This window comes from Protobothrops mucrosquamatus, unplaced genomic scaffold (assembly GCF_001527695.2).
Source record: "Protobothrops mucrosquamatus isolate PMUCROS unplaced genomic scaffold, P.Mucros_1.0 scaffold468, whole genome shotgun sequence".
NCBI lineage: Eukaryota > Metazoa > Chordata > Lepidosauria > Squamata > Viperidae > Protobothrops > Protobothrops mucrosquamatus.
This window is the reverse complement of record NW_015386789.1, coordinates 81,163-152,159: the sequence shown is the minus strand read 5'-3', so window position 1 is coordinate 152,159 and position 70,997 is coordinate 81,163. Positions and strand designations below refer to the sequence as shown.

The 70,997-nt window shown below is 45.6% G+C and overlaps 2 protein-coding genes across 2 annotated transcripts in view; one reads left to right on the top strand and one right to left on the bottom strand.

Moving 5' to 3' along the window:
- The window catches only part of LOC107288001 (synaptophysin-like protein 1), a 26,950-nt gene extending 21,792 nt beyond the window's left edge, over positions 1-5,158 (bottom strand). The window contains exon 1 of the mRNA XM_015816573.1: positions 5,017-5,158. Coding sequence (XP_015672059.1) covers positions 5,017-5,085 — 69 coding nt within the window. The 5' untranslated portion in view covers positions 5,086-5,158. The remainder of the gene's footprint in view (positions 1-5,016) is intronic.
- An 8,831-nt stretch (positions 5,159-13,989) lies between these two features.
- Positions 13,990-68,775, top strand: KMT2B (lysine methyltransferase 2B). The gene is made up of 39 exons (XM_015816572.2): positions 13,990-14,087; positions 15,709-15,740; positions 16,583-16,635; positions 19,511-19,586; positions 22,194-23,938; positions 26,103-26,210; positions 26,443-26,605; positions 29,218-29,458; positions 32,680-32,735; positions 38,995-39,240; positions 39,692-39,786; positions 40,165-40,263; positions 40,934-41,047; positions 41,264-41,410; positions 44,052-44,147; positions 44,399-44,516; positions 45,388-45,501; positions 46,394-46,578; positions 47,615-47,707; positions 47,793-47,882; positions 48,359-48,432; positions 48,807-48,931; positions 49,786-49,889; positions 51,321-51,458; positions 52,392-52,550; positions 52,810-52,930; positions 54,967-55,045; positions 55,893-56,053; positions 56,754-56,969; positions 57,501-59,022; positions 62,386-62,481; positions 62,566-62,672; positions 63,866-64,003; positions 64,652-64,726; positions 64,892-65,069; positions 65,600-65,707; positions 66,352-66,435; positions 66,997-67,126; positions 67,853-68,775. Exons 1-39 carry the CDS (start codon positions 13,990-13,992, stop codon positions 68,126-68,128), a joined length of 7,860 nt encoding a protein of 2,619 aa, XP_015672058.2. The 3' UTR covers positions 68,129-68,775.
- Positions 68,776-70,997: the final 2,222 nt, after the last annotated feature.

Genomic DNA, 70,997 nt, shown 5'->3' with positions numbered 1-70,997 from the left:
CCCAAGGTGTGGGAAGTGGAGCATGGGGTATCTCGGGGGATAGGAGAGGCCTAAGACAGGTGGGCTTGTGCCTGCACTAGGTCCCTCTAGGTCAGAGGTTCCCAACCAGGAGTGCGAGACAATATTTCAGGGGGTGGAATATTTCGAGATTATAGTGTATATACATAATTTGTTGCTGTTATTTTGAACTTTTGTAAGGAGGTGCGGAAATATATCAGAAGCATTCTAGGGGTGCGGGGAATAGAAAAGGTTGGAAACTGGTGCCCTAGGTCAGGGGGTAGGCAACCTTGGCTCTTTTATGACTCGTGGACTTCAACTCCCAGAATTCCTAAGCCAGCCATGCTGAGGGGAAAGGAAGAGGTTTCCATGCTGAGCCATGCTGGCTCAGGAATTCTGGGAGTTGAAGTCCACGAGTCATAAAAGAGCCAAGGTTGCCTACCCCTGCCCTAGGTCTTCCACACCCATTAGGCATGCCAGGCTCCACCTAATCACCCCCATGTTCATTTAACTGGAGAAAACAAGGATGGCAGGGTCCTTAAGTGAGGTGATTCACTTAATGGTCATCCCAACTTTCGACTGTAATGGGCATGATCCATTAGGGTCATAATTCAGGGACTATCTGTAGCAGGGCTAGCACCAAGACACTGTAAACTGTACCAACACAATGGAAGTGGCTTCAAATTAGGATATCAAGCATTTGGTTTCAATGTCATAAATGGGACCTTTGGGGAGGCAAACATCAAAAGAATTGGAGTATTTGTTCAAAATATTTAAGAACTACAGCTAGTCCTCAACTTACAACAGTTCATTTAGTGGCCAAAGTTACAACAGTACTGAAAAAAAAGTGACTTATGACTGTTTTTCACACTTAAAACCGTTGCAGCATCTCCATGGTCGTAATAATAAAAATTCAGACACTTGGCAACTGACCCATATTTATGACGGTCGCAGTGTCCCAGGGTCATGAAATCACCTTTTGCGACCTCCTGACAAGCAAAGTCAATGGGGAAGCCAGATTCACTTAACCATTATGCCACCAACTTAACAACTGCAGTGATTCACTTACCAACTGTGGCAAGAAAGGTCGTAAAATGGGGCAAAATTCACTTAGCAACTGTCTCACTTAGCAACAGAAATTTTGGGCTCAAAATCGTAAGTTGGGGATGACCTCTAATTACCAAGGAGCCAGCAATTAAGAGTCATGGTGGCACAGTGGTTACAGTGCAGTACTACAGGCTAATTCTGCTGACTGCCAGCAATTCGGCAGTTTGAGTCTCACCAGCTCAAGTTTGACTCAGTCTTCCATCCTTCCGTGGTCAGTAAAATGAGGACCCAGATTATAGGGGGGCAATATCCTGACTCTGTGAACTGCTTAGAGAGGGCTGTAAAGCACTGCAAACCAGTATATGCTAAGTGCTATTGCTATTGCTAATGAGGCAGCATATATTACTTGAGTACAAATGTATACTTGCTTGTGGCATTTCTTTTCCATGAGAAAAGAAGAATGCTTCTTCCAAAAATGGGTCCTTATTATGTTTAAAAACTCTGTGCTTTCTTTAAGGAGCTCAAGGAGGCTTAAATAGCTCCCCCACCCCACCTCCCGCACCATTCTTTATTCTCAGAAATAGACTACAAGGAGAAAATAAGAAGGGGATGTAATGATTTGGATGTAGATTACATCACTCATATTTAATCCCACTGAAAATCAATGGAGCTGAAAATAATGAATCATATTTCAGAAGAAGGAAAGCCTGTTGAACCATGTCTGGATTTCAGAAGAACTATGCTGAAATGGCCAGAAGCACAGAGTATACAACCCAGCCTTGGTCCTTTTCAAATGGTTTAACTCAGGGGTAGACAACCTTGGCTCTTTTATGACTCGTGGACTTCAACTCCCAGAATTCCTGAGCCGCCTGGTTGCCTACCCCTGATGTAAGGTTGCCTACCCCTGATGTAGCCAAGGAGCCAAGGTTGCCTACCCCTGATGTAAAATTCCTACTGGCTGGGGAATTCTGGGAGCTGAAGTCCACACAGTAGATCTTAAAGTTGCAAAGTTTGAACGAACACTACGCTGAACTCAGCTTCCAGATGTTTTGGATCACATTTTCTTATTTCTGGCACTGGTGGTGATGCTGGTGAGTTATAATCCAGGAGTGTTTATCTACAGTAGTTCTTCTTTACAGCACAAGACAAAGCCTTGGATGTGAGCATCACCTCCTCTCTAGCCTGAACAATTCCATAACATCTGATTCACAGTCTACCTCTATACCTTTTCTAATCATGTGCCCTCCAATTTATTGAAAAAGACCATCCCCATCATGACTTGGCCCTGGGAAGAAAGTAAGGACCTTCATCATTCATGGCGACTTCAGATCTAATTATTCTCAGCAATTTGATAGTCAGCACTCACCAAAGACTGCAATACCCATTAACCCCAGCCTGTATAGTTCAGACCATTAGCCATGCTAGGTGGAGGTGAAAGCGATCTGAATTCACATCATGGAGGACCATGCTCAAGAGAAATCTAGCATCTCAGGTTTCCCTAAGGTAGTACTTATGAATCACCACAAACCCTACCCTGCTCTGTTTGAAAGACTTATGGAATTAATATAATATTAAAAAGAGAACCCTATCAAAGCAATGATCAACAATCAGATACTGTACTCAAGTATTTGGGTGTATCACACTCTTACTCATGCTCAAATGCCTTTCTCATTGGTACAGCTTTCTAAAGGTGCAATAATGACATGTTAGGTTTTGGTGCATCTGTTTGTGGTTTACCTGTGGAAGCATTTGAACATGCTACTCCATTGTTTTACTGGAAGACTCCAGGCAGAATCGATCATTTAAGAATTCTTTCTCATTAAAACAATTCAACTATAGGTAATCCTCAACTTACAACCACAATTAGGAATAGAATTACTGTTGCTAAGCAAGGCAGTTATTAAGTGAGGCACACCTGATTCTGCTAAATGAATTACAGTTAAATGAATCAGGCAGTCATAAAGTGAACCTGGCTTCCCCCATTGACTTTGCTTGTCAGAAGCCAGCTGGGAAAATCAGAAATAGTGATCCGGACCCTGGTATGTTGCAGTCATTCTAAATAAATGCTAACTGTCGAGTGCCTGAATTTTGATCATGTGACCGTGGGGATGCTCTGATAGTCATAAGTACAAGGATTAGTCATAAATCACTTTTTTCAGTGATTTTGAACAGTCACTAAATGAACAGTTGTAAGTCGAGGACTAAGTGTACTATGAACTATAATGCAGTGCAGTGTTAAAGAATCTGATTATGTGCTTCCATGAGAGAAGGTGTCCCCAAATTCCCAAAGAAATAAACACTGGGGATTTCATTAATATTCAAATGCTTTCTTTCCCAGAATTCAGACACTGGGATTTTTTTTTTTAAATCACCAAACCAGTCATCTTACCCCTCAATATATCTATGATTTGTTGTTTTTTTTCAAACTTGTCAACTTTAAGATGTGTGGATTTCAACTGCTGTCTGGGAATTCTAGGAGTTGAAGTCCACACATCTTAAAGTTGCCAAGTTTGAAAAATACAAACTATTATTATGTGGCGTCCTTGGTACTCTCCGAACCTGCATGTTTTCTTGCAGACTTTTCATTACCCCCTCTAACTGGGTAATGAAACGTCATTAAGAAAACAACCAAGCTCAGAGAGTACCATGGACTACACCAGTGTTTCTCAACCTTGACAATTTGAAGGCATGTGGACTTCAACTCCCAGAATTCCACAGCCAGCTTTGCTGGCTGTGGAATTCTGGGAGTTGAAGTCCACATGCCTTCAAATTGTCAAGGCTGAGAAACACTGGACTACACAATTCAAGTGTGAACTACAAACACCTCTCTTCTATTGGCTAAGCTGTTTGTACCCCGAGTCGAACCGCCAGCAGCCAGTCCCCCAGCCTTGTATCAATAAATCAGACTACAGTACAGGAAACACAAACAAGCGCCAGCCTTCCCTTGAAAGGGACACCATCTGGTAGCAGTAGAAAACAGAGGTGCCATTTTGCTCTCCCCCCCCTCCCACGAATAAACTTCCACAACAGCCTCTTCGGAGAAGATACCAATTTCACTCCCCCACAGCCCCCTGGATTAGACCCCCACACGGTCGTTTTCTCTTGCAACCCCCCCCCCTTTTGCTAAAAGATCCCATTTTCAGCTATTAGCCCCAGACCGTTTATAAGCCTCTCTGGATTCCTTCAGCAACGTCACGGGCAGTTTGGATCTGGTGTTCCTGGGAAAGAGGTCAGTCGTGTGTGTGTGTGGAGGGGGGGGGGGAAACCCCAACCGATTCAGGCAGAATTTTTAGTGGATTTAAGACCTCTCGCCGCAGATTGCACGGCTGAGGCACGTGGCTTGCGGGGCGAACACAGCACAACTACGGTATGCTGCGAAGGTGGGGGTGGGGGGGGGGAGAGAGGAAAAACTCCCAAAAATAGACCGCCGGAGGATTAGGGTGTGGAAAAGCCATAATGCGTTTCCTAGAAGGAATCGAAGCATTAAACTTTGCAGCCCGGAGGCCACGCCTGTGTTTATAAATCGGGCGGGTGGGGGGAGAACAACGGGAAAGGAAGGGTGGGAGATAGAAGGGGGGGAAAATGCAGGCGGAGGCGCTAAATCGGGCAAAAGCAGAGCGGGCGGGAGAAAAGTTCACCCGATCCTGCTCGCTCGGGACAAGGGGGGGGGGAAAGGACCTGGCTGCAACCCCCGCCGAAAACACCCACGATCCTCCCCCAGGCGCGGCGGAGGGGCCGTGGGAAATCGCAGAGCCCGGATTGCACGCGCGCTCCTGGCACCCCCCCCTCCTCCTCCCCGGTTGCCTCCTTTGCGTTCTGTTTCCAATCCTTTGCGGGGTGTGTGTGTGTGTGTGTGTGGAGGGAGCCCGCTCCGGCTGCGGGCCCTGCGCGGCGTCCTGGCTCTGCGCTGCGCAGCCCACCGAGGCCCTGCGGGCTGGGCGCCTCCGGCCGCGGCCGCGACCGCTCACTTACCCATTGCAGGAATTTGATGAAGCCGATGGGCTCCTTGGCGGGCCCCAGATCCAAACTAAACCCGGACATTTTCAGCAGGGAGCGAGCGGAGCGCAAAGGGAGGCGTCTCTTTCGGTTTCTCGCTCCGGGAAGGCGGAGCAGGGCAGGGGGAAGGGGCGGTTACGGCCGAAGGGGCCGCCAGCCTCCTACCTGATTCACTCGCTCCGGGCTGGCGCGGCCTCCTGGCTGCTGGCGCTCCGCCCCGCGGCAGGAGCGGCGGCTGCAAGGCGTCGGCCCCGCCGCTGGTGACAGTCGTCCTTGGAACCGCGGGGGGGAGCGCGCTGGCTCGGCCGGGAGCCTCCGTCCGGCCAGGCCCTCTCTAGCAGCGGGCGGCCCCCTCTTCCTCCAGGGCCCGCTCTATTTTCTGGGCGCCCCGCTCGGCCCTGTTTTGCTGGGCCCTCCCAGCCTCTGAGGGTGAAAAAAAACCACCCTTCCCTTGGCTTAGCGGGCTGTGATCCTTCATTTGCTTAACCTAACGTTTTGGCCGTGTCACTTGAGGTGATTCACTGGAAAAGCAATTAAATTTGAAAGGGTTAGTGGTAAAAGGAAACCAAGCCTTGAAAGAACACCAGCCAGAGCATATAGAAAAAGGACTGGAAGATGCGGAGAGACCTGGCGGATAGACAAGCTTGCTAAGAGTAGGACATGACTGAACGGATAACATCCACACTGGAACTTTTAAAGAAGGGATTAGTATAGGGTTTCTTGCTTGGGGGGGGGGGGTTGGACTAGAAGACCTCCAAGGTCCCTTCCAACTCTGTTATTCTATTCATCATTTTCTATTGATGGTTTAATGAAAGCCCAGATTAATGGTCTTACCAACTTTCCACAGTCAATGAGGTGTTGATGCTATACCAAGCAGGCCCAACCACAGGATCTATCCAACAACAAATAGCTGGCCACGTTTTAGTTTAGGAAATGTTCCTCAGCAAGTTCAAAATGAGTGGGATTCTGCTCCCAGAATTCCCAGTACTATATGATGGCAAGGAATTGTGAGAGTGGAGGAAACCTGGCTTAAAACCAGCCCAAGTCTGGTAATTTGTTAATGTTCCAAAAACAGATCAACTGCATAAGCCATGTTTCTATATCTACTGTAGCTTGAAGCTCCAGAAAATACATTCCCTGTGGCAGTAAGAGAATAGCTTACTAATCACTAAGTGATTCTGGTGAAATACAAAATTGCAAACTTGCAGTGTGAGTTTTTGTGGCCACTGCAGAGTGACTTTTCCCCCTTCCTTTTTCTCTGGCACTAATCCTTATTAAAGGAATGAAGCTTCTAATCCAAATGTCTCAAACTCAAGATTACAGTCACTTCTTAAAGCACGTGGAATTGAGGCTCCTTAATAGATTGGCTGTTCCAGTGAGATGGCTGCTGCTTAAAGTGAATTGCCAATATGTTAATTTCTTCTGAAAAATTGTATGTATTATTGAGGGACTTTGGGATCATTTAGTCCAGCCCCCTGCCAAATCCTTCAGAGCTCATTCATCCATAGGCAACATCCTTCCTCTGTTTTCTTAAACTAATGATAGGAATGTTCTGACTAGGCCATTGTTCCCCAGATGGCTAAGGAATTATGGACCTGCACAGATTTTAAAGTTGAGAAGGTTGAGAAACATGGATTAGGCTTCGTTAGGGGGAAAAAAAGTTACTTCTGGACTATGTGTTCTCATCCCAACCCCCAAAAATGGAATTGGAATTCTTTCCTATGCAAAGAATATGATTGCATTTAATATACTCGACTCAAAACCCATAGCTTGCGCACCTATTTTGGTTACATCAGAAACAGCAGGAAATCACTCCTCCTCAATTTTTAAAAATAATCACCTGAACAAAAAAAACATTTTGAAAATGCCAGATGTCTGATGTGGAAAAAATTTTGACGCTGGAAAATTTTTTCCACTGAAAGTTTTCCGGGTTTAATCTTAAAAATACTTCCAATATTAATTTTTTTAAGTAAACCTGTATTTCCCTAGGGCTGGTTGCTTAACTTTTATTATTACTTGGTTGTAATGTTCTGTTAAAAAATCAAATATCGTTTTTTTAAAAAATGAAATATACATGTCAACTGTTTCACTGCTTTGGGGGATTTTCTTTGAAATGCTGCACTCATTATAGCCTTACTTGGCAGCAACTCTTACTGTACATAATTGTATGTATGCAGATGTGCACAGATTATTTGGTTTAATTGCAATGAACAGTAACTGATTAGGAACAAGGAACAATTTACATTCAGAACAATCAAAATAAGGCAGGATTGAACTAGGCAGATGTTTGTGTGCACAGTCTGTAGGTAACATTGTGATTGTTGATAAAAAGGACTACAATGTAACTGCATTGAGTAGCAATCATAGGCCAAAAGGGTGACACAAGGTGAAAATAAGATGGCAGAAAGCAATCTTCTTTAATGACTGCCAGTCTGGATAATAAACTTTCAGCTTGAACTCTATGTTGATCATAACAACGTTTTTCTCTTGTTGCCAAAATTATTTGGGGCATTTGTTGATATTTGATTTTGCCTGAATGCTTAGTTCTTTTTATGTGTGGGATACACATTTTCTGGTTATTTTGCTCATAGCCTTGAGCTCTGAAATGGGAAACTCCCTTCTAAACTGCCCCTACTGGCTAGGAAGTCAGACATATCTGCTCTCCCTCTTTTTTTTAGAGCAAATGACATAGAATGCCCCAGTTCAGAATTGCCTAGTTATGATATTTTATATACTAGATGGATATGCGGTCTTCATTCATTCTTCTTCAACTTTTGACATGTTTGAAGCGAATAGCTGGTTGGGACTTGTAGGCACGAGCTGCCTCAAACTGACCCTGGCAAATGTAGGAGTGGAAGGACGAGACTTGATCTCTCGTCACCACAACCCCAGACTTGTGGGACCCTTTGCACGGTTGATTTGCAAATTTGCAAGCTCATTCCTGCACGCAGCTTGTCAAAGGAAAAACCCTTTCATAGCTTCTTCCGGGTTTTTACATTGCAATAGATCGCACCATCAAGCAGAGAGCCGCGTCGCAGACTGCAATTCCCAGCATTCGCGGAAAGGGAATCGGGCCTCGCGCTGCACCCTGGGATCTGTAGTCTTGTAGCTGCATCTCTGAACGCAAAAGCGATTCACTTCCTATTAGCTGTTTAAAAGACTTCTCTTGCAACAGTGCACGGAGAGAGCAGTAATACTCTGCGCCGTAAAGCACAGGCAAAACCCGAATTTTATTCTTTGTACAGACATTCTAACAGATCCTCCGACCTCCCTCTCTCTCTCCAGGGCGAGCGACCATTACACCCGACTCAATCGTTCACCATGCCTAAGGGCCGCTCAGCGTCAGTGCGGTCGCGGTGCCCGATGGGAAGCGTAGTTTTTCTCTTTCACGGCCTCAGCCGGACTGCAGAGGGCCAAGCGCCAGCTAGGACTCTTTTTCCCACAATCCGCATCCACGTCAGACGGGCGTTTCCGGTCCGCGGCGCCCGCCGGGAACCGCGGTCCCGGAGTCTCGCCCCCTCCTCGTTCTTTCAGGGCACCGCTGCCCGACGCGGGACTCGGACTCCCAGGCTGCCTCGCGCCGCGAGCTGGAGGCGCTGGTGGAGGATTGTTATTGTGGTGGCCCGGCCCCCTAGTCTCCGCTCAGTGTTTAAAGATGGCGGCGGCGGCGGCTGCTGCTGCTGCTGCGGCGGGAGGCAGCGGCGGCGGCGGCGGCGGCTCCTCCTCCTCCTGGGCCTGGGTGCCGCGGGGTCGCTTTCCGGGACGACCCGGCGGGTGCCGCGCGCGGGGAGCCGGGGCCGGCAGCCGCGCGCGGATCTCACTGCTGGCGCCGCAGCTGCTGCTCTGGGCCGCCTCCGGAGAGGGCGAGCGGGCCGTGGCGGCGGCGGCGACGACGACGACGGGGGACAGCACCCTGGGGAGCCTGCTGGGCCTCAGCCGGAGCTGGCGCCGCCTGCAGAGCCTGCTGGGGGACAGCGGCAGCAGCGGCAGCAGCAGCGGCGAGGAGGAGCCGGTGAGAATCCCGCGGCGGCGGCGGCGGCGCGGCCCCTTTGACAAGGAGGGCGGCCCTGGCGCCACGGAGCCCGCTCCCTTCCTCGCCGGGCGGAGCGGCCCGTGCACGCGGGTCGACCTTCCGGATAGCCGCGCTGTCTCCCTCCCCCTCCCTCTCCCCCCTCCCCCCCGGATCGGGCGTCTCCTCCTGGGAGACTGGCCGCAGCTGGGCTGCGATGCTCGGGCCGGAGGTTCCTGCGGGGCCGGTGGTGGCTGCTCGCCATCCCGGGTTGCAAGGCAGGGAGGCAGGGTCGTGGCAGCCCTTCCGCCGTGGGTCTGTCTCGGGCATCGGGACGGAGCCGGCTCCGCGTCTCCTGCACGTGGATTGCGGCGGTTTTCGCTCAGGGGCGGCCTTGGAGGGGGGGAGGAGGAGGAGGAGGAGGCGGGAGGGTTTCCAGCTGACTTAGCGCTGCTGCCTGGCCCCACCGGGCTCCAGCAGTGACTTCTGCCGGCTGCTTTTAAAATGCTCCGAGTGGCCTCCGTCGGTGTTGATAGCTGCCCCCCTTCGCCGTGCTAGTCCGGGCGTGCAGTTCGGTCCCAGGGGCGCTTCCCTTCCCGAGGAAGAAAGGAAACCCGGCTGGGGGGTGGCAGCTGAGCTGGCAGGGAGCCTCCTGGAACTTGCGCCCCGGTTGCTATCAAACCCGCTCCTCCCTTTGTGCCGCTTGGCAGGGCGCGGTGTGCAACTAGTTCAGGTGTGATGGGGTAGCCATGGTGAACAGATGCTGTCCTCCTCGGGGGGAAACCGTGGAGGAGGGGTTTTGCTTCCAGCCCTTGTTATTTGTAGGCAGCTGTTCTCCCTTTTTGCTCCTAGGTGCTCTTTAATAGGAAGGTGGCTCTTTGGGAGAGAGGGAGGAGGGCCTGTTCCTGGCTAGTTGGGGGTGTGGTGCATTCAGACATATGCTGCCTTTGTTTCTTCCTGGATCCTCCAGAATTACTCCTTGAACAGTCACCTGCCAGAGAGGCTTTCTCCTCCTCCATCCTCCTGTATCCTGATCCTTGGAGGAACCAGCTTAACCGGAGAGGTCCTCTCATACAGCTTCTTACAAAGCAGCTTGGCAGATGCTTGCAGGATTCTAAAGGAATCCCTTGATTCCTGAAAAGCTAGAGGTTTCTGTGGAGTAAGATGTTGTTGCTGGCTTCCGGAAACTTCAAAAAGTTACCTAGGAACATCCAGGAAAGTGAAAATGTCGAGGAAGTGTGAGAAACAGGCTGGATGGTGGCTTGACTTTCATATATTTGTGGCAGCTCCTTGCATATGAATTGCATTTCCATAATTGTCATCCAGAAAAAAAAACATTTAGTGGAAGCTGAGATGAGCACTTTATTGAGGGACATCCCCTCCCCTGGAAGAGGTTATTGATATGGAAGAGCTTTCTGTCATGAGTCCCACTTGCAGATAGAGTATAAACTTTCCCCTACTTCAGTTTGATTGGCATTGCCCCTGAATATTTGCAACTTGTCTTTGCAAGCACATCAAATAGGCCGTTACCATTTATTTTTGTATTTGGGGCTGGTTGCTGTTGCTGATTGCAAAATGATGGGTTATGGCTCCCTGACAGGTTTCAGAAGCCCGGTGATATCAAGTACCTAGTCTTCTAGAAGAAGCTAAGGGGATCAATCCTAACAGAAATTCTATGTGGCCTTTAAAACAAGGCCACAAGTAAAAGGTTTGAAAATTGTTTGGCATGGGTCACTGCTTCCTAAGGTGGAATGCTTTACATCTTAAGATAGACCAGTGGTGGCAAACCTATGGCACGCGTGCCAGAGGCGGCACTCAGAACCCTCTCTGTGGGCACGCAGGCCGTCGCCCCAGCCCCGCCTCCCCCCATGGCCCCCTCCTCACCAGCAGCCTCTACGTAGGAGAATCGCCCCCAAGCAGCACAGCCAAGGACATGGCAGCTGGGCAGCGGGGACAAGACACTGCACTCGTGCCCTGTAGTGCGCAGATGATGCTGCGGGGCGTGGGCGGAGGGAGTGGCTACCTGGGCGATCTGCGGTGGGCCGTGGAGGCGGTGGGTGGCCCTGTGGGCAGGCGGGATGGGGGCGGGGATGGGATGGGGGCAGGGGCGAAGTGGGGGCAGGCGGAGGGCGGGGTGGGGGCAGTTTTGGGGCGCTCGGTCTCTGAAAGGTTCGCCATCACTGGGATAGTGACCTCAGGCTTAACATGGCAAAGCAAAGCAGATACCTAGTTAGTACTTCAAGTGGGGTTCCTTTTATCACCTGCTGCAATAGCTATAGTCTCTGTGGTCCCAGATGAAATATTGCAAGCACGACTCTTTTTCTCACACCTTACACAAAAGGTGCACTGTATTCATATTTTTAAAGCCACAATTGTGAGGATTCTGCTAGAGCTGTTGTGATGATGATTTTTGTCATCAAGGTTTTTCTTCCTCCTTTGGTTTTGTCATTTGGGTGTAACTGGAAAGTTGGCCTGGTCATTAGTGACATTATTTAGCTTGCATGAGAAAGGCTGTGAGGATTGGGCCCTTAAGCCCAATTCTTATTCCTTCTCCCTTATTACTTGACATCTTGACAGCAGACAAGAGAGCAACGGGGTGTTTGGATTTGTGAAGTAACATTTTAGGTTGATCAGGTTAGGTAAGCAGAAGACACTAGAAGGCTTTGTACTCCACATCAAAACTGATGAAAATTAATCTCAGTTGTGTTGAGTTTGAGCAGGGGTAGGCAACCTTGGCTCTTTTATGACTCGTGGACTTCAACTCCCAGAAGGCTCAGGAATTTTGGGAGTTGAAGTCCACGAGTCATAAAAGAGCCAAAGTTGCCTACCCCTCTGCCTCTTAAGAGAAGGTCTCTAAGATTCATCTAGTTTGCTGCTGTGCACAATACAGGGGCCAACACAATGAATATGGAGAGCTTGCAAACAGAATACAAGAGTGCCAGTTGTTTGTTTTTAAGAATTGCATGATCTTTGATTTTAGAGATTAATATACACCTATCAGAATTAGTGATAATTTACAGCCCAATCTTCTATTAGTGCATAGTCCCCTTTAAGCTTAAATTGATAGCTGTTCACCACATCTGGTGTTTAGTACATTCCATAGCTATAATTGTACAAACAAGTGTATTTTTTTTTGAATAGTCACACATCTTGTGTGTAGCTTCATTAAATTCACTATTTCAGTTGGAAGAAAAGTGTTTCTCTACGTTTTCCTTTTCTGCAATTTCTCCCTCACCCACTATTTTAGTTTGTCCTTTCCTTGCCAATGGCTCTTGCCACGATCCTTACTTAGTGTAAACAAGTACTGTATGTAGACCTCGGGAACTGAAAGATTCAATTGTTCTTTGTCTCTGTTGATCTATGCAGTTTTTGCGCTACAGATTGAGCAGGCCTCAATTAGAGTTCCATTAATAATGGTATATACATTTTTCTTACAAGTTATATTTTCCACTCAACCAGTTGCCTGACAATTGCACATTTCATGACTCAGGATTGAATACATTCTAAGATAGAATTCCAGTCCCTGGGAAATATATCTTATCATATACCTCCAAATTATAGCCTTTTCATAGCCCCAGAGCTGCCTGTGAGCCTTATGATGTAGGAACTTCATGGACACTGCACTGCTCATCGTTAAGTAGGTCTAAGGAAAAGGGGGAAAAAATATATCAACTTGAAAAAAAAATCCTCAAAGCATCTTATCTCTGCCCTTGTGATTAATCATCACTCCATGTATTGCATCTTTTTTTAAAAAAAAATATCTGAGTATAGTTTCCAGCTATCAAAATGTTATCCACTCCAGAGTTAAAGCCCTCAAAATAGGGTTTGAAGGCCTCCTGTGTGAATGACATGGATTGTAGAATACATCTCAGAATCCATTGCAATGGATAGATTAAATAGAAAGCAAGTTTGAAAGCTGCAGAACTAGTAAGGAATGGTCATAGTATTTCAATTACAGTAATATAGGTAGTCCTCGACATACAGCAGTTCATTTAGTGACGGTTCAAAGTTACAACCGCACTGAAAAATGTGACTTATGACCTGTTTTTCACATTTACGACTGTTGCAGCATCCCCTTGGCCACATGATCAGTATTCTGGTACTTGGCAACTGACTCACGTTTATGACGGTTGCAGTGTCCCGGGGTCAAGTGATCCCTTCTTGTGACCTTCTGACAAGCAAAGTCTGGGGAAGCCAAATTCGCTCAACAACTGTGTTTCTAATTTAACAATTGCAGTGAATTCACTTAACAACTTTGTCAAGAAAGGTCATAAAATGGGGCAAAATTCACTTAACTGTCTCGCTTGGCAGCAGAAATGTTGGGCTCAATTGTGGTCGTAAGTCGAGGATTACCTGTAGAGGACTTACCGGTATATGATTTCTAATTACAAGCATAAAGCTGCTGGTTTCTACAAGTATAAATAATCCGTAAAATAAAACTGTTAAGATCCTTACTCCCCTCCCCAGGCCCCTTCAAACTTGCCTAATAAGCTGTAACCTCCTAGCTCGGAGGTAGGCAACCTTGGCTCTTTTATGACTCGTGGACTTCAACTCCCAGAATTCCTGAGCCAGCCATGCTGAGGGGAAAGGGAGAGGTTTCCATGCTGAGCCATGCTGGCTCAGGAATTCTGGGAGTTGAAGTCCACAAGTCATAAAAGAGCCAAGGTTGCCTACCCCTATCCTAGCTCTTCCTGAAATATGCTGCTGGCAATATAGTACTAGCAGCAACTGAAGCTCCATACTTATTTGTACTTTTCCTCTTCTATTGGAAATGCATGAGCATCTATCCTACTGTGGAATGTGTCAGGACCTTCAGGCACTCCACCTGCAACTTCTGTTTCCTCAAGGCCGCTATATATGGGTGGCAATGGGTACCTCATAAAAAGCTTTTCTTATTTTGCAGCTCACGGGAATAAAAACATACATGTGTGCATACGCAAATGGGCCGCTGGCACCTGCGTGACGTTGGCAGTGATGCTAGTGTCCCCACGCATGCACAAATGGGGCTGCTAGCACCCGCATGGCAGTGCTACCGCGAGTGAGGGGACTCGCCAGAGATTCACAGGGCCTAATGGCCAATAGGCCACAGCCCGGTACCGGGCCGCGGACTATAGGTTAGGGACCCGTGTCTTAGAACTTTTGCCTTTGCTGTAACTGTAGAATTTTTGTAGGATGAAATATGTACACTGTATGTGTATACACACACACACACACACACACACACACACTGTATTTACTGCTTCATCTCATCTCACCTTACTGGGGAAGAAACCCCAATTCACATTTGTTTCAATTAATAAATTTTTATGTACTGATTGCCTGGGGAAAATCATTTACTGTCCTCAGACAGCCAGGTGAATGGCTACCTCAGCCTAGCAAACTTTGATTGAAATAAAATTTGCCTAACATTTTTAGTCACATTTAGTATAGGTAATTCTTAGCTTACAACCATTTGTTTAGTGACTGTTCAAAGTTTACAATGGCAGTGAAAAAAGTGACTTATGACCATTTTTCTTACGACTGTTGCAACATCCCCGTGGTCATGTGATCAAAATTCAGACTCTTGGCAACTGGCATGTATTTATGACAGTTGCAGTGTCCCAGGATTATGTGATCACCTTTTGTGACCTTCTAACAAACACAGTCAGTGGAGAAACCAGATTCACTTTAACAAGTGTGTGGCTAACTTAACAATTGTAATGATTCACTTAACAACTGTGCCAAGAAATGTCATAAAATGAGACAAGACTTGTTTAGAAATGGAAATTTGGGGTTCAGTTGTAGTTGTAAGCCATACAGGACCTCCTGTACAGTCTTTCTCAACTGTGGCAACTCAGAAATGTGTGGACTTCAGCTCTCAGAATTGATATTACCCAGTGTGGGTAATATTAATATTTCAGGAAGAGAATGTGCTTGGTATCAGATCTTATTATGACTGGTTTCAGAAACATTTGTGCACATGAGTTTGAAGACTGTTTCAGTAATGTTCTTCCTTTGAGTGTTGAATTTCCTGCGGTTTATAGCTAGGTGCTTTGAATACTAGACAGAAGTTAAGGAGCAAAAAGGAAACTTTTCCCTCTTATTTTTTTTTTTTTTGTAAAATGTGCTAAAGAACTGATTGTCTGTAATCCATTCATTAGCCTATACAAGGGGTAGGCAGTCTTGGCTCTTTTATGACTCGTGGACTTCAACTCCCAGAATTCCTGAGCCAGCCATGCTGAGGGGAAAGGGAGAAGTTTCCATGCTGAGCCATGCTGGCTCAGGAATTCTGGGAGTTGAAGTCCACGAGTCATAAAAGAGCCAAGGTTGCCTACACCTGGCTTATACAATAACATTAATTCTGGTCAGCATAGATGGACTTCATTTGCGTCTGTGTTTTTTTTTAGTTTATTTTTTCCATTTCCAAGGTGCATAAAAGTACAGAATCATGAATGGGTTGAGACATTCAGCAGCCTTTGCCAGCTCAGGCCTGTATGCAAGAGTGAATGAATGAACATTCTTGCGTTATCCCTCTTTGTGCTGTATCAGGGTTGGAAGAAGGATTAGTTGGAAGCTGGGATGTCAGCCATGCATGTATGAAGTAAGTTGGTGCACTGAAATATGTAATATCTATGAACATTCTGGTAGAACTGGGCTTCTTAATTTTGTTTTTGTTCCAGGGGCCCCTTTGAGAGCCTGGTGAAACTTGCAGGTCCTTCTCAGAAAAAGGAATATAAATATATAAAATAAAATAAAAGTTGTATTTTTTTCCCCATCCAAGTTCACAGACCCCCTAAAATCTATAGATGGACCTCCAAAGCTTTAGGCTTTTAGCACAGTACAGCATGACCTATGAAGGGGCAGGCATGACCTTTGCACCTTAAGTGCCTGCATAAGTTATCATCTGATTATAGAGAAGTTGGTTGACTCCTCTTAAAGAGCTTTTTGTCAGCTAAAATTGCTCCAAGAACTGAGCTGAGTCCCAACCCACCTATCTTGCTGATATTTAATAAGAATACCTGCAAATTAGTTGCACCTTGCCTTGAATTTCAATAGGGAAGAAATATAATAAAACCATTGCATGTGCACGCCCCCAAACAAAAGAATAAACCAGGAGTTCTGCTTTATTAAACAGTATTGTGCCCCTATTCATTCATTTCCTCTCTATGAGTTGGTGAACATCCTGCACAGCTGAATGTTAACAAGAACCTGGGATTATGGCTAAATAGGTTTAAAAAGCCAGATTTTGTAAAATAACAGTGCTCCCTGATTTATAAATCTGCTGCTTTGTAATCTCTGGTTTATAGACAATATTGTGCTAAATGTATATGATTATTTTATACATTTACTTTACATGCTACTTGCCTAAGGACCCTGTACAAATTGCTGCTTAATAAGGCAGAATTCCTAACTTGTTCTGTATGATGGCACATAATTATGTATTGATTAGTTGCAAAGCCATATCAGAATACAAAAGACAATAAAAAAACCGTCTAACATAATACAGCAAATAAGAAAGAAAATACAGTTCTTATTTCTATATGATCTCTACAGTTTACTTCAATAAGATCCATATATCCAGTTCTCAGTCGTGCTGTTTTATTCGGGTAATGCCGGCTGGGGAATTCTGGGAATTGAAGTCCACAAGTTGCCAAGGTTGGATACTCCTGGTCTAAACCAACTTGCCTTTGCTTTGTTTTCCCAAATCCTGCAATTCAGGGATTCCAAGTGCTTCCAAATTGTTTCAGAAAGAAGCCTGGCATCTTTCTGGCATCATCATTATCATGGTCAGGCTAGATTTCCATTTCTTGACAGCTGCTTCCAACTGCAGTAGTCCTCTCCGTTTCCTGTGTTTGTTTTTCAAGTGATCCGCATGCCCCTCGCCACAAGAAAATGCTGACAGCTCTTTCTGTCCTGGGCTGAATAATAAGCTCCATTCGGATGAGCCGGTGGGAGAGAAAAGTCGGAAGCATTTGTTAGCCAGGCACAGCTCTGTTTTATGCGTATTCCTGTTTTCAGAACACTCCTGAATGACTTTACTGCCAGTGGGTGTCCCTTTACCAGTGGGCAACAGCTGGAGAGGGTTGTTGTTGATTAATGCATCTGTTTTGGGGGATGATGATCTGGTGTAACTCGCAGCAACTGACCACTGCCATACTGTTTGCCATACACTTTTAAGAGTGGCATCTTGGGAGCATGGAAGGGATACAGGTAGTCCTCGACTTACAACATTTCATTAGTGATCATTTGAAGTTACAGAAGCAATGAAAAAGTGACTTATGATCGTTTTTCAGCACTTATGACCATTGCAGCCTCCCCAAGATTATGTGATCAAAATTCAGAGGCTTGGCAACTGACTCATATTTACAGTTCATTTAGTGACCGTTTGAGGTTACAACGGCATTGAAAAAAGGGACTTATGACCATTTTTCGCACTTACAGCCATTGCAGCATCCCCATGGTCATGTGATCAAAATTCAGATGCTTGGCAACTGATTCATATTTATGACAGTTGCAGTGTCCCGGAGTCATCTTCTGACAAGCCAACTCAATGGGGAAGCCAGTTTCACTTAACAACCCTGTGACTAATTTAACAACTGCAGGGATTCGCTTAAGAGCTGTGGCAAGAAAGATCGTAAAATAGGGCAAAATTCACTTAATAAATGTTTCATTTAACAACAGAAATGTTGGGCTCAATTGTCGTCGTAAGTCGAGGACTGCCTGTATGTTTGTATTTAGAAACAGCTGGGACCGCCGTCAACGTTACAGCTCTGAATGTAAAGATGCAACAATCCACAAAGAGCACACAAATGAGAATAAAGAGCGCAGGGGCAAAGTATAAGGCTAGGGGTCTTCAAAGTTGGCCCTTTTATGATTTGTGGACTTCAACTCCCAGAATTCCTCAGCCAGCCATGCTGGCTGAGGAATTCTGGGAGTTGAAGTCCACAAAATCATAAAAGGGCCAACTTTGAAGACCCCTGGTGTAAGCAGCCAGCTTAATTTTGAAATTTTGTGCCATTGATCTGTTTGGATTTTTGCTAAGAATTTTCCTTCCCTGAAGAGAAAGACAGAGATGAGATTCTCCCTGCATACTTTTCTCTCTGACCCTGCAAGCAGCTGGGCTTGACTGCTCCGCCATGTGATCTTTCATCTTGAGAGAATAGGGCCTCAAACAGAAAAAAAGTTGCTCATTTTGGCTTTGCTATCTCTGTCTTGATTTTCTGCAGAAGCCCTGCCAGCTTTAGCTGAATCTGTACCTGATCTCAGTATATATATATTTTTTTTGCCATCTGTTTCCCAGGTGCTGCTACCTTGACTACGTCTTGACACTTGGGTCTGAAATTTAGCAATTTATCATGGATCACCTGTCAAAAGAAAAAGGGTTTTCGGTCTCTTTGTAGAATTATTTTTCTCTTTGTTGTTGAGTCCCAGGATTGTTTTTACCCTCCGTTTTCAAAACTTAACACCTGCAGTTTTTCTTTCTGAAACTGAGGACTAATCCACTGGCATTCAAATCTATTAAAAGCTTCTGCATTGGGCGGGGGGGGGGGGGAGCAGACAGTTGCTATGACTTGGGTGACCTTTCAAATCTAAATTGTGAATAAATGAATAAATAAATAAATAAATAAATAAATAAATAAATAAATAAATAAATAAATAAATAAATAGTAAAGGCAGTGCAGATCTCATGAGGCTCCATGCAGAGTTGTCAACTTGATCCTTCCTTTAGATGCAACGTGCCACTTGTGTGTGCAACCCGTGTGTTAAAATGGCCAACCTTTTCTGCTGTATCTGCACATGTGCCTGGGATATTTTTCCCATTCTTTCCCCTGAGATAATGGAAAAGGCATCTCATTAAGAGCCGTGGTGGTGCAGTGGTTAGAAATGCAGTACTGCAGGCTAATTCTGCTGACTGCTGGCTGCCAGCCGTTCAATTCTTACCGGTTCAAGATTGACTCAGCTTTCCATCCTTCCAAGGTCGATAAAATGAGGACTCACATTGCTGGGGGCAGTATGCTAACTCTGTAAACTGCTTAGAGAGGGCTGTAAAGCAGTATGAAGCGGTATATAAGTGCTATTGCTATCCGAACATTGTTCCTGTTTCAGTAAATGTCTGTGGAGCTTCTCGGTCATCCAGATCATGGTTGTCCCAAAGGTACTTTTTCAAAAGGCAACTGGACTTTCTTTGTTTTTCTTTAAAGATGTTTCGTTTCTCATCCAAAATGTTTCTTCAGTTCTGACCGAATTGTGACTGATCATTCAATCAGAACTGAAGAAGTTTCTTGGATGAGAAGTGAAAGGTCTTCAAGGAAAAACAAAGAGAGTCCAGTTGCCTTTTGAAAAAGCACCTTTGGGACATCCTGTTTCAGTAGTGCTGGGTTGGGGGTGACTCTGGCCACATTTTGCAATGTTGCCTGTGATAAGTATGGTACCCCCTCTTTCTGTTGGAATGACCATGGTTACTTTTCTTTCTCCTGGCAGGAAGAGTTCCTGGGCTTCCATTCAGAGGATGATGCTTTTCAAAGCTCACTGCGTGCTGCTCTAAGATCTAAAAGAGGTAAGAAATTTCTGTAGGTATAGATGAACGTTTTGGGTCTTATCTGCAAACATGGTCTTCAGGGCTGGGCATGGGCCAAACTCAAAAGATTTTCGTGAGAGTTTGACCGTCTAGCTAGCTTAACATCTTGCTGTGGAATTTTAGTGTTCTCCAAAACTTCATGGGGTATCAGTTGAGATTACCAGTTGAGTGGTAATCTCAACCATTATTTGACATTATTGCTTTTTATTAATTAATTTTGCGTCTCCCACAGATTCCACTTGTGTTGTGTTGTGGTTTAATATGTTGGGGGAACTAGGCCATCACACTAACCATAAGTTTCTGTATAGTACATTGTGTTTTGTCAATTTGAGTTTAGGGTCAAAAAGTCTGGACTCAGCCAAAATATAATCTATGTATGTATTGTAACGTCCAAAGGCTGACTCCCAGACAGAATGTGAACCCGTTTTTTAGTCTTCATGTGAAAGTCTTCAATTCTGATGCTGTTAATCTGAGTTGGACTTTTAAAAAAACAATATTTAATCATTTTAAAGACAAGTTGCTGTCCCATACTTATATGGGATCTGCCTCCCTTAAATTAGATATATTGTATTGCAATATAGGAAGGACATTGTTCAGAATAGGTCCAAAAATTCTTCTGTTTTCCATGCACAATAATCACATTAGTTATGACACTATACTTAAAGTAGTAGTTTTTCTAGTGGATCTAATACTAGGATCTGGGGGGCTTTTTTGTATGAATGTGGAATGATTACTTCCAAGGACTCTAATACTGCAACTTTTTAAAGTCACTACTAATGCCATTTATTAATTCTTTGAAAGCTCTCCCAATTTTATAGGATTCCCAGTATTTTAAAATCTTTCATGACATTTGGTGCAGCTTGGTTTGGCTTGTATGATTCTCTGCCAGATGTGAAGTTTCACCTTTGATTCTATTCCTGACATCTGCTTTCTTGACCTCTTGTCTTGTCATTATGGTTGTCTGCTGTTCAGAGCATTTATCTGCTGCCTCTGACCAGTTAATTTATGAAGTTTAAATATTATCACAAAAATATTATAAGCCTCAACCTAAGTTTTCTTAGGGTATTGTGATTTCATTCATTGCATCATTCGTTGTTAGAAAGAAAGCTGATTTTGAATGTTCCAGAAGATTTCCAACGTATAGTACAGTGTACATTCGGTCAGTGGGATGACATGTGGTAGTCTATTTATCATAGGTGAGCAGGCAAAGTGTGCTTTTCACAGTATTGTACAGGTAGTCCTCAACTTACGACCACAATTGAGACTGGAATTTCCATTAATAAACAAGGTGATTGTTAATCGTGCCCAATTTTACAGTCTTTTTTGCCATTGTTAAGTGAATCACTGCAGCTGTTAGGTGACACACGTGAACATTAAGTGATTCCAGTTTCCCTCACTGAGTTGGCTTGTAAAAAGGTGGCTGGGAGTGTCACAAATAGCAATAGCACTTAGACTTATATACCGCTGCTTCACAGTGCTTTACATCCCTCTCTAAGCGGTTTACAGACTCAGTTTATTGCCCCCAACAATCTGAGTCCTCATTTTACCGACCTCGGAAGGATGGAAGGCTGCATCAACCTTGAGTTGGTCGGGATCGAACTCCAGGCGGTGGGCAGTGAGTTAGCCTGCAGTACTGCATTCTAACCTCTATGCCAGGGCTCTCCAACCTTGGCAACTTTACGACTTGTGGACTTCAGCTCGGCTGAGGAATATTTGGGAGTTGAAGTCCAAAGTCGTAAAGTTGCCAAGGTTGGGGACCCTTGCTCTATGCCATCACATATGGCTTCTCCACATGGTAATCATATGGCCCTGGGTCACTGCAGCCATCTAAGTACATGCTGATTACCAAGTGCCAGAATTTGATCATGTGACTATGGAGACGCTGTGACGGTTATAAGTGTGAGAACCGGTTGTAGGTCACTTTTTCCACTGCAGTTGTAACTTCGAATGCTCGCTAAAGGAATGGTTGTAAGTTGAGGACTATTAACAGAACTGTCGCAACTAAACATGGGACAGTCTTCAGCTAGTAATGGGGTGTTACCTGAATAGATTCTGCCTGGGTAAAAAATTGTTTTGTGAGTGCCCCTTGTAGCTGAGTCATTTTTTTACAGCTAAGATTTCTCTCTCTTCGTACAGGTGCCTCTCTGCCACCACACGGCAGGAGGAGGAGGGCATTCGCCGAGGACTCCGTTTCCAAAAGGTTGGTCAAACAAAAAGCGGTGGAATCCCAGCGAGAGCGTATGGTAAAAGCCTTGGCTGAGCTGCTTCAGAGGACCAAAGGGACCCCAGCCAGGATAGGCCGGCAACCAACATCTGGTCCAAAAGTTGTCAGGATGCTTCCTAAGCAGACTCAAGCTGACCCAGAACCAGCTGCTGACCCAATAAAATCCACCGCCCCTTCCCTTCTTCCACCACCAACAGAGAAGACTCTCAATTCCACTGCCTCACCTAGGCCACGAGGCCGGCCACGCGGCTCCTTCACAAAGAAACGTATTCCGAGGCCCGGACCTCCCCACCAGAACATCAAAACTTCATCTTCCATCCCGGAGCCTAACAATAATATACAGTTGCCCTCACCGTGCGCAGAGATCAGTGCATCTTCCGAGCCAACCGAAGCTTTGAAGAAACCACCGCTCATCCTCAAGTTCTTCTCCAAAGCCAGGCGGCATAAATCTGGCCAGTTGGTGGTGACCCACGTCCGGCTAAAGACCCATGGTCACAGAAGGGGCCGGAAGAGGAAGTGGAGCGTGGTGCCAGAAAAGAAGCTCTCCCCGCTTCCTTCCGAGGCTGTTTCTGAATCAGAGGCAGTTTTATCAGAGCCGGATACTTCTGACCCTGAACCCAAACAGAAGGAGCCCCCTGCTCCAAATTTGCTCTCAGAAAATCTTGCCCCCGAATCATCTCCTCAGCCCAAATCTCCCGTCTCAAAACCAGAGCCACAACTGGAGGCAGTTGTCCAGGAACTGCAGCCAGCCCCAGAGGCCCCTGACCCAGAACCAGAGGCCTCTGGACCAGAACCAAAGTCTTCTGTACCTGAAGGTGGCATTCTTCTTTCGTCCACCCAGGTATCTTGGAAACAGGAGCCCCAGCAGCCCTGTCCACAGAGCGACGGAGCAGTCCTCCTTTCCGAGAAGGGGCCTTCTAGGGTTGCCCTTTCTATAAGGGCACAATGTTTGAAACGGGGTCGTGGGCGGCACGTGACAACTCAACAGTTGCCAGGCAAGATGAGGCTGGAGGAGGCTGGGGGAACAGCTCAGCAGCCTGGAGTCACTGGCTCTGAAGAGGTCCCAGCTCTCAAGACCACCTTCCTCAAAAATATTCGTCAGTTCATCATGCCGGTGGTGAGTGCCCGGTCATCTCGTCTCATTCGGACCCCCCGTCGCTTTATGGATGAGATCCCACAGAAGGCGACCAAGCCCTTGGAAAGCCCTGCTCCTGATGGGGCTTTAGACAAGCAGGAAGCTTCTCTGTTGCCCTTGCAGGGGACCCCTCAACAGCTGAACCCCCCAGTCCCTAGTTCTCCTGAAAAAGATACCTCTAGAGGCCCGTCACCCCCATCTTCCCCTAGTGTGCTCCACATGACTTCCACTGCACCAGGCCTGCCTGAGAAACGGCGATCCATCCTTCGGGAACCCACATTCCGATGGACCTCACTCAGCCCCACTTTGTCTCCCAAAGATATGGGGAAAGCTCTCTTTCAGGTGCCTAGTGAAGATGCATCTCTTGTGCCCAGTGCACCAGCCCCTGTCTCTTCCACCCCAACCAAGCGCATTCCCCTGCTACGGGCCCCCCAGTTTACACCTAGTGAGGCACACCTTAAGATCTATGAATCACTCTCTGTGTCTCCCGAAGAGTCTGACCTGGTGCCGGTTTCCCCCGAGGTCAGAAGGGACCCCCCAGTGCCGCCGCAAGAAGCTACCTTGCTCTCCAGTGAGCCTGTGGTGACCCGCAGTGGCAAAAAGCTGGTGGGAAGGACCAACCACCTTGCTTTGCCCCTCTTCACGGAGGTTCCTAAACCCCTTGAAGCTCAGAGCAAAGAGCTGATCACCATGGAGGATGTCAATTCTCCCGGCGTGGTTCACAAGGTGGCGATCCGAAGAATGGTGCCTCCCTCCAGCCAAGTGCAGGAGCAAGAAGAGAAAGCAGATGATAGCTCGGAGAGTGAAGCGGAGCCAGCAAGCCTCTCTTCGGAGGAAGCGAAGCCCCCCGTGCATCAGCCCAAATGCATCGTCACTTCGCTTTCCAGCATGGATAAAGTTTATAGCCTGCTGACTCGTGCCAAGGTGCAGCTGTACAAGATTGACCAGCAGAAGCAATTCAAGTTCATTCCGGTAAGAGAAGCCCTCCAGGTTGAATGATGTGGGTTTTGGAATCGTAGCAAGGGTAGGCCACATCCATAGGGGTATCAGGTGCAAGAGGTCAGGATCCAGGATAGAGGTCAAAAAGTACTTACAGGTGGTCCTTGACTTATGACCACAGTTGAGCCCAAAATCTCTGTTGCTAAATGAGATATTTGTTAAGTGAGTTTTGCTCCATTTTATGAGTTTTCTTGGCACAGTTAAGTGGGTCACTGCAGTTGTTGACGTTGTAACATAGTTGTCCTAAGTGTGCTTTGGCAAGAGGCAATTAGACTTTCTTGTTATTCTTTGAAGATGTTTCACTTCTCATCCAAGAAGCTTCTATAGCTCTGAAGCTTGGATGAGAAGCAAAACGTCTTCAAAGAAGTCCAGTTGCCTGGATGACTGAGAATCTTCATAGACATTTAGTAACACAATTGTCAAGTGAATCTGCCATCCCCATTGACTTTGCTTGTCAGAAGTTGCAAAAGGTGATCACATGACTTTGGCACACTGCAGCCGTCATAAATACGAACCAGTTGCCAAGCATCTGAATTTTGATCACGTGAGCATGGGGACGCTGCAATGGCAGTCAGTTGAAAAACGGTCATAAGTCACTTTTTTCAGGGCCGTTGTAACTTTGAATGGTCTCTAAACGAACTGTTGTAAATTGAGGACTACCTGTACAAGTTTATTTCATGCTACCTATACAAGCGATAGAGGAACGTTGGCGTCAGATAAGAGTTAACAGGACTTCAAGTGGGGCTGGACTTAGGTGTCTTAAGAGAGTGTAGAGATTCCAAACTAATGATGCATTTGACCCCGCCCTCAGGCTCAGCATGATCGTTTCCCGCAGGGGGCAGGGAGTTGTGGTTTTCAGGTTGTTGGTTTTGCTTGAGCACAGCCCACAGATCCATTTTGATACCAAACAGATGAGTTACTTTTATGAATACACCCCAGGTTAGAAGTCTTGATATTTGCACCCTCTGTTTGGAGAATTATCGATGGAGCATGTTAATAATAATAATAATAATAATAATAATAATAATAATAGTCAATTGCAAAAGGCGGCCTTACTAGGAACTGCTTTCATCCTGCGACGATATCTGTAATAACATCAAACATCCACATCTGCCTATCCAGGTCCTTGGTAAGGACTCGATAGGTAGACAAAATGCCAAATCCAGTCTGAACATCTGGCTGACTGTGCGATGATCCATAATAATAATAATAATAATAATAATAATAATAATAATAATAATAATAATAATAATAATAATAATAGAGTTGGAAGGGACCTTGGAGGTCTTCTAGTCCAACCATCTGCTCAGGCAGGATCTAACACAAAATACAATAAAGGTGGTGCAGGATCCAAAGAATTGGGCTTATTGTCCTATCTTTATTTATGTTCTCCCCCTAGGAAAGAAATCAAAAGGTTCTGAGATATTCTGAGCAATAAATGAGAAGTAAATGAGGGATTGGGACAGGCTACCATCTATGGTTAGAAGTTGATAGCTACTTTGAGGTTGGGTCTATATTTTGCTGTAAGCCAGGGGTGTCCAACCTCGACAACTTTAAGACCTATGGACTTCAGGTCCATGCTCACTGGGGAATTCTGGGACTTGGAATCCACAAGACTTAAAGCTGCCTAGATTGGACACCTCTGCTCTACACCATAATAGCTGCCTTTATCAAACATGCTCAATGTGATCAGTGCCAAACTTAGTGTGTTTTTGTGATACAGTTTTTTGTGACATAGCCTGAATTCTGGCCATTTGATAAGCTTCTGGTTCGGTGTATTTTGAAAATCTTGTAATTGGATTCCTACAGTTACCAGGTTGAATGTGCCATGTTCGGTTTTAGGCTTGACATGTGTGAATACAGCCATCTGTTGTTTATTCAATTAGCCACAGTGAAGCAGTTGATGGTTCAATGTGATTTGAGCGTGCCCTTGGGACTCTGCACGCCTGGGCATAGCTGTGTGCGCCATGCTGTGCTTCATGGAAAATGACTGGTGCCGCTGTATTGAGAGATTTCTGGAATGAAAGCTGCCATTGTGTTGGAAAACGGGCAGAATTGTTTGGGGAAATTAAGTATTGAAGGGGGGGGGGAAATCGCAAACCATGTGGCGTATAATGCTTGTGTCCCTTTCTCCTAGGGGTGTCAAACTGTCAAGGCCGAGGCCTTTGAGACTCCAAAAATCCCAGCTGAGCAGGAGACGACTGCAGACCTTAAAACGGAAGATCAAAAAGAGCCTAGAAAACAGGTAATTGACTTGCAGCGAAGCAACTAGATTCCAAACACAAAAAGCATGGGAAATCTAGGTGCTGTGCTTGATGACCTTCACAGTTTGTGAGCCCAGCCACTCACAGGTCAGTCAATGCAATGTGGCTCAGCACGATGCGTGGACCCTGGCCAAACAGAGAACAGTGTCGAAGAACTAGCTCTGCTGCTTGTCACTCATGATAACGGACGCTCTTCCTGCACCTTCTTGACAGGGCCAGGAGTCCCCGGTGCAGGGCCCTCGGATCAAGCACGTTTGTCGGCATGCCTCGGTGGCCTTAGGGCAGTCTCGTGCAATGGTGCCAGAGGATGTGCCACGCCTCAGTGCCCTGCCTCTGCGGGAGAGGGAAGAGATTGCTGCGTCGCCCACCGTAGAGGGTGAGTGTTTGTGGAAAAGATTGGCTGAAGATTCTCCTTGTGCCTCCTGGCCTCGCTTTGCCTTGCTGGGTAAACCTGTTTCCAGACCAGATTGTGTATCTTAATCTGTAAGGCCTGCTAATGACATCAAGAGGCAAAGCTTTTACCCATGTTTTCCCCAAAATAAGATGGGTCTTCTTTTTTTTTTTTTTTTGCCTCCAAAAGAGGCACCGTGTCTTATTTTCAGGGGTTGTCTTTTATACTCAACTCTGACATCGACAGCCCCGCCCAGCCGGTCCACTTCTTCTGACCGATGCAGCTGCATTTTGGCCTGGATTTTGCAGTCAGGTCTTTCTGGAAGGCCTATGCAGCCGAGTACCGAGCTATGGATCATAACTCAGTTCTCAGCTGCAGGGGCCTTACGGAAAGGCCTGTGACTGAGAAATGGAGGCCTGGCTGCAGAAGATGCCACAGAAGAAGTGGGCTAGCGAGGAGAGGCCTGGCTGCAAGGTGAGTGGGTGCGGGATGCGTGGGGCAGCTCCACCCCCCACCCCCATCCTAGCTTGATTTTTAGGTGTGTGCCTCACCTCAAAACTAGGAGTTATTTTGGGGGTAGGGCTTATATTAGGCCCACCCCCCCAAAAAAAATCAAGCTAGGGCTTATTTTCGGGGTAGGGCTTACTTTCAGAGAAATGGGGTATTCAGCCTTGGGTGGCAATAAACATAGAAAAGGACTGGAACACCCACGTAGTAGGCTTTATTTAGACAGAATACATCTGTTTGTTTGTCTGGGTTAGGGGAACAGGAATTCTGACTCAGATTGATTGGGGTGGGCGTGGCAACAAGGGAGGAAGTACAGATGGTCCTCGACTTACACCAGTTCGTGTAGAGACCATTCAAGGTGACAACGGCACTGAAAAAAAGTGATTTATGACCACTTTTCACACCGAGGAACATTGCAGCATCCCCATGGTCACGTGATCAAAATTCAGATGTTTGGCAACCGACCCACGGTTGCAGCATCCCGGGGTCATGTGATCCCCTTTTGCCACCTTCTGACAAGCCAGGCCAACGGGAAGTCAGATTCACTTTAAAAACTATGTTGCTAACTTAACCACTGCAGTGATTCACTTAACAACTGTGGCAAGAAAGGTTGTAAGATGGAGCAAAACTCACTTAACAAACTCACTTAACAAATTTTGGGCTCAGTTTGCGTAAGTCCAGGACTATCTGTAATATATAGAAATATATATCTTTGGATTCCTCAATATGCTTGCAAATCAGTGTGATCCCTGCACAGTGATAGAGGTAGTGCTCATCATGTTCACAGGACCATTTTGTTGGCTTCTTAGCAACTTCCTTTTGAAGATCGTAGCATATTCATGACAGTTTTTTGTTGGCAGTGCAATGTGAGCCTGTATTAGGAACACCTTGCAAGCATAGCTGAACCAGGCTCTCTCTCTCTCTTTTCCTTTTTAAGCCAGGCTCTAACTCTCATGGTCCTGGCTCTTAGGCCATGCTGGTTTCCTGTGATAGGGTTCAGATGGGGGTGAGAATCTATGTAGTGCTGTGGTATATACAATAGAAGGAAGAGCCAAGTTTCAAAGAGTTGGCTTAAGGCAGAGGTCCTCAAACTTGGCCCTTTTATGACTTGTGGACTTCAACTCCCAGAATTCCTCAGCCAGCGTACCTGGCTGAGGAATTCTGGGAGTTGAAGTCCACAAGTCTTAAAAGGGCCAAGTTTGAAGACCCCTGCCTTAACATGTACTATCCCTGCACCTGAATTTGCCATTTTTACACTTTTGCTTTACAAGCAAACCTCTATAAACATGTAAATGCAAAAGTCCTTTTATGGGTGTCTTATAATAGGAGTTGGACTGAAGCTTCTTCAGCCTGTCCCATTCTTGGTCCCATCATGGCACTTTTTCTTTAATGAAATCAGATTTTTGCTACTCCCAGGGTAAGATAGAAATAACAGATCTAGAAGGTTTTGTCTAACTCAGGGGCTCCCAAATTTTTCAGCTCATTGACCCTTTCATGAAGTTTCAGATTGTTCGACTCCCAAACATCTATTATATATAAACAATTCAATAAATACTATTTTAAGTAATACTGCTAGTACTACTACTAATAATAATAATGGCTACCCAAGTCCACTCTTGCTGCTCTTCATGACTGTGCATCTGTGGGTAACATCTCTCACTGCTGGCTACCTCACCTTCAGGGCTAGTATGGAGATCTACAGAGACCCCAAAAGATTAATGGATCCCAGTTGACCTTCCATCATTTATCAATCACCTCTTCACACCAGCCATTTATCAATCCCTGATGGCCCTTTTATGACTTGTAGACTTCAGCTCCCAGAATTCCTCAGCCAGGCATGCTGGCTGAGGAATTCCGGGAGCTGAAGTTCACAAGTCATAAAAGGGCCAAGTTTGAAGACCCCTGCCTTGGATAGCCCCATTGACCCTTGGAAGCCAATATTGAACACCTTGGGGAACCCTGATCTAACCTGTCAAGTCAGCTAACAAGCATAGATTCATTTAGCCTGGGATGAAGTTCAAAGAGGCTTACAGGATTAGAGATTGTAGCATCAGCCTTACAGTCAAGTTAATGTTTGGACTGTTCCACAGAGACCTCGTCAACGTCTGAGAATGAGTGTGGCCTCCAGAAACAAGTGAAGCCAGATTCCGCAGTCAAGGCTACGCCACCCCCTGTGCGTCGCCACGTCTCTCACCATCATGGCAAAAAGAACCGAATGACTCGCTGTGGGAAGTGCAAAGGATGCCTGAGGCTCCAGGACTGCGGCGAATGCATCAACTGCCTAGATAAACCAAAATTTGGCGGGCCAAACACTAAGAAGCAATGCTGCGTGTGAGTGTGTCTGAGAAGTTCCCACCTCCAGCCCTGACCACTTGTCCACTCCTTCCGTACCTGCTGAGCATTAGAAAGCAGGGCTTCAGGGTTTTACCCGTAGCCAAGGAGAAAGGCTGCACCTGTACTTGTAAATGGGGGTTGTAAATGCTGATTCTACTACGCAAGCCCTGGCTGCAATGTTTAGCATCCCCTCTCAACAGTTAGAAGCAATTTTCTGCTCCTTAAGGTAGGCAAGGCAACTCTAAAAATCCATAGCTACTTGCTGCGCTTCTTCGGAGGAGAATCATAAGTCAGAGAGTCGATGTTTCAGCAGATAGGGGACCACATGCATTGACATAGCGATTTCTTTGTTTATTGGTTTGATTTATATTCCTCTAAAACAGGGCTCTTCAAACTTGGCCCTTTTATGACTTGTGGACTTCAACTCCCAGAATTCCTCAGCCAGCTTGCCTGGCTGAGGAATTCTGGGAGTTGAAGTCCACAAGTCATAAAAGGGCCAAATTTGAAGAGCCCTGCTCTAAAAGCTCAAAGTGGCCTATATAGTACTTGTACTATCAGTTTTATCCCAGCATGGACTGAGTGAAGGCGACTGGCTAGAGTCATTCAGCGAGTTTCCATTAAGTGTGGGTTTTATTAGGAGATTCCCTTAACAGAGTTAATACCTAAACCAAGGGTGTCTAACCTTGGCAACTTTAAGACTTGTGAACTTCAACTCCCAGAATTCTGCTGACTGAGGAATTCTGGGAGTTGAAGTCCACAGTGTTGACACAGTTGGACACCCCTGCCTTAAACATTACACTATATTACATTTACATATTCTGAGACCCCGGTTTAAATGCCCTTTAAATGTGCAGCTAAAGCTGAGTCAGAATACTGAAACCTAAGCATGGTGTGTTATTTTCTGTATCTGTATCGCAATTAGTGTGCAAGTTAAATAAAAACAAGCTTCACCATGCCACACAGATTGTGATAAACACCCCAAACTCTTGTTTCTTGCATCTTTTCTGCTTTCATAATTTGTCTCTAAGTAGGTGGGTGTCATTTTGGAGTGCTGTGAAGCTGAACACATCCCACTCTTCCAGCATCCTAGTGCTAGCTCACTGCTGGAATTCCTTTCTCTCTTTCCAGGATTGTCTTGCAATTTTCTACAACTGGATGTTTGCCTGCTGTGAGTCTTTGGACTCTAAAGCTAGCTATTATTAATATTTGTGATAGGGCAGTAAGGAGAAGGTGATTAGGCAAACTCAGTAGCCTTGTTTTCTTTTTGTAATCTCAGGAGACTAGCCCTGATGATGTTACTGGTTGGGTAATGAAACATCTGCAAGAAAACAACCAAGCTCAGAGAGCACCAAGGACCCCTTGTTTTCTTACATGCAGTCCTTAGAGTAGAGAAGTATCCTGTTTGGGGGCATGATCTTCCTGGAACAGAGAAACAAAAAGATTTCAATGCAAACAGCAGAAGTGCAGGACGGAGAAAATAATCCCTAAAGAAAATTTTGGAACTCTGTAGCATATCCACTAGAACAGTTCTTTTTTCAGTCTTAGTATCTTTTAAGATGTGTGGACTTCAACTCCCAGAATTCTTCAGTCAAGCTGCTGTCTAGGGAATTCTGGGAGCTGAGGTCCACACATCTTAAAGTGGCCAAGACTGAAAAACACTGCAATAGGACCTCAAGTCTTCTCCTAGCTTAAGTCCTCATGGGACAATATATACTTGTCAAGGAGGATGGGAATTTCTTTTCCTTTTTGATAGGTGGGGGGGGGGATAAAGCAATATACAAGTTATGCAGGCAGGACACTGCATTTCCCACAGCAATATATGTTTTAGAGGTTTCATTTTAAGCATAAGCCACCTTTCCCCCAACCTGGTCTGCCAAGAGGTTGATTTTTAACTTCCATAGCCACAATGCATTTGGAAAGCTTCATGAGTCCAAAATTTTATATAATACGTGTTGATTTCCTAATTTTAATAGGAGTCATTATTTTCTTGTCTTTAGGACACATGTCTCTCTCGCTTCAGGCAGAGTGATACGAGAGAAAGGCCAATTTCCTAATTAATTTCTCCAATCGACCTACCTTGTCCTGAAGGAGACCCTAGGACTCTGCTGCTGGCTTTGCTTGAGCTTGTGGCTAGCCCAGGGGTAGGCAACCTTGGCTCTTTTATGACTCGTGGACTTCAACTCCCAGAATTCCTGAGCCAGCCATGCTGGCTCAGGAATCCTGGGAGTTGAAGTCCACGAGTCATAAAAGAGTCAAGGTTGCCTACCCCTGGGCTAGCCTATAACAGAATAGCAGAGTTGGAAGAGACCTTGGAGGTCTTCTAGTCCAACCCCCTGCTCAAGCAGGAGACCCTGTATCATTCCAGACAAGTGGCTGTCCAGTCTTCTTAAAAGGCTTATAAAAGATTTATGAAAGGCCTCTGGTCTGCATGACTAACTTTCAGTGGCTGGCATATGTGAACTCGGTGGGAAAAAAGGTGCTTCTGGCATCATGAGGCACTCCACCTGCCTTTTTAAAGTATCTTTTAAAATAAATAATTACAGGAAGTTGGCATAGAATCATAGAATTCTTTATTGGCCGAGTATGATTGGACACATAAGAAATTTGTCTCTGGTGCATAAGCTCACGGTGTACATATAAACAGCAAGTTATAGGTCATAGAACTTAATAAACAACATTTAATAAATCATGAGAAACCAACAGGAGAGGATAGTAGGAAAGAGAAAGGAGACAATGCTGTGGGAGTTAAGTGTTCAGCAGAGGGAAGGCACGGGGAAAAACTACCTTTGTGTAGTTGTTTTGGCATGCAATGCTCTGTAGTGGCATCCTGAGGGGAGAAGTTGAAATAGATTATGTCCAGAATGTGAGGGGGTCTGTAGGTATCTTCTCAGCCCTCTTTCTGGTTCGTGCACTATACAGACCCTCAATGAAATATCTTTTTGCTGCCAAACAAAATATCGGCCTTTTTCATATTTTCAGGAGTGATCCTGGTCCCCACAAAAGGCTTACTGGGATACTAGAGAATTCAACATCTAATCAATGGGTGTTCTACTTAATGGTGACAGCCATGTTATTCTTTGTGCTCTCCCAAAGTCTAGATGTGTCCCCCTCCCAAGCTTGAGTCTTCCTGGCTTATTTCTAAATCCCTGGGCTGAAGAGTCTGTTGGAGGTAGTTTTCCTTTTTTCCTCTCCTCTGACAATGTATGTCTGGCTGACAGGTATCGGAAGTGCGACAAGATTGAAGCACGGCGAGTGGAACGGCTGTCTAAGAAAGGTAACAGTTGAGTGGTTGAACTTGGCTGGACTAATGTGCTCCTGTGAGTTGGTTGCGTGATCATGTGTGGTCTCTTCTCTGTGTGTGTCTTTGGTTTTCCTGTTAGATATTATATGACCTTCTGATCGTGGGCATTTTTTGAAATATTTGTATACCTTTGTATAACCATACTAGCTAAAGTCCAGCCCATACCAAAGGGCTGGAATTCTGCACTGAAGGTCCAAACTTGGATTTCAACATTATACCGGAATGAACGTTTGATGCTTCACATCCCAAGTGCCTGTGTTTAGACAGGCTTTTTAATGTTCTAGTAGTTTGCCTTTTAAAAGTTTTGTATAAGTCCAGAGCTAATGTTTCTAACTGTCTTAACTGTAGCTTTTTTGAAATTGTGTGTTTTTGATAACACTTTCACTGTTTTTCCTCAATTTGGCTTTGTTTGTTTATCTGTCTTCTTGTAAATCACACGGGGCGTTAATGTTTGTGGAAAGGCGGATTTACAATGGAAATGACTATTGCTAATGACTCACTTTGTATACTGGCGGGTTCTACCTTACAACTTGTGCAGATTAACATATTAAATTGTAACACGGCACAATTTTGTGAAGAAGTTGAAATGTGGTATGTAAACCGTCAAGAGATGGGGAAGAAGCCTTCAGGCCTATGAGAAGAAGAAAGGGAGGGTCCAGGGGAGCATGTAGTGTTCCTGGGAAGAAACGGTACTGCCCTTAAGAAAGGCCCATTCCCTTGACCACAGGATCCTTCTTCCTCTTTGGGAGTGTGGGAGGAACACATTCCTCTTTATGGTTCGTTTCTGTGCTGCAGTTGCCTACATATTTGTTGACAAATACATGCATGCTGTAGAATATTATCAACAAGCCCACAAAAGTGACCAGCCTGCTCTAAGGCTGAGTGCTTGCAAGGTGTTTTGTACTGGTCACAGGAGAGGGAAAACCAGTATGAAAACCAACAGAAGTTGGCAGAGAAGGAACCCAAAACCATGCCCTCTTCTGCCAGCCCAGTCAGTCACCTTGGATGACCAAGGCAGTTATTAAATATAAAGGTCATCAAGTGAAGGTGAGCTCCTGAGGATCTGTGTACAGAATTTGTGTCGTAAACAAAATAATGCATTATGTGATTTGATAATAAACGTTCAGAACATCAGATGTCCCACTCGGGAGGAGCCAAACTCATCTGCTGCCCCCAGGATACAGCTGTGACGCTATTGAACAATCTCTGCTCACTCAAACTCTCCCTGGCCTGCTCACGTTTCTCGGAGCGAAGTCAGAGGGTTTATTTCATTATGGGTAGTTTCCAGAGAATCTTTTAATAAATACATTTCTAATGCAGTTTGCTTCAAGAATATTGGGGTGGGGGGCAGACGCCCTGTTGGGTTAGGACGATTTAATATTGGGTCCCTATACTTTGCGCGGTTAGGCCTCAGCACTTTAGCTACAACTTATTACTGATGGGACTTGGCCTTTAATTTTGCTTTTTATTTCTTGATGAACATTGCAGTCAGTTTAGTTGTGCAGGCTGTCCAGATCCAAAGATCTGAGGCCAGAGAGCTGACCTGTTTTTGTCTCTAAGGTGCTTTTTTAAGAGGCAACTGAGCTTTCTTTGTTTTTCCTTGAAGGCGTTTTGCTTCTCATCCAAGAAGCTTCTTCAATTCAGAACTGAAGAAGCTTCTTGGATGAGAAGCGAAATATCTGCAAGGAAAAACAAAGAAAGTCCAGTTGCCTCTTGCAAAAACACCTTTGGGACAGTCACGAACTGGATGACTGAGAATCTCCATAGACATAGACCAGGGGTCTTCAAACTTGGCCCTTTTATGACTTGTGGACTTTATGACTTGTGGACTTCATGCTGGCTGAGGAATTCTGGGAGTTGAAGTCCACAAGTCATAAAAGGGCCAAGTTTGAAGACCCCTGACATAGACCTATTCTTAGATTTGCTTTCTGAAAAAAAAATGTGCTTGATTAAATAAGCTTTATATTAAAATAAAATAAATTCCAAAGACCTGCTGTTCCTTCACAATTGTAAGGAAGCTATTTCATATCAGGTCAGACTTTTCCACCATCATATCTTTGGGCTGTCAGCAGCTCTCCAAAGGGCCAGCATAGCCTTTCCCCTCTCCTGCTATTTCTCTCCAGAGCTGCCAAAAATTGAATTAGGGACATTCTACAAAGTGTGGGCTCTATCACTGAACTGTTGCCCACTCTTGTGTCGATGCTGACTGGTCTAGTGACCTGGTTTAACATATTCCTGGCTCTGTATTTTGTTTCTTCTTAATGTGTATTGTCTGTAGCCATTACACTGAATTGTGCTTGTTTTCCCCTAGAATGTGCTGTTCCTCTCACTCCCCTTGTTTCATGCTGTGACAATTGCACCTAATCCCTGAATCACGAACTGTGGTACTTGTTGCAATTTGAAATGCTGTTCCATCTAGCTGACATTCTTGGGCAGGCTATTTTTCACTAATTCCATGAAACCTGAGATTGGTGCACCAAGGTTTCCCATCTGGTCCTTCTTCCAAATGCTAACCAGGGTTGCTGCTGCTTAGCTTAAGGAAGATGGCTTCATCACACAACCTCCAGGCCATGCCTTCACTCCTTGTGGTTTCTCTCTGGAGGTACATATTTGGTTTCCTGAAATACAGCCATTAAAGTGAATGTAATCTAAAGAGATACCCTGTTCAGATAACTCTCTCCTGCCCCAAAGCTATTTAACAGGCCCTTTGGCCTCAGTTTTTTTCCTCTTAGCACCATTTCTTCAGTCACCTGTGTCCCCAACCAAATAAAGAAGATGCTCATCTTGATCTTTTGTTTTCTCAAGTGAGGGGTTCCAAAAACAAATACTTCTGTTGCTTCCCCCCCCCCCAGTGGGAATGTGGAACCTGATCTGCTGCAATTTTAAGTTTTAAATATTGGTGAGGATATAAGCACTTCTATGATATCACCAAACGGTGCAGATTTTCTACCACTGATATTAGCCGTGCACTCATCTTGACCCCTTTTGTCCTTCAGAGTTCAGATTTTGTAGGATCCTGTCATATGGAAACATTTTACCCTCTTAAAGTGACTATTAAAATGCTATCTAACATTTATATCCTGCTTTCAAGTGTACTAATTGCTCTTAAGATGCCTTATGTTCTACTAACCCTTAAAACAGCCTTGGAAAATGGGATATGTGGTGCTCTCTGTCCTGCACATGGGTGGTGGGGTTGCTGAGGCTCACAGCGGGAAACTTCCCTAAAGTCACCTTGAAGTAAGATTTTCCTGAGTCATCATAGCCTAGAGTAGGTGGCCTAAATTATAAAAACTCAGTTTAAACACAAGTTCCTTGATTTGGGTGGATGTGAAAGACAAAAAAGGTCACTTCAAGTTGTGGGTTGAATTGGTCACTTAGCTCTGATATTCCCACTCCCTGTTATCCACTGCAGCTTTTCCCTAACCTGTTTCCTCCCCAGATGTTTTGAGCCTGGCTTTCATCACAGTTGAACAGACTTGGGACCTGCAAAAGTTCATATATTGATTACTAGAATGAAGTGCATGGGAGTGGCTTAGTTATATGAACATGCGCTAAGTCTTGAGTTTACAGCACACATTTACCTTTGTACCAAATGAATCCATTTCCTTGGCTCAAACAGTACATTGAAGCCTCTACTAAAGAAATGGAGCTAGGTTTGCACAACATGCTAATCAACAACAAAAGCTACCAAATGGGAAAACTAAATAAACCTTGCCTACTGGGCTAGTGAAACTAATAAGTCTAACTGGCCTGAATAAGCGTATTGTGCAGATGTAGGTTGCCTCTGAGCATATGTATAGCCCAGGAATTTGGGATGGCTCTCAAAACAAGCTCACACCCCTCTCCACTCTCACAATAAAACATCCTGAAGGTTGCAAGTTTTTGTGATGCTGTTCTTGGAACAATATAAGTAGGAAACCTTTGCTGTTCAACAAACAGATTCCTAATCCTGCTGCTTATCCCTGCTGTAATTAATGCTGTAATCCAGCCTAGCTGAAATTACCCATGCTTTCTGCTTGCTTGTAAACCCATGTCTTCCGTCTCCCTCTGTTGTTTCCCCCTCTTGTTTAAATTTAGATGTTGCTCAAGCTTGGCGGCTTGAAGATGTGTGGATCTCAACTCCCAGAATTCCCAGAGTTGAAATCCGCACAGCCAAGCTGAGAACCATAGTTTAAACTTTAACCTTCTGTTAAGTACCACTTAAATCAGGGGTCTTCAAACTTGGCCCTTTTATGACTTGTGGACTTCAACTCCCAGAATTCCTCAGCAAGCGTGCCTGGCTGAGGAATTCTGGGAGTTGAAGTCCACAAGTCATAAAAGAGCCAAGTTTGAAGACCCCTGACTTAAATGTTCTTTGGAAGAAGTCCCAGATAGCAGTTTCCCTCATTGTCTCTGCTCCCCTCCCACCCCCAAGCTCTTTTAGATGCTCTGGAAAAAAAATGGGTTTTAAAAGTAGACTGTAGTCTTCCTCAATTTGGCATCTTCCAGAGACGGGTTGGGGAATTCTGGGAATTGTAGTGCTCTGGAGGCCAGCAAGTGGAAAAGGCACTTGCTAGGTGAAGGAATGCTGTTGTCTGCTAAAGACTGGGATGGGTGGAGCCAGGGATACCATAGATAGTTCTGCAACCGTGGGAGGGGGTGGAGGTCCTGTCTTTTTTTTTTGGGATTATGGGAAGGAAATGGGCAGGTACTAGGAAGGGGCTGGGCTGGAGAGGCCATTGTGATCTGAGGGGGCCTGAGCAGAGTTGATCATGCATGCCCCTGGGAATGTCCTCACTTGCTGTGCAGACTGAAGAAACATTGCTTATGTGAGCAGATTAATCTGGGAAAGGAGGCTGAAGGTGGGGAGGGTGGCAAAGAGTGGGGGGGGGGAGACAACATTTGGCTTGTTCTGCTCTTGGGGGGGGGATTGGAGCTCAGATTCCTGGCTTCTTCAGCTCAGCTCTGAGGGTGGCTTGAGAGAAATGCTAGAAGGTGCAGCGTCATATTGAGGGTCTCTTTGAGCTGCTGAATCTTTTTCCTGCCTTACCTCTTCACTGCTTTTTCATCCTTTTTCAGCTTCCACAATGGGAGCAGAGGCAGGAAGTTTTGGCCCTCCACCCCTCCCTCCCTCCCTTCCTTCCAATTTCGTAATTCACTTGTACTTCTGGACCAATTAATTAACAATGGGAGAAGCACACAAAAAACTCTTAATGGTACCTTCCAGGGGGAGGGGGAGGGATCAGAGACTTCATTCCGCTTCATCTGCATATGAGAAAGTAGACAATGACTACTAGAAAGCCAGAAAATTGCTCCTTGTAAGCAAAGGAGAATTACAAGCCAGTGCAGCTGTTGAGTAAATCCATAGTGCCTGACTGAAGTTGGATCTGTAGGAGCTCAGAGCCTTGAGCCAAGGTCAGTATGACCCAGGTGATAATGGCCTCTGAAGTCCCATCTAGTTTTTCCTTATCTCTCTGCTCTTAGCTGTAGATCTTAAATCTCTTTTGTATTGGAGATGAGAAAGTAAAGAGGGAGACCTTTTAGATAGGAAGACAGGGCCCTTTAAACAGCATTTGTACCAGGGATGGGTAGAGATTGTAGATCTAAATTGCTGACAGGCGGGAGGGGGGGGGGAGATTGAAAGCATTGCCGCAATAGATGGAAGATGAACTGTAGCTAAGGTAAGTGAGCTAATAAAGACTTTGTCACGGGGAGACCCTTAGGTGGGTCAGTGGCTGAGCAGACCAACAGCTGACACAAGACGTGTTGTGTTGAGGTGCCGCTTCTTCCACAAGGCAGGTGAGAGTAACCATCTCTCACCAATATTAAATCCAGGCTGCTACAACCCAAATGCCCTCTGGTTGCAGCAAAGAGATACAGAAATATTCTTTTGGCAACTCGAGAGCTCTTCTTGGTCCTTGTCAGTCCTGCAGCGCTGAGCAGTAGGTTAAGCATGAAAGTTGATGCTGGTAAGAGCGCCTAACCGAGCTGCAGAGCTTTTGAATTTTGGTCTGGTCAGATGTTCAGAGCCTGTTGGGATTGCAGTCAGCTGCACTAAGTACCGTGCCTCAGTTCAAGAGTTTGCATTCATTTTTCTCTCCCGTCTCCCCACCCCTGAGTATGCATTTATAACAAGTCTTGGGCAGTGTGCAGGGGGATGGAGGAAAGGGGAGGAAATGGTCCTTCTGCCCAGCATCCATCTGCTGCTAGAGTCGGACTGCCGGGCTCTGCTCACCCATGCCTTTGTCTTCAGGCCGTACAGTAGTGAAGCCCATCGCCCCCTGGGATTCAGAGGATTCTCAAGAGGAGTTTCCAGCCCCCTGGGAAGTCATGCTGGGGGCCACAGAGACTGCTGAGCAAGACTCTTTGTTGCAGCGTAAGTCAGCCCGGCGCTGCGTCAAGCAGAGGCCCTCATATGACATCTTTGAATCCTCTGACTCAGACACAGAGCCGGCCTCCGGCTCAGCCACTCATCGCCGGAAATCTTCCCGGGACTCAGGTGAGATGTGAGCTTTTGGGTTGCTTGGTCCATGACTTCCAGGTTGAGATTTGCCAGCTACTGGGCTATTATCGGTAGCCACCTATGAAAGTTGCACAAAAGCAATAAGCTTCGCGTGTGTCTGAAGCTGCGGCTAGCTGCAGCTTCCGAGGGCACATCTATGGTTGTTGGTATGCCCACCCTGGGCCCAATTTTCTTAAGAAGAAGCTCTTGGTGGGATGACCAATAGGGCCCAAGAGGTTATCTCGTTTTGGTGTGACGTGAGATCCTTGATGCTCAGTGATAGATAATTCAGTAGATTCAGATTTATTCTTGACTCACAGCATCTCTGAGGTAAAGGCTAGTGGAACTGCCATGCTTTGTGCTTTCAAGGTGAAGAATAGAGTAGCTTCTCATCCTGTTTGAGTCTGATGCAAAGAGAATACGCTCTAAGATTCTCATATGTTTCCAGATTTGCTTCCCGTGGACTCCGAGGAGCAAAGTCGGCCTCGTAAAAGTTCTTTGCAGCCTGTGGTGCAACTGAAAGCCAGGAAGAAACCGGAGAAGGTGAGCCATCAAGAAAAGGTGAGAGAGACAAAACAATCCACGTCTGGGCAAGGTTTTATTTTTGTTTGTATTGTAACTCAGGAGGGTGCACAGCGCACATCAGGGACTTCAAGGAATCCACTGTGTGTTGTGTTCTTTAAGTGGGATATGAGCCAAATGCAAGTCATTTCTTTGTTTGTTTTTCCACCAAGATTCATTTCCCTTAAGACAAAATATGCCAGTTCTTCCGTCATCCTTCCTTACCCTCCGCCATATCAGTTTATTTCTTCTCTTGTCATATCCTAATACCAGCATTGTGTATCCCATGGGACACCTGAACGTCTGGGAATACTCTGTTAAGCTGCCGCTATCTTTCCTTCTTTTCTCTGCCCTTTTCAGGACATCCCTCTTTCTGCCTCACTGCCCTCCATCTCCAATGGCTGGAATGGGAAACAGAAGTCCACAGATGGAGTCCACCGGCTCAGGGTTGATTTCAAGGTGAGGGAGGGACTTCTGCCTCATAGACACAATGGAAAGGATGGCATATACAGCTAAGTCAAGATGGCAATCACTAGACTCCAAAGCGTATTCCCGAATGGAACAAAATCTCAGTTGGCGCCTGTTCCTAAATCTGCTATTTACAGTCTTATGCCTGTTAAACCCAAGTGGCTCTATAGATATTATTGTTCTGGACCTGAACAGTTTTGGTCTAGGCTACTGCAGCACACTCTACACGGGACTATCCTCGGAGATTGTTCTGTAGTTTCAGCAGGTGGAGGAAGGTTGCCTGCTAATCTGTGTACCAGTGCAGTTTTGCAACCTTGATTGTCCCACATTAAAGGATATGTGATGGTTCCTAGTTGTTTCTGTGACTCAGTATAAGCTGTTCATCTTAGTTTTAAATTTTTCAATAGATTATGAGCTCTAAATCCAAGTCTCTATTTGTCTTGTTAATGCACAGGAGGATATTTTTTTCCCTGTGTCATTCCCAAACTGCAGAACAAATATCCCTTGAGGCTGATTGGTCACCCTCTCTCTACTGTCAGAAGTAGTAATCAAGGCATACCATTGAAAGTTACTTTTGTAAATTCCCTTTCAGTTCAGCGATTCACTGTGTGTCGCTCTATAGCTTTTAGAGCAATTTTTTCCCCACTTGTGTGCCTCATAGGAAGACTGTGACTTGGAGAATGTCTGGCTGATGGGCGGTCTCAGCATCCTCACTTCAGTACCAGTCACCACGCAGGTGGTCTGCCTGCTCTGCGCAAGCAAAGGTTTCCATCAGGTGCGTCTGATGAATAGGAGCTAAGAAGTACTGAAAGTTGCCCTAGGCAGGAATTTGAGGAAGGGCTTTCCTTCCCATTTGGGAGTTGGTCAGGTGGAGTTGCACATTGGGGTCCTTTTGCCCTCAGGGTTTGGGGGTTAAAGAGGATTCAAAGATGTCCAGTTTCCTGTTTTCATGGATGTAGGATCTCTAACGTGGCTGCTGCCTGTTCTGTAGCTTGTGTATTGCCAGGTATGTTGTGACCCTTTCCATGTCTTCTGCCTGGAGGAGGATGAACAGCCACTGCCTGAGCAGGAGGACAGCTGGTGTTGCCGCCGTTGCAAGTTCTGTTATGTCTGTGACCGCAAAAACAAAGCATCCAAGGTAAGGAAGTTGTGTGTGTGTGTGTGTGTGTGTGTGTGTGAGAGAGAGAGAGAGAGAGAGAGAGAGAGAGAGAGAGAGAGTGAGTGCGTGCAGGGAATACACTGGCTTGTATGTTCCTTCTGCTAACAGGAAACTAGCAGTCCATCATTGCATCACCAACAGCTCTGTGTAAGTGGGGCAGGAATCAGCATTCTGGAAACAACTGTGCTTTTAGCTTGTTCATGCTCACAGATGGAGCAGTCAGGAAAGTGACTTTAAATCAATTGCTCCTTGGTCTTCATCTCCTCTTTTAGGATTATGGGGAGAGAGTTTATGGGGCATTCCCCTTCTTTAAGCCCAGACTCGGGAAACATAACCAAAACTGGGCAGATGTAGCAATAGCAGAAGCAGCAGTAAACTGAGGTTTCAGAAAACATTAATCCCATCCTTCTTTGGCTTCCTCTTTTGCTACCACACTTCCTTCCTTCCTTTTCATGAGTGCTCTGCTCTTCTTTTTCTAGAGCCATTTGGGTACTCAGGCATCATCCTATTATTTTCTTCACTCTTCATTTCCTTAGCACAAGTAGTCCATCTACCAAATGGCTTCACTGGTTCCCTTTTAGCTGACTTGAATCTTGATTTGTCTCCCTGGTGCTCTTCTCCTCCCCTTCGCCCATAAAAATGTAATTTGTTATGGATTTATATTCCATTTCTCTTACTGTTATGCACTTAGGACAGCGAACAGTTGACCAAATGCAGAATTTCAGATCGCTCCTTCGCTGTGTCTCAAGGCTTTTCCTTTGAGTCTTCTGCCAAATTTGGGTCTTTTGTACCTGTGTCCCCGTGTTTCTCATGCTTGGCAACTTTAAGATGCTGGCTGGAGGATTCTGGGAGTTGAAGTCCACATACCTTAAAATTGCCAAAGTTTTAAAACTCTGGTCTAGGCACTGCCTCCCTGTCATCTCGGGTCCTTTCAGGGTCCTCAGTCACCCAGATTGTAACCTCAGTCAGGCTGGCAATTATCCCAGCTCATCTCCCTGCACATATTTGTAGCATGTTCTCAGCTGCCACTATTGTCATCCAATAAACCAGGGGTCCCCAACCTTGCCAACTTTAAGACTTGTGGAGTTGAAGTCCACAAGTCTTAAAGTTGCCAAGGTTGAGGACCCCTGCAATAAACAACTCTGTTTGGAATAAGGTAAAAGCCCGGTAAATAAATAAATCCACATCGGAAATTGGTTTGAAGTTACAACAGCATTGAAAAATGTGACCTATGACTGTTTTTCACACTTAGGACCATTGTAGCATTCTCATGGTCACATGGTCAAAATTTGGGCGGTTTGCAACTGGCATGTACTTATGATAATTGCAGTGTCCTGAGGTTATGTGATCCACCTTTTGTGACCTTCTAACAAGCAAAGTCAATGGGGAAGCCAGATTCACTTAAGAACTGTGTTACTAACGCAGGGGTCTTCAAATTTGGCCCTTTTATGACTTGTGGACTTCAACTCCCAGAATTCCTCAGACAGGCATGCTAGCTGACGAATTCTGGGAGTTGAAGTCCACAAGTCATAAAAGGGCCAAGTTTGAAGACCCCTGTACTAAGTAACAACTGCAGTGATTCACTTAACAACCATGGCAAGAAAGTTTGTAAAATGGGGCAAAACTCACTTAACATGTATCCTGCTTAGCAATAAAAAATTGGGATTCAATTGTGGTCGTAAATCAAGGACTACCAGTAAACAGCCAAAGGATTCTCAACTGGAGAGAGGTATTTCTGCAAGGTTTTTTTTTTAAAGCAACATATACCGCAAAGAGAAACAGAAGTAAATAGGGGAAGAGTGTTAAAGGAGCAAAAAATGGCAGTATTAACAGCTGTGCATAAAATAGGGAGGGAAATGAAGGTGCCAGTTTGAACAAATGGCATGTACGTAGGTTCAGTAATGCCCTGGACAGGTGCTGGACAGCTAGACAGGCATTTGTGTAGAAGACAGAGAAGCTTCTTCTTTTTTTAATTTTTTTTTATTACTATTATTTTTTTAAAAAAATCAATTTCTACATTGAACAGTGTGTTGTCTAGGTATACAATTAAAATTAAAATATAATAATCACATTCATAATAATGTTATCAAAATACAATCATATACTAGGAAATAACAATCAAAATATTAAAAGTAATATTACCCACATTAACATTAGTTATATAACAATCAAAGCATTTACTAATCCATTATAAATTTTGCTCACAAAATCCACATATTCTCATATTTCCAACTTTCTAACCTCTGTTTTTATCAGCTAACCATTGGTAAAATAAGTCCCATGTCATATAATATTCCATTTCTTCTTTTTTCTTTAATTTTTAACGTTAACCTATTCATCTCTGCGCATTGCAGTATTTTTTAAATTATATTCGAAGGAGAAGCTTCTTTATCATGAACATAAATATTTGAAAAAAAAATTTTAAAACAAGAATTCTAAGGATCTGGTTTTCTCACATAGCTTTTATGTTTAGCTCTCTGCTTTCCTTTTTCCTGCACATTTTGCATTTCTGGTCACAGTTCTCAGTTAGGAGATGTGAAGGATTCCAAATACATGGGTAGCAGCTCAGTTTTTCATGCCCCTTACTCCCTTTCTCTCTTTCTTCTATAACCTGCAACAGCAACTGTTGGAGTGTGAACGCTGCAGGAACTGTTATCACCTGGCCTGTCTTGGCCCCAACTATCCCACCAAACCATTCCGTAAGAGGAAGGGCTGGGTAAGTATCTGCAGAGTGGAAAATGTCAGGCAGTGCTTCTCAACCTCTGCAGCTTTAAGATATGGGGGACTTTAACTCCCAGAATTCCCCAGCCAGCACACTCTGGGAGTTGAAGTCCACATACTTTAAAGTTGCCGTAGTTGAGAAACACTAGAGTGGAGGATGAGAGAGTCAACTCTACAGCCTTTATACTGCAGGCTCAACTGTCCCTATATTGCAATTGCGAAATCCTTTTCTTTTACGTCCTTTAGATCTGTTCTGCCTGCATCCGCTGCAAAAGCTGTGGGACAGCGCCAGGGAAGAACTGGGACACGGAATGGTCCAGTGATTACAGTCTCTGCTCTGCCTGTTCTGTGCTGTACAATAAAGGTGAGTGCAGCAAAATCTTCTGAAAAGTTTCAAAAGTTTCCATTATAAATCGAACGCTTAGCAAATGTTTCAATACAAGGACATGTTTAATGAATTTATGGACCATTAGTCTCTGGTGTCAGCCCGTCCTTTTAACCATTATTCCATACTGGCTTTCCAAAGTAATTCTTGCCTATGCATTACCTATATTTTTACAGGGGTATAGATTACTCTTACCAATTGTCCCCATAGGAATAGTCTTGTAAAGTAGGTTGGGCTAAGAGTGAAGGGCTGGCCCAAAGTCATTCAGCATAGACTTGAACCTGAGTGATGTAACTTCAGAGAGATTAAAATATATCTGTGCTTATAATTGCTGTGAAGAATATCAGAAGCCATATTTTATATCTTTTTTCTCTTCTGTTTTTCTTCACCTTTTTTCTTGCAGTTTTTGCTTTTTCCTTGACTTATTTGTTTGTTTTTTGTTTTTTTCCTTACTTTATATTAGTTTGTATTGGCTTTTATTGTCTGGTTTAAAAGCTTTAGTGATCATTTTAAAGAATAGACTTCAACGTCAGTCTCCTCAGTTCTAGCCCACCTTTTCATCATTCCACCAAACTGGCTATTTTCAGGTGCCAGGCAAAAATTGTTTAATTTTTCAACCTTTTAGGCATTTTAGTTTTGTTCTGTTTCTACACTGAGGCAGTTATTATACTACTTTATGGTCAGCAGCTTTTATTCTGCTTTTATTGGTGTTTCAGTTTTTGTTGACTGAATATTGTTCGGATATTGAAATACAGAGTATGAATGGAGCAAACGTTGAAATCTTAACATTCGTTTCAAAAACTGGATGGGTTCATCGTATCTCTTCCTGTGGTCTCTCTTCCTCGTGCAGGGAACTACTGCCCAATCTGCTTGCACTGTTACGAAGATAATGACTACGAGAGCAAGATGATGCAGTGTGCCAAGTGTGACCACTGGGTTCATGCCAAGTGCGAGGGGCTTTCAGGTTGGTTGTCTGGAGCAACATGGCTTAGTTCAGGAGGCTGACTACGAACAAGCCATTTTGTTGTCCATCCACATTGGGAAGGGACTAGGACTAGCCCTAAGAAGATGGATCTCATTGCTGCTGCATTCTTTTTTTTTCTTTTTTCTTTTTTGAACTATTACCATCTCGCAGATGGTACAGGATAATAAAAACAAAGACAAATAGGCTGAAAAATAGTTTTTATCCCAGAGCTGTAACTATATTAAATACTACTGTATAATGCAACATTGAAGTGCAATATTAGGGGCAGCGTAATGGTGAATAGAATGTGAAGGATGCGTGTATATAATGTATGTTCTTATTTGTGGTCTTTACTTGTGTGTAGTGTGCACTGTGGACAGCACTTAATTTCATTGTGAGTTACACAATGACAATAAAGATATTCTATTCTATTCTATTCTATTCTATTCTATTCTATTCTATTCTATTTTTTTTTTCTTTTCCTATTCCTATAATCTCTTCCAGACTGGTTTCAGTCATTACACTAATCTATCATTCGAACCAGGGTATTGAACAAGTCTGTTAGGTCAGGCAGTTCAAAACTATAAATGATTGTTTTCAAAGTCAGAGCCTTAGACGTTGCACTAAACTCAGCATGAATGCTGAATCCAGATACTATGTAGGGAAAGCCGTTGATGGTAGCAGAAGAGTTGCAGCACGGGATTGTTTTGTTCTAGAATTGTGTGTCCTTTGTGGTGTTTTCCCCTTTGTGGGTTCCCCCAGCTGGATTTCATATTCGTAAATGTAGCTTAATAGGGCAACCTGTACCAAGAAGACTTGAGGAAAAAAAAATGGAGTGTCATTCGACCTAGGAATGAACACGAGGGATGTGCTCCTTTCCTGTCTCTTCCAGATGAGGGCTATGAGATCTTGTCTAACCTGCCGGAGAGCGTGGTGTATGCATGCCGGCCCTGCTGTGGCAGCGATAAGACCAAGTGGCGAGAGGTCCTTAACTCAGAGCTGCGCAAGGGACTGCGGCAAGTGCTGCAAGGGTTGCTAAGCTCCAAGTGTGTGGCGCCACTGATGCAGTGTGCACAGGTATGCTTTCTGGAGCATCGCGCGGGACCATTTCTTCTCTATTTTCCCTCTTTCCCCAACACAATTTGATAGCGCAAAGTGCTCAGTGTAGGCGACCCAAATGCACTGGCTGCCAATTAGTTTGGCAGACATTCTCCCAGGCACTGGGCTAAGGTAATTAGAGTCTTGTGATGAATGTACAACTTCTTTATCTGGTTGATTGGTTCTGCCATCTGGTTATTGTTATCATTCCATGCTCTTTGTATATCTGTTGTTTGCTTTTATGTGGATGAGCCACTCAGAGTTGATCACAGTTGGGCGACGCCTAAACTAAATAAATACAGAAATGCAAATATGCCAGTCATCATTGTTTTAATCAGTATATGGATTGGGAGTTATTTGAAAAGCTGTTTCCTTCCAGGTGACTTCATCCATATTTTAAGATCGGTTGCTAAACCCTTCTGACACATTATTTCAGAGGCAACTGCCAGCTTTTCTCCATGGCTGCACCTTTTAGTGGAAATGCTAGTTAAGATTCTAGTGCTCCTGGAGCTGAGGTTCTTGTCCTTCCCCAACCAGATGTATGGATTTCAGCTCCTAGAATTTTTCTCAGTGTCCACATTGATTGGGGAACACCGGGATTTTTAAGCCTACATACAGTATGTGGTGGTGCCCAGGTTGGAGAAGACTGGTGTGAAAGTTTCTTGCACGTTGCTGCTGTTTTGCAAATTTCTCTTCCTTTGGAAGAAACTTGATCTAGGACAGGGGTCCCCAATCCCCGGGCTGCGGCCCACTACCAAGCTGCGTGAGTGATGGGCAAGCGCACACACGCTCACACACAAGCCTTCACTCGTGTGAATGGACGGCGCACATGCCCCCTGCTCACACCAATGGAGCTGTGCACACGTGTGTGCGCCTGCCACCCTTGCAACACCCCCCCTCCCATTCTGGGCCAGGTTGCCAAGGTGTGGGGATCACTGGCCTAGGAGAAGGTGGCTTATAGGCTGCAGGTAGAAATGACAGCAGCCCATTTTCCTCACCTATTTGCTCTCGGCAGTGCTGTCCGGATGATGGCGTGAAGGTTCACCTCCGGCCCTGTGACCTACGCACTGTCAACAAGCTCTTTGAACAGGGACATTACTCGTCGGTGGTGAGTGTGGAGAAAAGAATTACATGCTGGAACTGGAGAGTGGGAGCTACTGGTAACCTCCATTGAGCTTTTTCTCTCTTTGCAGCACAGCTTCCATGAGGACATTGTGGGAGTCCTATTGGGACACACAGAGGAACAACAGGTCATCTCCTCTGCAAAAACACTCTATATCGAGGTACTCATCTCTTCTCACCTGTTGGTGGTGGAAGATGGTCTCTTGAATTAATTTAGTTGATAAGGGTTAAAGCGCACATGTATGCATAGAGCAGGGGTCTTCAGACATGGCCCTTTTATGACTTGTGGACTTCAACTCCCAGAATTCCTCAGACAGCGTGCCTGGCTGAGGAATTCTGGGAGTTGAAGTCCACAAGTCATAAAAGGGCCAAGTTTGAAGACCCCTGGCAGAGAGTATCCGTTCCATCTTAGCCTCATGTGCCTTCTCTCCTCTAGTTACGTATAACATCTGTCAGGGTTAGGCAAACTGTTCTAAGTTAGAACAGCTGTTTGGAGTGTACTTGGAAGTTTGGAAGTAAGTATCCTGTGTTTGCAAGTTTTCATCCTGAGCTTGGAATAGTTCTTGGTTTGTTTTGCTTCCTGGGAACTGCTGCCCCTCTGCTTAGCTCTCTGAACTCCTCTCTCTTGTCTTTCCAGCTGATGGGAAAGTATTTCAGTTGGTTTGATGCTCAGGATACAAAGCACTGGACCCGCAACAGCTCCCTTCCGAAGTGAGTGCTCAAAACCAAAAATATGGAAATCTTTTTCCAAAGTCATATCGGGCGATGTGGAATCTTTATCCAACTGGGGCTGTTGGAGGCAGAGAAGCCCTTGGTTACACCATGAAATGAATTTGGTGCACCAGATTAATTGATCCATAGCAGCAGTCCCCAACACACGTAATGCTTTCTGTTTAAAATAATGTTTAATCGGCCATTTTCTTGTAACTGTATCTTAATGGAAGATGCTATTGCCAATGAGGGATATGAAGAACAACGGTTGGGTGGCCTAATGCAACCCTTACCTGTTTTAGAAAGAAATTCATGTTGAATAGCCTCTGCAGCTTCTGATGGTGTCCTCTTTTCCTCCTCCCCTCTTTTGATAGTGGCATGCTTCCCAATGCAGTTCTGCCTCCTTCCTCTGACCACATCTATGCTCAGTGGAGGCAGCCACAAGAGGTCAGCTCAGCTGCCAACAGCCATCTGAGTTCTGCTGGCCCTGAAAACATGGGTAAGGCTTGGATGGAAAGGCCTCAAGGGGCAGGCGTTTCCTCTTTGCTTGCAGATACCTTCAGACCAACAAGTTGCTAAAGGGGGGGGCTGTCTTCTCACCCCACATCTCCCCAATACATAGAGAACCTATGAGACTTCCTTCTTTTGAGCCAGATTTCTGTTCCACCACTGTCTGTAGCAGCCTTCTGCAATCCAGCCCTCTCCAAATATTTATTGTTTGCTTGTTAAATTTACTTGCTGCCTATCTCTCCATGGGGCTACTCTAGGCGGGTTAAAATAACTAAAAGGAAGAAAATGAAAGGAGTTGTAAACAGGAGTAAAATAATAGAGCAATAAAATAAATGATGAAAAAGGCTACAATGAGAATACATCAAGATGATAACCAAAAAGATGGTCGTATGGAGAGCATAGCACAGGGGTCTTCAAACTTGGCCCTTTTATGACTTGTGGACTTCAACTCCCAGAATTCTGGGAGTTGAAGTCCATAAGTCATAAAAGGGCCAAGTTTGAAGACCCCTGGCATAGCACAAGGGGGGGCTGGAGCGGTGGAGTCTGCCATCAATCCAGCAACCACCTCCAGCATGGAACTGCCCCATTTGGTCATCAGGCCAACCAGCAGATATGCAAGTATGCTGGATTACACGCTCCATCTTTCCACCCAGCACCACGCAGTCAGAAGATTAGTCTGGCATATTAGAAGGGCAGAAGGCTGGTTTTTCTGATTCTACTTGAAGATACTCCGGATAAAGATCCTGTCTCCTTTTCAGGATCTCCTGTGCTCTGAGGAAATATTAGAGGGGCTGCAGGGAGTGAAGATCAAAATCCAATGTTTTTTTCTTTCTCCCCTTGCAGCTGGGAAAGATGCAGAGCGTGTCTCCCCACAGCAGCTGTTGACAGACCCTGAGGATAAGAGACAGTGTGCTCTCTGTCTTCAGTTTGGAGATGCTCCTTCCAAGGTAAAAGTGGTCCTGCTGGTTCATCCCAAAGTCCTTTGCTCTTGGAAGGGCCAACCTCAGGAAGTCCTACAAGGAAGACTTTCATGTAGATCAGCCATTCTCAACCTCTTCTTCATCGCAGATCCTCTTTAAATGCTTTTTGTGGCCACGAACCCCCAAGATTTAGCTCAAGATTTAAATCATAAATTTTTTTCAAGACCCTCTGTGAAAACATCGCTCCTCCTCCACATACACACAGGGGCCCACAGACCACAGGTTGAGAATCACTGGTGTAGATGAACTGTCCCATATCGGTCCTCCCACCACTGATGAGGAGGAGGAGGATAACAACAACAACAATAACAATAATAATATTGGAAGGGACCTTGGAGGTCATCTAGTCCAAACCCCTGCTCAGGCAGTAAACCCTATACCATGGCTGTCCAGTCTCTTCTTAAAAACTTCCAGTGTTGGAGCATTCACAGCTTCTGGAGGCAGGTTGTTCCAGTGATTAATTGTTCTCACTGTCAGGAAGTTTCTCCTTAGTTCTAGGTTGCTTCTCTCCTTGATTAGTTTCCATCCTTTGCTTCTTGTCCTGCCTTCAGGCACTTTGGAGAATAGCTTGACTCCATTTTCTTTGATATACCAGGGGTCTTCAAACTGCCCTTTTATGACTCATGGACTTCAACTCCCAGAATTCCTCAGCCAGGCACGCTGGCTGAGGAATTCTGGGAATTGAAGTCCATGAGTCATAAAAGGGCAGAGTTTGAAGACCCTGCCATATACCATAACATGCTGGCTCTGATCCTGAAGGAACCCCTGAATGTCAGCATCCCTTGGCTGTCCCTTGAACTCCATAAATAGCATTTGGGATTTTAAAGAAATAGGTGATTGGGTATCACCAGAGTTCTGGTTTGCTTTGCTGCTACAGCTTGTTGAGCAAGCCATAACGTACTGATTTACACATACAGGTAGACCCTGACCAAGGACCACAATTGAGCCCAAAATTTATTTCTAAGCGAGGCAGTTGTTGAGTGAATTTTGCCCCATTTTACGACCTTTCTCGCTGCAGTTGGTAAATGAATCACTGCAGTTGTTAAGTTAGTAACACAGTTGTTAAACGAGTCTGGCTTCCCCATTGACTTGGCGTATCAGAAATTCGCAAAAGGTGATCACATGACCCCGGGATGCTGCAGCAGTCATAAATATGAACCAGCTGCCAAGCGCCCAAATTTTGATTGTGTGACCACAGATATGCTGTGTATGAAAAACGGTCATAAGTCATTTTTCTCAGTGCGGTTGTAAGTTTGGACGGTTACTAAAGGAAGGGGTGTAAGTTGAGGACTAACTGTAACGCTAGGCCATGGGTAGGCAATCAGTCAGGGTGGAATTCTAAAATCATATTAAATCAAAACCAAACTCGTCCCCTCTCCTCCGAACCCTTCTCTCTAGGATGCAGGGAGGCTGCTGTACATCGGCCAGAACGAATGGACTCACGTCAACTGTGCCATCTGGTCAGCCGAGGTCTTTGAGGAGAATGATGGCTCCTTAAAGAACGTCCACGCAGCTGTGGCTCGGGGCCGGCAGATGGTAAGTTTGGCTCATTCCTGTTCTCCTCTGCTCTCCCCTCTTATTTGGAGGGGAGCAAGAACAGGCCCTCCCCAGGGGAAGCACACCTTGGAATTGTTTTGGCGTTATTACGGATCACTTTCTCGGTGCCTTATGGTGCATTTTGTACAGGGATGTAAATGTTATAATGTGGAGTCTTGCGCCAGAAATGGGAGTGGTGGCATCAAAACCAGAACTGTTACGTTATCTAAGTCGGATAACGCAGTAGTAGCCCAGCTGCTGATGCTGGAAGATCTGTTCTGGATTCAAACAGGGGTGCTGGTGTAAATTCTGCCTGAGCCCCAAAGACTCAAAAGTGGATCAAAAAAAATGTGTAGTTGTATCCAAAGCAGCATCTCAGTCCGAGTTAAAACAAAAGCAAAACTAGCACCCATCGGGAGACCATATTGAATCCTTTTATTTTCAGAGCCTTGACCAGGCAATATTAGTCTTAAAAGGAAGTTGAGTAGACCAATGGCCCCCAACCTTTGGGGCACCAGGGAACGGTTCCATGAAGAGAAGTTTTTCTGCGGATCGGAGGGGGCGTGGTTTCACCTATTGCCTGCATCCCGCGGATGGGGCTTCGCTTGTTTGCATGACCCAGTTTCTGGCATGCCGTGGCCTAGGGCTGGTCCACGGCCCGGGGGTTGGGGACCCCTGGAATAGACTATAAGATTGCCATACCTACTTTTGGTAGCTGCCTGGGCTTGTTTAATGATGAGAGAGAGAGACAGTAGGCAAAGGAGAGCATGGCAAGCACAAGAAATGTGTGCTTATATGTCTTTTTTGCACACTACAAAAAACAATTCGCTGACAGCAAACTCAGTAGTGACTGCTGGGCCTTTTACGTAGGTTTGGCCTGCTGTGCTGACAGGGCTACCCTGTCCTTGACATATCTCACTTTTCCTGTTCTAGCGCTGTGAACACTGCCAACGCACCGGGGCCACTGTTGGCTGCTGCCTCTCTGCATGTCTCAGTAATTACCACTTCATGTGTGCCCGCCTCTGCCGTTGTACTTTCCAGGAGGACAAAAAAGTTTTCTGCCAGAAGCACATTGACCTTCTGGATGGAACGGTAAAAAGGGAGGGGGGGGGAAACAGGAGAATTGCCAAAGGGTGGAGTGGAGAATGCCGGAGTTTCCATTAATGCTGGGATTAAAAGGTTGGGATAGTTTCATCGCTTCTGGCCTTTGAAAGCTGGAGGAGTGAGCTGGGTTTTCCATAGGTGTGCGATCTGCAAAGAGGGTGGCATTTGGCATTTGTGCGTGTGTGTGTCCTGGTGACACAATTATGAATAAGCCGTGTGTTAAGCTGTCATTCTGCCTGCCCTCTAGGAGATTGTCGCTGAAGATGGGTTTGATGTCCTACGGCGGGTCTATGTCGACTTTGAGGGAATCAGCTTCAAGAGGAAATTTATGGTGGGCCTGGAGCCGGATATCATCCACATGATGATAGGTACTTGAGGGGATGCAAACGAGCAGTGATGTGCTAAGGCAGGAGTCTTCAAACTTGGCAACTTTAAGACTTGTGGGCTGGCTGAGGAATTCTGGGAGTTGAAGTCCACAAGTCTTAAAGTTGCCAAGTTTGAAGACCCCTGTGCTAAGGAAGCATTGGGATCCAGAGTAGATAAGTTTTACTTCTCCCATAAGGTGGTGATTCTCGTGGTGGATGTGGAAATGAGTTTAAGGCTTCAGAGGTAAAGAAGACCTGATCTGAAAATGTCTCTGCAGCCCTCACATTCATGCCTTCTATTCTGGCAGTGCTCATGCTCAGATTGCATAGAAGCAAAATGGGGCCATACCTGAGAGCATTACATGCTGGTGGAGGTCTGATGTGTTTCTGAGAGAATGGGTTCCACTCCCTAGTAGTGCTTCTTCTTTTTTTTCCCACATGGAAGTGAACAGGAGCAATTTATGGACAGGGGATAAAACACCAGTTCGCATCACTGGAATTAGAATTAAACCTGGTCTTGGTGGCTTCTGTGGCTATATACAGTATGTGTGGGAGGGGGCAGGGGAGAATATTAAAGAAAACATTGCCTCCAATGGCTGCACCAAGAACCAGGTTGGTGTCTAGGTGAGCCATGGTAGCACGGTGGTTAGAATGCAGTATTGCAGCCATACTCTGCTTACTGCCAGGAGTTCAATCCTGACAAGCTCAAGGTTGACTCAGCCTTCCATCCTTCCGAGGTCGCTAAAATGAGGACCAAGATTGTTGGGAGCAATATGTTGACTCTGTAAACCGCTTAGAGCAGGGGGTCTTCAAACTTGGCCCTTTTATGACTTGTGGACTTCAACTCCCAGAATTCCTCAGCCAGGCACGCTGGATGAGGAATTCTGGGAGCTGAAGTCTACAAGTCATAAAAGGGCCACGTTTGAAGACCCCTGGCTTAGAGAGTGCTGTAAAACACTATGAAGCGGTATATAAGTCTGAGTGCTAGTGCTATCTAGAGAAGAACAGAAACGAAGGTCTTCTCTGTTGCAGTTCCTCAATTGTGGAATGGCATTCTGAAGGTGCACCACATTGTTTCAGGATAAAATCATTTCATTTGGGCTTTTAAAACTACTCTGATTTTAGCTGGTGGCATGCTTTAGTCCCTCTTAATTTTATTGTAGGTGGTTTGGCCCTTTAATGTTTTTAAATTTGTGCATCGCCTACCCTGAAATCTCTTTTTAAACCATGATAGTCTTGCAAATAGAACAGTCCCCAAATATTGTAAATAAACAGATAGATGCCTTTAAATATCTGCCTGGGATTATACCCCTCCACCCCTGCTTTCAGTTCTTGGCTATCCAGGGACTGGTGTTCTTTTATTTTGCAGGTTATTTTGTTTAATTTTGTGGGTGGGGGATTAAATTCAGGTTGATGGTTGGGAATGCCAGGGGGGGAGGGGGACTGGGGCCCATTGCATATGGGGAGAGGCTAACTCAACATCCATTTTGGCATCTCCCCTGCCTGCCCCCTCGAGAGTCTCTCCCAGCAAGAGCCGGTAGTGTTGAGCAGGACGCCAGAAGGCTCCGACTCTGTTGAAGACGGCTTCCTATGTTCTTTTTGCAGGAAGGGCTGTAGCTCAGTGGTAGAGCAGCTGATTTGCATGCAGAAAGTCCCAAGTTCAGTCCCATCACCTCCAGGTAGGGCTGGGAAAGTCCCCTGCCTTGGAGAGCGTCTGCCAGTCAGCATAGATGATTACATAGCTTGGTGAACAAGGGCGGCCTGACTCTCTACGAGGCAGCTTCCTGTCTTCGTATTTGCTCTGCAGCCTTACCAGCGTGGCTAGTCTGAGGGACAAAGCTCTTGCCCGTCCTTCTCACCCTGCCCCCGTTTATTTCCATGGGCCACCACCCACCGGGATGTTCTTGGGGGCGAGCCCCCTGGCAACCAGGGACTCCCACAGCAGAACTTCTCAGGGACGTTTGCCCACTTGGTGAAGCGTGATGGATCGTCTGCTCGGCGAGCCTTAACAGCTTCCCGAATCTTGTCTCTGCTGTCAGGCTCCATGAAGATTGATAGCTTGGGGATGCTGACGGACTTGTCCGAATGCGAGGGACGGCTTTTACCTGTAGGCTACCAGTGAGTATCTACTTCCGAGTTGTTGGTCTCAGTGTCGTCATGTTCCCTTCTTTATCCTAGAGAGCCAGAATTTTGATGCCAGGCTGTATGCAGATGCATGTGTCACGGTTACGTGATTGTGTTTTATGACAGTTTTGCCCAAAACTAGCCTTTACGTGGCTTGCTTAACGACTGCCGCGACAAAGGTCATAAAATCGGGTTGGTCGCCTGACCAATCCCTTCTATGACTGCGATGGGTGTGCTCCGTGATGGTCATAACTTCAAGGACTTACCTGTATAGGAAATGTGCTAACTAAAGATGCTTGTTCTTCACCCAGCCTCTAAAAAGCTCCCTGAAGGCCACATTAGCTAGGATGCTGTGAGATGTAGCCATACACTTCTCGAAGGCACCAGGTTGGGAAAGGGCGATGGTCCTTTTAGAGAGGGAAGGGCATAGCTCTGATAGCATTTGATGGGAGATTTTTTTTTTCCTAATGGAATTGGACCAAGATTTTTTTTTTTTAAATTCTGCCCTTTCCAGTTTTGTGGCATGTTGGAGATTCTTATTTTTTAAGCACTTTAAGCTTGTCTTAGAAGTAGAACTTAAGCCAAACTGAAGGCTTGATCATAATGCTTGATTATTTTGCAGGATTTTTAAAAATTATTTTCTTTCTCTCCTGATGGCAGGAAATCTTGCTACAAAATTTCAGCAATAGTCTTGAGGGGACCCCCCCAAAAAAACAGGGTTAGGGATTGCAGGTTGCCCACCTCTTCTCTAGCAGGCAGGTGCCCGACTCCTAGGCTTCTTGCTGCTTAGACCAAGACGGTACAGAGATCCTTTGCTTCCTTCTGAACATATCCCCACCAGATGTTCCAGGTTATATTGGAGCACAGTGGATGCCCGCAAGCGGAGCCGATATACATGCCGGGTCCTGGAGTATCGACCCAAGCTGAGCCAAGAAGAGCCAGATGCCTCGGGAATTCAGGAAGAGAACCACACTATTGCGCACAGTCCTGCTGCCCCTGTAGGTAAGTCTGGTCTGGCCCTTTTTTCTAGACCTGTTTTGCATTTTACTTTTCCACCTCATGCAGAAATGTGACAGAGGATTTTCTGCACCTCGTAATGTCCTCCTTAATGATGGGAGACAGAGGTTTGGAGTCAGCTCAACAAACTCATTGGGGTAGTTCTGCAGTCCTTCTACCTCCTAGATTTTTCAACCCTGGGAACTTCTGGGAACTTCTAAGATGTCTGATTGGACTGTCCCTTCTTCTCCTCCTCCTCCTTATACTCCAGTGAATTAGGGAGGCATCTGCCTGAGTCCCTTCCAGATGTTGTACTGATAGAAGTGAATATTAGTAGCTGACCTGTAGGCTCTTTGGTGCTGACCTGTAGGCTCTTTGGTGCTCTCCTTGGTGGTTTTCTTGCAGACATTTCATTACCAAACTAGATAACATCATCAGGGCATTAACATTATCTCGTTGTTCTGGACTTGCTTCAGCCCCTTTTGGCCAGGTTCTTGCATATTTCTGCCAAAGATATCTTCGTTACTCTCTGCACTCCCATCAGCCAGGTCTGGAGTGGCCTCATAAACTGGAGGTTTATTATCTTGAACCTACAAGTAACTTGTCACTAATAAGAGTCTGGTAAAGGTCCTTGCCGCTCAGCCATTGAAGGTCCCCAGGTTCCACTGCTTCTGGTTTCTACTTCTGACCTGTTCACTGTTTTCAGATCCTAACCTCAGAGAGAAGCCACTTCAGGAGGCCCCTTCTCCTGTACCACCACTGGAGCGCCACTCTCCAGCACAGAACCCAGGACCTCTGCCACCTCCAGAGCCTGCTGTCTCCAAGCCTAAACCTCTCACTGGAGCTCGCATCAAAGTGCCCAACTACTCCCCCACCCGCCGTCCCCTAAGCGGGGTATCGTCCCGCCCATTGCCTTCTCCCGGTGAGTACTTGGCAGTCCACATCCATAGGGTGTGTGGATCACACATTTTTAAAAATCAAGGGCTGGCTCTTGAACCAACTCCTGGGACAAAACAATTCATACAGAAGTAGCATAGATGTGGTAGGGTCCCTTTTTCCTTTTCAGTTTTCTGATTGAGCCACAATAACTTGGATTCATTCATTGTGTTAGACCACAATCCAGGACGGGTTGCATGTGAAATACAACACTAGACTCAATCCACCCCAACTGTAGGAGAAAGGATGGCAGAATCTGGAGGTAGAGTGAAAAGGGGGATCAGCATAGAATCCCTACGCAGCTTATCTAATTCTAAGCAATGTCACAAAAGCACCTTGTAAATACTACTAAAAATGCCCCCATTGAAGTGAGGGGAGGGGGAAGAGTTGAAAACTGGGGCGATAGGTTGGGGGTTTGTCTCCATAGCACATTCCTGACCCGAGAGATCCCTGCAGCCAATGCACACTTGCTCTTCTTAACACCTCCATTTTTCTCTTTCCCTCCTCTTTTTTGCAGGGAGCGCATCATCCATGTCCCATCATATCTTGACTGTGGGTGACCCCGACTTCCCTCCTCCGCGCCGCACGCAACGCCTCAGTCCCATGTCACCTGGCAGCAACTCTCGCCCCCGCCGGTCCCCTCTCCCACCCCAAGCCCCTGCTAGCAGGACTAGCCCCCCCAGCACCTCTCTCAGGGCAATGCCACCCCTCCCAGACTACTCCACGGCTGGGAACGGCTTCAGGCATCCTTCTACCTCACCCGGGTGTGACGAACAGCCGCCCGTAGCAGCTACCTCGTCCCCTCCCTCGTCCCCCCCTGTGCCACCAGAGCTGGCCTTTGAGCTCAATGTCTCCGACTTGGAGTTTGACGACAGCCTTCTGGATGAGCCTTTCCAGGAAGAAGAGTTGGGAGGGCCACGGACGTGTCCCCCTTCACCCAGCCTGGGCCTGCCCCAGTTAGATGGGCTGGGCGATGGCGAGAGTGAGGAGGAAGGAGAGGCCAACCGCTACTTCCGCTTCCCGCGTACAGTGGTGACCCGAGACCCACCTCTGCCGCCCTACCCGCTGGACCTCCCGCTGCCCCATATCCACCAGCTGGATGGCATAGATGATGGCACTGACAGTGAGGCGGACGCAGCGGGGGGACACCCTTCCACCAAGGGCAAACAGCCTGAGCCGAGGGTCGAGCGAGAGCTGGCCGGCCCCACTCCAGTGCCAGAGGACTTGCCCTCGGACATTGTGGACTTTGTGCTGAAGAACATGGATGCTCCCGAGAGCAAGAGCAGCCCCCCTTCTTGTCTCAGCCCGATGCCACTGCCACCGGCACCTCCTACCTCTGTCAGCCTCAATGGCACGGAGTCAGCCCATCCCATCCCTGCTCCGGCTCCGGCTCCATCCTTAACCCTTGGTTGCGCCCAAGTGCCCTCCACTCCTGAAGTGACGGTGCTGGGACCTGAGGCACAAAAGTCCAATTCCAGAATCATTCTGGTGAACAAGCTGACCCAAGTGTGCATGAAAGTTCAAGGCGAGGGAAGCCCATTGGCAACTCAAGATGGGGAACAGGCTTCCAAACCAAACCCCACACCAATGTCCACTGCTCCCAACCTTGGCACAGTTATTCTACGGGCACCTCTGGGCCTGTCTCCTAACTCCTTGCCCACTTGGACAATCCGGGGCCCAGTGCTTAGCATGGTACCCATGATGAACGTGATGAGCACCACATCTCAGGCTGTTGGGGGCGGGCAGTTGGCACTGGGCACCCCAGCTCTGGTGACGCCCTCCCTGGGACTCCAGCAGACCTGTCTTCTTCAGCCGGTTGCCATGAATTCTAGTGTGCTTAGTATTCCTGGCTTGGTGCCTTTGCCCGGGCCTCGCCCAGCCATCCGTGTCAAGAGAGTTTCCACCTTTGTTGGAAATGTGCCCGTCAAGAAGATGAAAGTGGATGGAGTTAATGACGAGGATCCCTCTCCTGTATCCCCGACAGTTACTCCTGATCACTTGGCAAATAATTGCATTTCTGGCAGCACAATGGGTCCTGGGTAAGTATAGTATAGGTATCTTAGTTATCCCTTTTCTGTTCCTCCCATGCTGATTGCATAGAAGTTGTGTTGAAACCAAAACCACACATGGTTTTGTAACAGGACCTAGCAAATTGAGACCCCTGATTCAAGGAGAGCATGCTACAATAGCTGTGGGATCCATGTTTCCTGATGTGCATCTCTGTGCTGAATGCTAGCACAGTCTTAAATCTAGTATCTCGCATGATCTAGAGCAGAGATGTCCAAGCTTGGCGACTATTAAGACCTGTGGATTTCAATTCCCAGCTGGCTGGGGAATTTTGGGAGTTGAAGTTCACAAATCTTAAACTTGCCTGTGTACACCCGTGTCTAGACACTATCATTTTAATATAGATGCAACAGGTATTTTGCAGTTCCATCTAAAGTTATCTCCATTCTAATACCAGGTCTCCTTACATACGGTTTTTCTTTACATAATCTTGCGTTTTGGTCCTAAGAGTGGAGTTGCACGGAGAAAACTTGGATTCAGAAATAGGTACCAGTGAATAATGCCCATCCTACCAGCTTGGATTATTTTCTATATATCTGGTTTCTTCTTTGTTTTGTAGCTCCAGTTCTCCATAACGAGAATAAAGCAGCAGCTTTCTAGGATTAAAAGCAGTCCTGGTGTGAGGAATCTGGTAATTGGGTGGCATTAGGGTTCACACTCAGCTGGTTTGCGGGCAGTTTTATCTCAGTTCAAAAGGCAGCTAACTGCACAAATAACGTTAAAACCAAAGATAGGAACAGGATAAAAATGCAAACGGTAGCTTAGACTTAACTGAAGGTGTTTTCCTCAACTGAAGTGAGATTACTGTTCAACTCTTGGTGACAGGGGTATCTAGAACATTTTCAGTCCAACTTGAAGCAAGCAACTTTTATTGACCTGGTGGGTCACTTCTATTGTTGGGGCAGGGCAGGAGCAGCAGGGACGAATGGAAATTTACAGGTCATCCTTGATTGCTTGGAGATTTTCACCTTCATTCATGGTACCATTTATGTTTCACAGCTGACTGGAAAGCCAAAGGATACAATTGTTTTTCTTTGACTTGTAGGGTGGGTTTTGTGGGCTTTCTTTGGACCATCTGTTCATCTCTTTGGCATTGCACTAAATTTCCCAGAAAACCCCTAACTCGGTGGGGTTTTTTTTTTTAAAAAAAAAAAATATTGATGTGAAGCTCCAGGTTGAGAATTTGTAATGAGTTGCTGTCAATATGTTAATTAAGCCTGCCTCTTTTTGCTAACTGAATAAGGTGAAATGCTGGAGAATGCTGAACTGGTATTGGGAGACAAGGGTAGAGAGGGTGAGCTCATTCCATTAAGCTTTCCAAAGGTTTAACATACCTCTTTTATTGTTTAGCCTTTAAAAAAACTGACATGCATAAATTGCATCGCTGTTAAATAGCAATTCACCCTTTCAGTGGCACAATTTTGAGGGAGCTCCAGGGATCGCCAAAAGAACTAGAAGAGTCGTTTGTATACAGGCAGTTTGTAGAGTATGTTCCCACCTACAACAGCTCTCATTTAGACTATAGAATCATAGGACTGGAAGGGACCTTGGAGGTCTTCTAGTCCAACCCCCTGTTCAAAGCAGCAGACCTTGTACCATCCTGGTCAAATGGTTGTCCAGTTTATTTTTGAAAATTTCCAGTGATGAGCACCCACAACTCCAGGAGGCAAAGCTGTTCCGTTGATTAATTGTTCTCACAGTCAGAAAATTTCTCCTAGGTGGCATCTCTCTTTAACAAGTTCCACCCATTACTTCTTGTCCTTCCTCTGGTGCTTTGGAGAATAATAATAGGATCTACCTTGTTCTAACCCAGCACTAACTGAACCAACCATGGACAGGAAGAAGCTGTTCACACTTATCCTCCCTGCCTCGATTGTTTCCTGATCAAATTACTATGTCCAGAGTTTGAAGGAAATCCAGCTAGCATTGCAAGGATTTTCTAGATGCTTTGATTTGATTCTGATCTCACCAAGAGCCTGTTATCTACCTTCCATTTTCCCCTCTGTTCATTTTTGTTTTTGAGACTCTAAAGCAGGGGTAGGCAACCTTGGCTCTTTTATAACTGGTGGACTTCAACTCCCAGAATTCCTGAGCCAGCATGGCTCAGCTTGGAAACCTCTCCTTTTCCCCTCAGCATGGCTGGCTGAGGAATTCTGGGAGTTGAAGTCCACGAGTCATAAAAGAGCCAAGGTTGCCTACCCCTGCTCTAAAGCATGGGTGTCAAACTCACCGCGTCACGTGACGTGTCGCGATGTATCGTGACTTTTTGCATTGCTGGAGCTGGGATGGGTGCAGCTTCCATATGATGCAACCGGCCTGCGGGCCGGCAGTTTGACACCCCTGCTCTAAAGGAATCAGGAGTTGGGTTTCTGGAGGAGTTTACCTGTCTCCCCCCAATATTCAGTTCATGAATAAAAAGCCTTCTCTTCACAGAGAAGGAAAAAGTGATGACAACTAAATGTAGACATTTATTATGTGACTGTACAGCTTTGATTTTTCTAAAAAAACAATCATAAATGGTCTTGGAGCCAATTTTAGGAAAGAGAACCTATATATGTTTTATGTTAGTAAACAGAATGTGTCGGTAAGGTTTTCCATTCCATTCCATTCTTCTATCACAATATAAAGCAATTTTGAAACATCAGGGAAAAAAATGCAGCAAATCCCAATTCCAAGTCACCTTGATCTCTCTGAGTCAGCTGCTGGGTTTTGGAAGCCTTAGTCGCTCGCAGCTGCTTGATTGGCTGAAGACAGCTATACTATAGTTCGGGGACTCGATCGACTTCTGTATCCACAGCCTTGGAGAAATATCTGTCATGGTTCCGACAGATGAAACTCTTCAAAAGAACTTCGAGGCATTGTTTACCTTAAAGAATGTTTTATTCAATAAACAAAGCATCGGCACTACATAGTCAAAACCAAAAACTAAATTCTCTTCCCTGGATACAAAGTAACAAGGCACAATTCCCTCCTCCAATAAACCGTCATAAATCACATTCCCCAATTAGCTTGAAGCCCGGGCTTTCTCCCCAGCTCTCCAGCCCACCAAAACTCTTATCAACTCTGGGCCCAATGACCTTGGGTTCCCATGGCTGAGTTGTTATTGTTATGACTAGCTGAACTCTCATCCACATTCCCCCTCCCAGCATCAACTAACTCTAAAAGCAATAGAGAAAAATGGCTGCATTTCCATCTGTTGTCAAAGCAAGAACATCCGATGTTAGCAGCGTTGACAATATCTAAATCGCATTGGTTTCCCTCGCACAAGTGTCTGTTTATGCAAGTGTGTGTGTGTATGCGTGTGTATCTATTGAAATGGCCCCTTTGCCCTACAGCATTGGGAGGGTACGGATGAAGACGCCCACAACAAGGGGCGTCCTAAACCTGGATACATTCAAAGAGGAGACGAGCATCGTCAGCGAAAGTGAGCTGTAAGTGGATTGGCTTCAAGCTATAGGAGCTCTGGAGTTTGCTTGCTGCTGGCCCTTAATCTTTCATTTCCAATGTCTCTGCAGGTCTCCGATGGAGCATTCTCCTTCCTTGGCAGCATTGCATTCCCATCCTGGATCCCCGGAGCAGATCCCAAAATCTATTCTGGAACACGTCTGGCATAGATACGCAGGTAGAGTCCTCTGCGTCTGGTTTGGGAGGTTCTTGACTAGCTCCTGATAAATATCTTCAAGGATACACACATCAGTCTTTATTATGTTCCTACACCGGCATAAATTCAAAGATAAAATGGCAATTTTTACATAACCCCCTGGGGATAACCAGCCTAGTGTGGAAATTGCAGCTTTTGAATGGAGGTCTGAGAATTCAAATCTCCATTTGCTCATAAAATTTAATGGGTAGTCCTGAAACTGCCATTTAGCCTAACCCTTGTGCATCCTCTTGGACCCGCACTGCACCTCCTTCACACAACCAATGCACCATCCCCAATCCTCACTACACCTCTGTGACCCTCACCGTGCCTCCTTCCACCACACTTCCGTCGCATCCCCCTGCACCCCGAGCCTCACCACACCTCCCTCCTCACCCAGCAACAGCCACTCACCTTCCTGCCATCCTGTTTGCAAGCCACCTGGGACTTTCAATTTCCTGCCTGCTTCCCCACTGACTTATCTATGGGAAGCCAGCAGAAAGTTAGTTGCCTTGTCTAGCAATTGTGGGATTCAGTTAACAACAGCCACGGGACTGCAGAGATTGCTGCTGCTAAGCAGTGCAGTTGTGCTTTACAACCACATCATTTAGCAATGGAAATTCCAGCCCCAATTGCCATTGTGAGTCGAGGACTACTTACATAAATGCAGAAAAGTAGAATGTATACACAATGCATTGGTCAGTTGGTCATCCCAGCACTATAGAGCAGTCAGTATGGGTATATAGGTTCAGTGCTCGGACAGACAGCATACCTGCCTCTGGAATTCTGGAAGTTGCAACTGCAACTCCACACATCTGGAGAGACTGGCCTTAAGAAGTACCTTATTGAGAACGTTAGGTGAGTTGTGCTTCTGGGAAAGTCTCAACTCAAGGCTGGTTTTTGAAATTATGCTTTGTGAGACGAAGTTCTTGGCAAACCACTTAAAAAAAAAAAAGATCCTTGAATGTTCTTGTTTTCCCTCTCCCCTTCTATTTGGACCTTCCCTGTGCCACTCCATTCTCAAAGATCTTTACATAGGCAGTCTTCACACAGTCTTCTTGACCGACCCAAATTGGATTTCGCATCCCATTATCCTGGGACATGTATATTTGCCTTCATCCGTGAGTCTTCACACAGTGTATTAGAAGGGATTTGGGCCTCTCTTTTGCCTCTAGGAGATCTTTCCAGCTCAGACGAAGACAATCTGAAACAGGAGGACAAAGAAAATGAGATGCCCCGCAAAACGCAGCCCCACTTGTGTTTTGAGATCACCAGCGAAGATGGCTTTAAAGTGCAGGCTGACAGCGTTGATGGTGAGGAGGGGATCAGCCTTGGTAGAATTCCCTTAGCCGTTCTGCTAGGTGCTCTGTATCATCTGCAAAACTCCCTCAATAATGGTACTGATGGGTTGAATTTTCTTGGGGTGCCAGTGGCAGTCATGGTAGGCTTGCTTGAGAATCCTTTGGAATTCCTAGAAGTACCCCAAGCAGTGGTGGGATTCAGCTGGTTCACACCGGTTCACCAGAACCGGTAGCTAAATTTTGCTGCATTCGGAGAACCAGCTGGCTTCCAGAAGTCCAGTCTAGGCCTTGGAGGCCTGGAGGAGGCCTCCTAGACCTAGAACGGCCGGCCGGAAGTGCGTGGATACCATTTCTGGAAGGCCGTTCTAGGCCTCGGAGGCCCAGGCCTGCTTCAAATAAGAGTACTGGTTGTTCAGGTATTTGAATTCCACCACTGACCCTAAGTCTCCCTCTGCCCATCCCTTACATCAGGGATGTGAAACTGGCCATGTCACATGTCGTATCGCGACTTTTTCCCCCTTGCCGGAGCTGGGGTGGGTGCGGCTTTCACGTGCTGGCAGTTTGACAACCCTGCCGTACATTGATAGGCAATTACATGTGCAATGAATTGTCTAGTCCTCTCCTAATACAATAATTCATTTGTGTTCTGTCTATATTCAGGTGCCTGGAAAGCAGTGATTGAGAAGGTCCAGGAAGCTCGCACCAATGCCCGGTTCAAACACCTGTCCTTTGCAGGTAATAAAAGTTCTATACTGGTTAGGATTTTTCAGCATTTTCCATTTGAAGGGAATAAACTATAAGAGGGAAAGGTAGATTAGCATAGCTGTAGGGTTTCTTCTGCAGGACACCTTGGAATCAGGCCTGGGTGCTGAATTGCACGAATCTTATTTTTCCTTACAGGAATGAACGGAGTGAGAATGCTGGGGATGCATCATGATGCTGTCATCTTCCTGGTGGAGCAGCTGTATGGTGCCAAGGCCTGCCACAAGTATAAATTCCGATACCACCAGCATGAAGGCGAGGAAGAGGAGCTGCCTCTCAATCCTCACGGTTGTGCCCGGGCTGAAGTTTATGTCAGGTGGATGAATTAATTTTCCTTTTTACTTGGTTCAGAGTAATAGCCAATACAGGTGCTCCTCGCTTTCAACACAACTGGGACTGGAAAATCCATCGCTAGGTGGACTGCATTTTGCTGCAGTCATTAAGCAAGACATGACATAATTAGAATTTGCAACCTTCCATTGTCGTAAACCAGCTGAGAAGGTTGCAAATTATGTTCATGTAACCCAGTGACAGTGCAGCTGTCATAAATGCGAGCCAGTTGCTGTGCACCCAATCATGAACACTTGACCACAGGAATGCTGCTATGGTTATAAGTGCAAGGACTGGTCATAAGTCACCTTTTTCATGTTGTTGTAACTTTGAGTGGTTGCTAAATGAATCATCATAAATCAAGGGCTACCTGTATTTGAAGCCCGTGCAGTAATAGAAAGGGGTTCCTGATCAATAGATTTGGAAAGCAGGCTAGAATGTGTGAGAAAGGGTGATTGAAAGGACAGAGAATCCATTTGGGTTCTGAATAATGGTCTTGTGTTCCTTCTTCTTCAGGAAATGCACCTTTGACATGTTCAACTTCTTAGCATCTCAGCATCGTGTGCTTCCTGAGGGTGGCCCTTACGATGAAGAAGAAGATGAGGTGCAGCTGAAATCCACCAGGTAAAGAGGCCCTTCCAATTTTATTGTCCAGGAGTTGGAGTAGACCTCATATCATCTGTCATGACTCGTGTGCTGGGTATTGCGCCCAGCAGCTGTGTACGACCAAGAAAATTCAATTCTCACCATAAAGGAAGAATGTGTTAATGTTTTAAATTTGACTATTTGCAAGCCACCGCCCTTTTTTCCAGATTTTATGGCATTCATTATAGATAACAGATTTATTCACGAGGAGAGAACGACCATTGAAATCAAATTAATTAACTCTTAGATTTCTGATTTCAATAGAGCAACATGATAGCTTATATTAGACCTGGATTGAACCCAGTATCTATTACTATAGAGCCTGCAAAATCCCAATTATTGATGACTTGTGTTTTAATTTGAGATAGGTGGGATATCAACCATGCAAACTTTTTATTTAAAGTGTGCTTTTTCTTTAGTCAATAAGACTTAAGAGCCTGAACAGCCTATATAACTAATAATAATCTTTCTGTCATATCTGTACCAAAGTATTGCTGTTAAAAAAAGGGGTGGAATGAATATTTCCTACCAAAATCTTGTGCCTGTTCATAAGATCCTATGTGATAGCTTTGAAAGAGCAATCATATGCTCTTTTGGACCTTATCTGATCTATTGTTTCTTAGGCGGGCCACCAGCTTGGAGCTACCCATGGCTATGAGGTTTCGGCACCTGAAGAAAACTTCCAAAGAGGCTGTGGGAGTGTACAGGTAATACTTCAAGAATTGGAAGGGACCTTGGAGGTCTTCTAGTCCAACCCCCTGCTCAAGCAGGAAACCTTATGCCATTTCAGCCAAATGACTGTCCAGTCTCTTCTTAAAAACCTCCAGTATTGGAGCAACCACAATTTCTGTAGGCAAGTTGTTCCACTGATTAACTGTTCTGTCAGGAAATTTCTCCTTAGTTCTAGGTTTGTTCTCTCCTTGATTAGTTTCCATCCATTGCTTCTTGTCCTGCCTTCAGGCACTTTGGAGAACAGCTTGACCCCCTCTTCTTTGTGTCAGCCCCCTAGATATTGGAACACTGCTGTAATGTCCCCCCTAGTCCTTCTTTTCATTAAACTAGACATACCCAATTCCTGCAACCGTTCTTCATATATTTTAGCCTCGAAATCACCAATCAAACGTTTTAAGTCCTCCAGACAAGATGTAGGCAAAGCTGTGTTCTGTGTTTGTTTCAGGGTTTCAGAAAGCAAAACTCCTGCCATCTTCCTGGGCTAATTCGTATCCCCTCTGTTAGTTTTCACCTGTCAGATGTTCTCTCCATTTTAGGTCAGCCATCCATGGGCGGGGCCTGTTCTGCAAGCGCAACATTGACGCAGGCGAGATGGTGATTGAGTACTCCGGCATTGTCATCCGTTCGGTGCTCACCGATAAGCGTGAAAAGTACTACGACAGCAAGGTAATGCTGATGGAAGGAAGGGTAAAGCAAAGTGGTGCATGCTGGGAAGGAAGTACCATAGTTGCCAGCTTGTCCCAAAGGTGCTTTTTCAAGAGGCAACTAGACTTTGTTTCTTGAAGATGTTTCACTTCTCATCCAAGAAGTGTCTTCAGTTCTGAACTGAAGAAGCTTCTTGGATGAGAAGTAAAATATCTTCAAGGAAGAAACAAAGAAAGTCCAGTTGCCTCTTGAAAAAGCACCTTTGGGACAACCATGACCTGGATGACTGAGAATCTCCATAGACATGGTACCAACTTGTTCTCCTCTTAGCTCTGTTGGATTCTTGATGTCCTCTGAGCATGCTTCTCTTCCTGCAGGCATTTTCTTATTGAGTTAGATAGCACTTAGCAATAGCACTTTGATTTATATACCGCTTCACAGTGCTTTACAGCCCTCTCTAAGCGGTTTAGAGTCAGCAAATTGCCCCCAACAATCTGGGTCCTCATTTTACCAACTTCAGAAGGATGGAAGGCTGAGTCGTAGATAGATAACTTTATCACTGCAAGCTTGTGGTTCACCAAATTTTCTTTTCATTCTGGAACATGGAGTGGAACTCATTTCCAACTTTTCTCCTCCTCCATGAGGACCAGGGCCCCAAATTCTCCACCACCAAGAATCCAACAACTCAACCCTGAGCTCCATGGATTCTCCGCTGGGGCCCCTCTTAACTCTTTTCCTTCCTTGCAGGGCATTGGATGCTACATGTTCCGTATTGATGACTTTGATGTGGTGGATGCCACCATGCACGGCAACGCTGCCCGCTTCATCAACCACTCCTGCGAGCCCAACTGTTACTCCCGTGTCATCCACGTCGAAGGCCAGAAGCATATTGTCATTTTCGCCCTGCGCCGGATCTTCCGGGGCGAAGAGCTGACCTATGACTACAAGTTCCCCTTTGAAGACGCCGGCAGCAAACTCCCTTGCAATTGTGGAGCCAAACGCTGCCGTCGTTTCCTCAATTAGAGACTGGTCCCTCACCTGGCTTTCCAGATCCATACGCTTACCCGGCCTCTTTCCAGTGTCAGTGAGTGGAAGGACGTGCCAAGTGGATGGAAGAGAGCTTAATCATGGCATAACCTTTTTGGTGGGCTGCTGCATTGCTGACTCATCCCTTTAATTCCTTGAAGCGTGTGACTCCAAGGGCCTCAATCATCTCCAAAGAGCATCAGGGATGCCACTGTTGTGGGTGATGAGGGAAAGCTCTTAGCCGCAGCTCGGTTCTCTCTTTTTTTTTGGCTTGAAATTATGAGACGCAGAGATCCAGGGCAAATGTGGGAAGAATCACCTCTTATTTGTGCCCTTCTGCTTCATAGACCTCTTTCCCTTCCTCCTCTTCCCCCCCCCCCACCTCCCCAATCCTGTGGGGCGAGAACAATCTTTTATTTTGTACTTTTAAATTTTGTGGTTTTTCTCCTTCCTCCAAGATGATCCTCTGTTTTAAAGAAGAAGAAAAAAATACATCAAACCCAGGAGGATGTAAATAGTTGTACAAATTTCTAAACCTGTTTATTTTCTATGCACTTTTTTATTTAAGATGCTCAGTCAACTCAGACGGGAAAGGGTTGGATTCTTGTTGGTATAATTTTAAATAAAATGCAATTTTGACACAAGATTGTATCCTCGTGGCTTCAGTTGCTTTAAATTTCAGGATGAAGGGGAATGTGTTTTCTATAAGTGTGTAGAACCAAACCCCTCTGGAGAGGGACAGTCGCAGTTCTGTGATTTAATGAACTTTCCTTGGTTATAACAGAATTGAGAATACAGGTAGTTTTCAACTTGCGATTTAACTGAACCTGCTGTTTACAGTGATTGTTGTAAATTAAGTGTATATTTTACAACCTTTTTTTTGCTGTGGTCGTTAAGTGAACCCATTGTTCCCTATGGAGTGGGGTTTTTTTGGTCAGAAACCAGAAGTAAACACCAATTTCTGGCAAAAACATTATAAATTATGGTCATGTAACTGCAGGAGACTGCAAAGGCTATGCTGTAAATGTGGGCTGGTTGCCAAGTGCCCAAAATGCGGTCATGTGACTGCAGAAGAGGGACGTGGATGTTGGAACTTCAAATCCAGGTCACAAGAAGCTTTTTCGGGGTCTGTTGTAGCGTTGTACAGTTGATAAGCGATCAGTTGTAAGTGGAGACCCCCAAGGTCCCTTCCAGCTCTATTCTATTGAATTTTCTCAAGAAAGCCTCAATATAATTGCTGCCTGAAAGTTCTTATTGGCCTCCTTCCACTAAACGTAGCTGACCAGGCAAGCCTTGCTTGAATTGGCTTCTCTAGATTGTTTCCCCTAAAAAAGAAAAAAACCTCAGAACAATGAGCCAGGATTTTAAAGAATTCAGACACTACAAGCTCAGTGACATAGAGATGTACTTTCAAACAATGGGCTGGCATTTCCACATTACTTGTGAACTTAGGTGCATATCTTTTCTAGTAGCTGGCTGGGAATTCTGGGAGTTGAAGTCCAGAAGTTTTAAAAGTTGCCAAGATTGGCTGCGCCTGATGTACTCCATCTTTCGCAAGTTCGGAATGTATTGCGAGGGTAAAATTCATCCCAACTAGCAGCCCTTGTGTGACAACATCTGGAGTCAAAGGTTCAGGCCTGCTGTTCTGAATTAGCAGAGGCAAGGCACAGGCAGGGAGGCTGAAAAAACAACCTGGAAAAAACACAATGGCAAAACAACAGTGTCCACAACCATGCCATGTGCAATTACCACATGCACAGCAACATCACATAAATATTGTCATTGCATCTTGCTATCCAAATAGCAGACACAAGTACCCAATTTGTTGCACTAACGCAGTGGTTCTCAACCTGTGGGTCGGGACCCCATTTGGGGTCGATCAACCATTTCACGGGGGTCGCCAAGCAAGGCTGTCCGCCATTTTTTTTGTCCGCCATTTTTTTCCCCTTTTCCGGTGGGTGCCTTACCTCCCTTGAGCTGGGCCAGCTGGTGGTCGGCCTGCTCCGTCTCTGCCGCTTGCCAGCTACGCCTCGGCTGGCACAGGGGGCGGAACCACGCATGCGAGGTGCTCCCGGGTAGGGAAAGTCCTCGACTTACGACCGGTTCAGTCCTCAACTTACGACCGGTTTAGTCCTCGACTTACGACCGGTTGGGGTCGTGGCATTAAAAAGGTTGAGAACCACTGCACTAACGCAACTGACTTTGCTCCCGAAAAACACTATGGCAGCATTTGTGAGGCGTCATTGCACAGGTCAGCATTTGGACTCTTGCAGACACTCATGTGACAAACTCCTTCCATATGTGGTCACAAAAACTGCAGGGACATAAAATGAGCTGGAAATTTTACTTCATTTGGATGAGGTCACCTACACCAGGGGTCCCCAACCCCTGGTCCGTGGGCCGGCACCAGTCCGTGGCATGCCAGCAACCGGGCTGCACAAACAAACGAAGCCCCATCCATGGGATGCAGGAAACATGTGAAACCCCACTCCACCTGGTCCACAGAAAAACCTCTCTCCACAGAACTGGTCCCTGGTGCCCAAAAGGTTGGGGGCCACTGACCTATGCAATTTGCTCTGTAAAATTTGGAGTTATACCAGTATTTTTTAAATTAGGCAACTTTTGAGATGTATGGATTTCAATTTCTCAGAATCCTGCTACTGGCTGGGGTATAATTGGAGTCCACATATGGTTAAAAAACATCCAGTTTGATAAACTGCGTTAAAACACCGACGCGGGCCATGCTCAGAGAAAAGGGGGGGGGAAGACATAGTTCCGCACGTGACCCCCTTTCAAAAGAACTACAACTTCCGGCATCCTCTTCTCCGACGAGAAATAAAATCCCAGCATGCTGCGGGGTAGGCGT

Bases quoted from the DNA above. Each gene is read 5' to 3' on its own strand.
- KMT2B (XM_015816572.2), top strand. From the start codon at position 13,990: ATGGGCCGCTGGCACCTGCGTGACGTTGGCAGTGATGCTAGTGTCCCC. The intron at 39,241-39,691 runs GTGAGATGTGAG...ATATGTTTCCAG, and splicing joins GAAATCTTCCCGGGACTCAG to ATTTGCTTCCCGTGGACTCC. The intron at 47,883-48,358 runs GTACTCATCTCT...TTGTCTTTCCAG, and splicing joins CAAAAACACTCTATATCGAG to CTGATGGGAAAGTATTTCAG.